General features: G+C 41.3%; 2 protein-coding genes across 3 annotated transcripts in view; both read right to left on the bottom strand.

Moving 5' to 3' along the window:
- Positions 1-31135: 31135 nt before the first annotated feature.
- Positions 31136-52590, bottom strand: LOC129160951 (uncharacterized). Of its 2 annotated transcripts, XM_054738071.2 has the most exons (8): positions 51278-52590; positions 49196-49288; positions 44718-44825; positions 42858-42919; positions 39230-41099; positions 37633-37719; positions 33230-33283; positions 31136-33029 (listed from the first exon to the last, which is right to left on the bottom strand). In XM_054738071.2, exons 1-8 carry the CDS (start codon positions 51339-51341, stop codon positions 32803-32805), a joined length of 2565 nt encoding a protein of 854 aa, XP_054594046.2. In that variant the 5' UTR covers positions 51342-52590; the 3' UTR covers positions 31136-32802. The 2 variants fall into 2 exon arrangements, with proteins under 2 accessions (XP_054594046.2, XP_070403319.1); XM_070547218.1 differs by lacking the exons at positions 42858-42919; positions 49196-49288; positions 51278-52590.
- Positions 52591-71463: 18873 nt separating this feature from the next.
- LOC139063858 (E3 SUMO-protein ligase ZBED1-like) overlaps positions 71464-72089 on the bottom strand; it is an 8757-nt gene continuing 8131 nt past the window's right edge. The window contains exon 8 of the mRNA XM_070546767.1: positions 71464-71538. Coding sequence (XP_070402868.1) covers positions 71464-71538 — 75 coding nt within the window. The remainder of the gene's footprint in view (positions 71539-72089) is intronic.

Raw genomic sequence — 72089 nt, 5'->3', positions numbered from 1 at the left:
ATTTGTATATTATACAGCTAATGCTTCAATTTTTTAAATCTCAACCAACATATGAAGTAATGTGTTTGTACTCTGGAGTCCGTGGTGAAGTGATGACTCTCAAAGTGTTCACTGCACAAGCGGGAGTGTGAACTGGGAGTCCAGCACTCTCTTTTTTGGTTGCTTACCCAAAGGTCAAACCTCTCTGGATCACCTAGAGGAAAACTTCATACAAAGAACTAATTAAGCACATGGGTTTAAAATACTTACCGTAATTTACGGACTCGAGCATACCTCAATATAAGGCTCACCAAAAAAAAAAAAAGAGCGAGAGAAAAATAACAGGTTAGATGCACCTAAAAAAGTGGGTGGCGCAGTGGTTAGCACTGTTGCCTCGCAGCACGAAGGTTGCAGGTTCGAAACTTGGCTGCGGCCTTTCTGCATGGAGTTGCTTGTTCTCCCCATGCATGCGTGGGTTTCCTCCAGGTACTCCGGTTTCCCCCACAGATCACAACATGCCCTACAGGTTAGAAATTGTAAGTCGCTTTGGATAAAAGCGTCTGCTAAGTGAATAAACATAATAATAAATACATTTACTAACAAACTCAGGAATCTGTTGCTTCACTGTTCTGGTGCGGAGAATATCACTAATGCGGATCAAAGGAGATACACAGATGAATGGACCTCATTTATTATTTGGGGACTACATTTACTGCAGCTGGCAGAGGCAGAGATTTTTTCTATTGATACACAGAATTTACAGAATCATTTTAAATGTTAATAGGGGAAGACTGCAGGAGGGAGCAGTAAAATACAGGGGGTCCCCAGCAAAAACAAGAAACTTTACGAGTCTGATGAAACCTGCTGGTGTTCCTTCAGGCAGTCACGGGGCAGCTCCAACGACCCAGTGGCTGTGCTGGGTCAATGTTATCGAGCTCAGTCCGGCTCGGCCGTGAACGAGTCGAGGCGATGTCGTGCTCTGCTTAAGAAGAGGTGTTATTTTCCCGCTTCAGAAGAAGTGTCCAACGTGTTTTTACGCTTTCTCCGAGACATGTCACGTCGCTAAGTTGTTAGCGCCGCGCGCTAACATGTCAATAGTGCAGCGTAGCCTGCTGGAGGTTTTAAGGGTTCAGATGAAACACCCGACCTCTCAGGCTGCTCACACATCGATATTAAGTTGTCGTTGTTGCCCTCATGCCGTAATACAGTATTAGATGCGGTTAAAGTCAGACATGAAAAAATAAATTTTACATGAATAAGTGATGCTTAGCCTGGCGGGAAGGAGGAGAATCTGGCCTAATAAGCACTGGAGGAAACCCTGTCAAGATCGTCAACGCTCATTTATCTTAATGCTATTGAAACATGGAAACCAAAATGCATTATATCCACTGCTACCTTTCTAATTTTGAACTCAGTAACTTATGCTGTAACTTCACCCTGCCCTGCCTGCTCCTCCTTGCTGCCCGCCGGCTGTGATCACAAGCGACAAGTAGTTCCCGCTGCTTCTTTGGGAAACAGCGCCAACAAAAACAAAAAAACTTGGGATCTTGTGGCCGTGGCTACGCCTAAGTAAGGGAAACCCTGTATGCCCTATAGACTTCTGGAGACTAACATCAAGCACTATCAACCAACTCACTGAGCTGCAGTATTTCTCTGGTCAGATCTGTCTCCGAGTCCGAGAGCTCCACGAGCGGTCAGCCCGCGCAGCAGCTCGGCGCCGCATCGGTCAGACATGCACCACTGGGGAGAACTGGATGGAAGAATGGAACACAGAAGTGTCCCTCCAAGCGCTCCGTCATATTTCAACCCATTTTTATGTTAAATGCACTGGGTTTTTCCCATTGACATATGCCCTATTAAGTATTTTACCGTATTTTACATCGAAATTTCATGTTTAAACAGTACATGTTACATGTTAAAATGATAGTTAGCTAACTACTTTGATAAACTCAGCTATTAAAAAGGCGGCAGTGACCTAAAATACAAAAATATAATTTTACTTACCGAAAAAAATGAAGTGGAGACTCCTTGGACGCTCTATTAGTGCAATTAATACCACAGCAAGTCATTTTGTCCAACAATTGCACCAATAATATCCAAAACAGAATACACAACTACAGAGACTCAAAATCCCGAAACAGTTTCCAGGAGAGACCAAGGCTCAACTGAGGCCTTTCCACGGAGCTAGCTCTGTGGTCACGTGGGTCTGATGCTCATTAATTATACAGAATTTTAGGCTTTTAATACACTTAAACAGAAGAGTGAGAAAAAAATTCACTCCTCTCAGAGTTGTCATGAGTGTAATCTAGATAATTTAGACAAAAAACATGTTTTGGTACCAGGCTGTAAACATGTTTATTTCTACTGTGAAATTAGTATTTCACAATTTGTAGTTCATTGCCTGGGAAGTTGTCCCTCCACCTTCACCCTGGCTGATGTAACATTCTGACCTGCAGAGCTCCATCAGTTCAGACTGCTGCACCCCACATTCTCCATCTGTAGACCGTTACATTTCAGTTTTAATTTTCAATTTTTATTTGTTACACTTTCTTTAAACTTTTGCCAAGTGTACATTCTACTAAAATGAGTTTTTTTGTGTGTTTTTTTATACAAGCCTTGCATGTCAAACCTTTAGTCTAGAATTATTTGGGGGGTGGTATTGAGTTTAAAAAATTTTTGACATGTTTTGCACATTTTAATTAATCTTCTTTTGCTTGAAGTGACAGATTTTGCACAACAAAACTTATACCTCTGTTTGCAGTGTCTATTTTACTTTTTTTGCTTGGCAAATAAAAACCTTTTTGGGTGAAACTATGAATGCATTCTGATCTATGTGAAGAATGGTTAACACTGTTAAAAGTTTTCTTTTTAATTAGGGGAAGCTGACATAGTTACAGTCCCAAAATGTACAACGCAGTTTTGGACAAGAAGCACAATCAATTTGAAATGCAGTTAAAGTACTGTTGGTCTTTCTTCTGTTAGACCAAGCACAGGTATGGAGAAGATGGAGTTAAACACCTTTTGAGTTGGCAGAATGTGGAGTCAAATGATCAGAAGTCCAGTCACTGTTTTCACCGCTCATGAGGGGGAGAGGCTTGCAACTTCCAGCAGATCCCTCGATCTGCTCCTGACAGTTGCTTCAGACACTCTCTCCGTTCTGCTGAAATGGCTGATTTTTATTGAGAAGTACAGGAATGTGACATACGCAGTTTGCCATACACACACGTAATTCTGCCATCTGCACCTGCAGATGCACGTCAGCTAATAGCCTTGTTAATGAAAGACCAATTCATCCCAAGGACATGCAACCTTGAGATGACCAGGACACATCCTGCAACATCCTTTGCTAACAAAGACAGTTGTTCTTGTATTGAGGAACTGAAGGAAGGAACACTTTCACTCCCTTTTGGAGTTCCTGCAGCTGTTTAGAGCTCGTGCAGGAGAGAAGCACAGAGAGGCCTTTGATATTATAACATGATTCCATAATGAAAAAAGTAGCATGTAACAATGAATAATAAAAGAGCTTATATGAGAGTTACATATATTTTCAATCCCCCTTTTGAACTCTTTTAAGAGTTCAACAAAGATATAAGAAATCAAAACAACAACACCAAATTTCATCAAAAAGAATCTAATAATCAAAGATTTAAAATACAATACAAACAATCAATCAGAATACAGCTTCTCATATTCCCAGCAGTAAAATAATACATAAAACATGATTATATTTTACACTGAACATGTTACTTCATGAATGTATCGCATGCTCACCGTATGAGGGCGAAAAACCCTAATTGTCGTACGTTAATAGGGAAAATTCCCCCATGTCCTCCCATTTTGGGACGAACGCCTTTTGGCACAGAGTGGGCATGCCTAGCTCAACAATGATCAAAAAATAAAAACAACATAATCAAAAACTCATGGAAATAAACAGGTGAAGGGATTATAACAAAATCTTTTCCAGCCAATTCAGTTTACTTGGATCCAAAGCTAATGGAAAGAATTGTCGTTGGATTATGTTACCCTCTGAATCTTCTTCCGGCCAGGACAAGTGAGTGATCAATATGTACATTAAGTTTTTAGAAATGCAAAGAGCGCAAACATATATCTAATACTAAACAGGTAAATGAGTAATAATATAAAATGAGTAGAGGGTGTAAAATATAACCCTTGTAAAACAAATGAGGGTGTTAAATAGAACCCTAGTAAAATGTTCGAAGGGTGGTTACTTCTTCCCCCTGTTGAGGTCCTTTCACTGGCTCCAGGCAGCTGCAGGGGGTGATGATGTCACAATTCTCGTCCCGCAGGATGTGGTGGTAGCTTGGCATGCTACCTCGTCCTGCAGAATTGGTAGCTTGGCACGCTACTGCAGTCAGCTACTTCTCTTCCTGGTCCTTAGGTCCTCTTTCCTGGTCAGTTAGATGTCGGCTGCTTCTCTTCCTGGTCAGGATCCTCCCGTCCAGCCGGACAGCGTGTGACGTCCTCTCCGTGATCCTGTATGGCCCGGTCCACCTTGGTTCCGTCCACTTTCTTTTGGTGACCTTCAGCAGGACCCAGACGCCTGGCACCGAAGGCGAAGTATCTTCGTGTGTGTGGTTTTGGTCCAATGAAGGCTTTCTCGGCTTGTGCAGTCCAATTGATCTTGGCAGATAGTTGGTAGGAAGATTCACACTCCGGCCGGACCAGAAGTTCCCCGAACCGATCGCCTAGGGATTAATGATTACAGGTGCTGGCCAGTAAATTAGAATATCATCAAAAGGTTGAAAATATTTCAGTAATTCCATTCAAAACGTGAAACTTGTACATTATATTCATGCAATGCACACAGACCAATGTATTTCCAATGTTCATTACATTTAAATTTGATATTCATAAGTGACAACTAATGAAAACTCCAAATTTGGTATCTCAAAAAATTAGAATATTCTGAAAAGGCTGAATATAGAAGACACCTGCTGCCACTCTAATCAGCTGATTTACTCAAAACACCTGCAAAGGCCTTTAAAAGGTCCCTCAGTCTTGTTTTGAAGGCACCACAATCATGGGGAAGACTTCTGACTTAACAGCTGTCCAAAAGACAATCATTGACACCTTGCACAAGGAGGGCAAGACACAAAAGGTGATTGCTAAAGAAGCTGGCTGTTCGCAGAGCTCTGTGTCCAAGCACATTAACAGACAGGCGAAGGGACGGAAAAAATGTGGTAGAAAAAAGTGTACAAGCTCTAGGGATAACCGCACCCTGCAGAGAATTGTGACGACAAACCCATTCAAAAATGTGGGGGAGATCCACAAAGAGTGGACTGCAGCTGGAGTCAGCGCTTCAAGAACCACCACGAGGAGACTCATGAAAGACATGGGATTCAGGTGTCGCATTCCGTGTGTCAAGCCACTCTTGAACAAGAAACAGCGCAAGAAGCATCTCGCCTGGGCCAAGGACAAAAAGGACTGGACTGATGCTGAGTGGTCCAAAGTTATGTTTTCTGATGAAAGCAAGTTCTGCATTTCCTTTGGAACTCAAGGACCCAGAGTCTGGAGGAAGAGCGGAGAAGCACAGAATCCACGTTGCATGACGTCCAGTGTAAAGTTTCCACCGTCAGTGATGGTGTGGGGTGCCATGTCATCTGCCGGTGTTGGCCCACTCTGTTTCCTGAGGTCCAGGGTCAATGCAGCCGTCTACCAGGAAGTTTTAGAGCACTTCATGCTTCCTGCTGCTGACCAACTTTATGGGGATGCAGACTTCACCTTTCAACAGGACTTGGCACCTGCACACAGTGCCAAAACCACCAGCACCTGGTTCAAGGACCATGGTATCCCTGTCCTTGATTGGCCAGCAAACTCGCCTGACCTTAACCCCATAGAAAATCTATGGGGTATTGTGAAGCGGAGGATGCAATACGCTAGACCCAACAATGCAGAGGAGCTGAAGACGACTATCAGAGCAACCTGGGCTCTCATAACACCTGAGCAGTGCCACAGACTGATCGAGTCCATGCCACGCCGCATTACTGCAGTTATTGAGGCAAAAGGAGCCCCGACTAAGTATTGAGTGCTATACATGCACATTCTTTTCATGTTCATTCTTTTCAGTTGGCCAACATTAGAGAAACAAACATTTTTTCATTGGCCTTTAGAATATTCTAATTTTCTGAGATACCAGATTTGATGTTTTCATTGGTTGTCACCTATAAATATCAAAATTAAACGTAATAAACATCGGAAATACATTGGTCTGTGTGCATTGCATGAATATAATGTACAAGTTTCACGTTTTGAATGGAATTACTGAAATATTTTCAACCTTTTGATGATATTCTAATTTACTGGCCAGCACCTGTATGCATAAAAATGTCCTAACTCTTACTGACCCTAGCCTCTGATACCTTCAACATCAGACACATACAGTTACAAACAGCAAGCGCAATTAAAGGTACAGTGAAATCATGACATGGACACACACGGACACACAAACACATACAGATGCACATACACAGAGAGAGAGGGAGAGAGTAAGAATGTGTGTGGGAGAAAGAAGTGAGTGGGGTCCATTCTGCCACCAGCATCTCCACCTATGTCACAGAGAAAAAATTACAAAGAAATTAAAACATAAAGTAAATGACAATAATTCAATGGGTATAAATGATTTAACTAGAATACCCAACCATGCATGGGTTTTATAACAGTTCCAGCAACACTGTGTCACGAACGTGCGTGCCTGGTGAGTGGAGCGGTGATCAGATGAGGATCCAAACGCGGGGAGGAACAAGGCGAACAGGTGAGTCCGTTTCACAAAGGTTTATTAGAAACACACGCTGGACACTGAAACAATGACACGACAGGGAACACAGAACAGAAGGGGTTTAAATACAAGAGGAGCGGGAGCTATGGTGATTGGGAAACAAGAGGCAGGTGGGAGCAATTAATGGAGAACAGACAAAACCTAAGAGTAGACAGGACAGGGCGTGACAGTACCCCCCCTCAAAGGGCGGATCCCATACGCCCACTGGAACAAGGAGCAGGGCGGGAGGAGGGGGACCCGGAGGGAGGGCCCAGAGGAACCGAGGGACCACAGGAGAGGCGGCAGGGATCAGCAGAGTCAGGAGGCCGGCGCCTGCTGCAGATGAGGAGGCGACGGGCCCTTGGAGGTCGGCGCCTGCTGCAGATGAGGAGGCGACGGGCCCTTGGAGGCCGGCGCCCGGGGCAGATGAGGAGGCGACGGGCCCTTGGAGGCCGGTGCCTGGTGCAGATGAGGAGGCGACGGGCCCTTGGAGGCCGGCGCCTGGGGCAGATGAGGAGGCGACGGGCCCTTGGAGGCCGGCGCCTGGGGTAGATGAGGAGACGAGGACGAACCCTAGGGGGCCTGCGTCTGGGGCAGATGAGGAGGCGACAGTCCCTTGGCGACCGGCGCCTGGGGCAGATGAGGAGGCGAGGACAGGCCCTTGGAGGCCTGCGCCTGGGGCAGATGAGGAGATGGGGACGGACCCTTGGGGGCCTGCGCCTGGGGCAGAAGAGGAGGCGACGGGCCCTGGGAGGGCGGCGCCTGCGGTAGAGGAGCCCTGCAGGCTGGGCCGGGGACACAGGCAGGACCGGCGACAAAGTCCCTGCAGGCTGGACCGGAGCGACCTTCAGAGTCACCATCAGAACCGGACACGGAGGAGACGTCAGACCAGACGTGACGTCATCGGACGAGCGGTCTTCAGGAGTGGAGGCGGCGACGTCATCGGACGAGCGGTCTTCAGGAGTGGAGGCGGCGACGTCATCGGACGAGCGGTCTTCAGGAGTGGGGGCGGCGACGTCATCGGACGAGCCGACTTCAGGAGTGGAGGCGGCGACGTCATCGGACGAGCCGACTTCAGGAGTGGAGGCGGCGACGTCATCGGACGAGCGGTCTTCAGGAGTGGAGGTGGCGACGTCATCGGACGAGCCGACTTCAGGATGGGCGGCGGCGACGTCATCAGACGAGCCGACTTCAGGATGGGCGGCGGCGACGTCATCAGACGAGCCGACTTCAGGATGGGCGGCGGCGACGTCATCAGACGAGCCGACTTCAGGATGGGCGGCGGTGACGTCATCAGACGAGCTGACTTCAGGATGGGCGGCGGCGACGTCATCAGACGAGCCGACTTCAGGATGGGCGGCGGCGACGTCAACAGACGAGCCGACTTCAGGATGGGCGGCGGCGACGTCCCTTGGATTGGAGGCGTCGACCCTTGGATTGGAGGCGTCGACCCTTGGATTGGAGGCGTCGACCCTTGGAATGGAGGCGTCGACCCTGGGAATGGAGGCGTCGACCCTTGGAATGGAGGCGTCGACCCTTGGAATGGAGGCATCGACCCTTGGAATGGAGGCGTCGACCCTTGGAATGGAGGCGTCGACCCTTGGAATGGAGGCGTCGACCCTTGGAATGGAGGAGGTGTTGACTTTCATCCGCTTCTGGTCCTCTGGCTTCTGGACCGCCGGTCCCCGAACCGCCGACCTCTAGGCTGGTAACGTCTGCTTATGGGCCTGCACCGGACCCATCTGCTTCTGGGCTGGTACCGTCTGCTTCTGGACCCCCCCCTGGAACAGGCCTTGAGTGAACGAGCAGTGCTAGTCCTGAAGACAGGGAGCGCAGAGCGTCGAGTCGGAGCTGATTAGAATGGGCGCTCTGTTGAAGCCGGACCAGCTCAGCCCGTTGACTGGCCAGTTCAGTTGGCTGGATTGTGGGTGTGGCTCCACCTCCCACAGATGACAGAGGAGCCGAGTGGACCGAAGGCGGGACAGCTGGTTCAGCCGGAGCCGCGAAAAGTTCGTCCAGCTGGAGCTCAGCGAGCAGGTGGTCCAGCTGGAGCTCAGCGAGCAGATCATCCAGCTGGAGCCCGCGGAGTTCAGCGAGCAGATCATCTAGCTGGAGGACTTGGAGTTCGATGGTCTGATGAACCTGGGCTGTCTCAACCTGTAGACTGGCGTGCTCCGCCCACAGGGCTGCGAGCGCAGCTCCTCCTCCTGCAGACGCCGATTCGGCCGGAGACGGGACCGCTGGTCTGACCGGGGGCGTGTCCGAACTGGCTCGCCGAGCACAGCCAGCGGTGGGCTCGCAGCTCCGTCCTGAAGCGCAGGGCTGCGGTGGATTCCGGCGTCTCTCCCCACGCCGTGGACCAATCCCGGGGGAGCAGAAAGCCAGCCTCGTGCCATCGAAGCTGGAGCTTTCCCGGAGCGTCTCTCCCTCCAACCTCCCGTCCGGTTCCGGAAGGGCGGCGAGGAACGCCGAGGCAGAAGGTCGGGAACGCCGTCTGCGGCGAGGCGGAGCTGGAGCTGGGGAAGGAGAAGCCGGTCGATAGTCGGCGGAGAAGAACTGGAATAAATACTTCCATGGGAGGATCTCCCCGCTGGACCCTTCAGGGGGTCGTGTCATTCTGTCACGAACGTGCGTGCCTGGTGAGTGGAGCGGTGATCAGATGAGGATCCAAACGCGGGGAGGAACAAGGCGAACAGGTGAGTCAGTTTCACAAAGGTTTATTAGAAACACACGCTGGACACTGAAACAATGACACGACAGGGAACACAGAACAGAAGGGGTTTAAATACAAGAGGAGCGGGAGCTATGGTGATTGGGAAACAAGAGGCAGGTGGGAGCAATTAACGGAGAACAGACAAAACCTAAGAGTAGACAGGACAGGGCGTGACACACTGGAGATGATGCCTTGTACAATGAATTCTTAAGATGTCCTTCATCAATTAGAGGTTATAGCCAAATTGTTTCAGGATCCTGAAGTTGAATTGGTCAATTTACTCAGAATAGCCCAATGGCTTTGTTGATGTTTCTCAAGGCTCGGCCACGCCCATATAGATAAATAAACAAACAAACAAGACAAACACAGTCAAACACACGGTCCATACACGTCTCTGTGCCCTCACACACCAAGCAAATGCCAGACTGAAGCGAAAGTGTGAAAACACTTAACCTAACGCTAAATCAGTGGAAAGAAAAAATAAGACCCAAAGCGTGTGATCAAATTAATCCAACAACACTTCCCATAACTGCCGTTCTAAACTCATGTTGCGGTGTGATCTCTCCAATTAGAAATTAGGACAACCACTTTACTATCAATTCAACCAAATAGTTTCAGGTTGTTGAAAATATATGTAACTCTCATATAAGCTCTTTTATTATTCATTCTTACATGCTACTCTTTTCATTATGGGATCATGTTATAATATAAAGGTCTCTCTGTGTTTCTCTCCTGCACAAGCTCTTAAAACAGCTGCAGGAACTCCAAAAGGGAGTGAGACATTGCAGTCTCTTCTTGTACCAGGTTACCAAGGACGTTTCTGCTTATCTTAAGAATTACAAGTTCTTGTGACATGTTAGATCCTGCCTAACAAGGCAATATATATATATATTTACCTTATAAGCTCATTTTATTATTCTATGCTATGGAAACTCGCTCAGATACTCAAGGCCTTCACACAAAGATTAATAGCTGTGTATCTTCTCCTGCACAAGAGAAAGGAGTGTGCACATTCCATCTCCACTCAGTGCCTCTCGGTACCAGTGAATGTATCTTCTCCTGTCATGAATGTATCAGGATGTTCCTGGTAATCTCAAGGATGTATGTTCTAGTGATGTATTAAACTGTCCGCTAACAAGGCTGTTATTTTCACCTGTCATGATCATTGACGTATGTACATGGCAAACTGCGTATGTTACATTCCTGTACTCTTCAATAAAAATCAGCCGTTTCAGCAGAACGGCGAGAGTCTGTCCGAAGCAACTGACGGGAGCAGGTCGCGGGACCTGCTGTATGTTGCAAAGGCTCTCCCCCTAATGAGCGGTGAAAACAGTGACTGGACTTCTGATCATTTATCTCCACATTCTGCCAACTCAAAAGGTGTTTAACTCCATCTTCTCCGTACCCGTGCTTGGTCTAACAGAAGAAAGACCAACAAATTTGGCGTCACGAACAGGATTTTTTCTTTTGGAAGAAAAAGGAGTTTTTGGAGGACGATTCGACCTACTGACCCAGCGAACGATCTTGGCACAGAACACCGCGGTGGAAAACAAGGTGAGCAGAACCTTATTTTCTAAAATCTGCTCATTGGATTTATCCAAAGCCTTTGTGTCCAGAATCATAGTAGCTGTGGTCCTAAAATAATAGTTGGAGAAGAAAGTGGAGACAAGTGCAGAAAAATAAGAGATATTTTTGTAATGGTTTAATGGTGAAATAAGATAAGGATTTTACAATGGTTTAATGATAAATGAGATAAGGAAATAGTACAGAAGAAGGGTTGGAGGCCCAGGGTTATTAGAGAAGCCCTAAATTCCATTTTCCAGGTCGTGGCTGACCACACTATTTGCTGACGAGCGAATAGAATATATAACGAGGTTATATAAGAGCTTGGCGAAGAGTCCATAGGTGTGGGAACCCTAAAAGTCCACAGGTCGAGGACCTGGTTTGTGTTGAGGCCCTGGGAGGCTAAAGAGAGCTCCCTAAAGCACAGGTCGAGGACCTGGTTCGGGTTAAGGGCAGGGGAGGCTAAAGAGAGCTCCCTAGATTTTAAAGGTCGAGGACCTTTTGTATGAGATGAGAAAAATGTTCTAAGGTAACTGTTTTTGCATAAAATAAGCAATGTTTAAAATATGACAAGCAGCCCAGTTGAAGCCACGAGAAATAAGGTTTTATTGAGAAAGTCAGCAGAAAAGGCGATGAAGGAAAAGGGGTAGATGTTAACAGTAGAGGTAACTGGAGCAAGATTTGGGAAGTGAAGGCTGCAGAATCGAGAGAAAAAGGCACAGCTGTAGACAAGCTTCACTGTGTGTGTAAGCTGAGTTCAGCCTGTGTGTGTGAGGCGCAGCAAGAGGCTGCTTACGGCTCTGGATTGAAAGTGCAGCACTAGGAGAGTGCAGAATGCAGAGCAGAGTTTTGGGAGCTCTGTGTGTGTGTGTGTGTGAACAGCGCTGGATGGTGTGTGTGAAGGCCTGATGCGGTACCAGAAAATAAATAAATAAGATAAATAAGAGCTTTAAAAAGTTGCAACTCTTATATGTAAATTACACTGCAGTGCTAAAATTAATGTTTGGAGCTACGCAAAATTAAAATTCTGCAACCCTGTTCTGATCAGTCTTTGAACAGAACACCATAAGTTAATAAATAAAAGGTTTTTAAAGTAACATATGTGTATGTATGTGTGTATGTATGTATATGTGTATACATATATATACATATGTAGTGTACAAGCGTGATAATCATTTGTGTGCGGAGCAGCATGTGAGGGACCCCGATCTGGGGGTTAAGTGGCCTGGAGATAAAAAAAAAAAAAAAAAAAAAAAAAAAAAAAAAAAAGACTGTGACAAACAAAGAATGTCTCTGTGCCTTGTGAATGAGTGGATGCGTGTCTTCTTGCATGAGAAGTAAATGCTGCTTTCGCTGGATCTTCTCCTGAAATGACTCAGTTTTTAATAGAGGGAGCAGCTGCTTGAGAAACGGTGCGGTCCATGTTTTTGCTAGACGGTTATTTAGTTCAAGAGACTGTGGAAACAATAGAAAAAGAATTTATCGTTAGTGTGATGACAAGTAAATCCTTTAAAATACAAAAGTTGCATGGTTGTGGTTATAAAGGAAGTATTTTGTCTGATTATGGGCCGTGGAGTCAGCTGGACTCCCTCGCTCTCTCTGTTTTTCTGTGTAACATGCAGTTTTAAGCAATTTGTGACTTTAGAAAGGATATTTTTCTGTGTTTTGGACGTATCTTAAGGCTCCTGGTTAGGGTATTCAGGAGATCCTTCCTCTCGGACAGATCTAGTGAGAATGATTGGAGTTTCAGCCTGGGGACCTGACTCCACCCACTTTTACACACAAGAATCCCATAGTCTAAAAATAGCACAGGGTGCTGCGAAAAGCAGCTCTGAACTTCTCAGGATCATCTTTATGAAAACCATAAAATTAACAAATAATCAGTCAAGAAACAAAATATTTGTTAAATCTTGCTATAAAACAAAATTCAATAATTGTCTTTCCTCAACTTTAAGAACCATTAACGTTAATGGCTGGATTTTGAGACGCTGAATAATGAAAAAACAGATAAACTAAGTATTATTTCCTGTAACCTGGCTAGAAACTGTACCAGGCTGTTTTGAGTTAAAAACTGGTAGTTATTTTCCCAAAATAAAAATAGATAAATAAAAATGAAAGGAGGGATCTTGCATTTGGGATGGATTGTGCCTAATGTTTAAAACCTGTGTAGAACTGATTTGATGATTCAGAACAAATTGTGCATAGGAAGTAGTCTAGATTTACCTTTGGGTCAATAAAGTTGACTAATTATTAGAAACCATCGTTGATTTTGATTTGTAAAAAGAGAAAGTTCTGTCATTTCAACCCAATCAACATATTTAAGGAAAACGTTTGCTGTGCATTGTGGCGGACATGAACTTTACTGGGTGGGCCTGTCACAACCAGCTGCAAAGAATGTTTGGCTCTGACTTCTATACAAAGAGAACCTGGAAGCCCTCACCAAAAGCTGTGACTTATAACATCAAGACGGGGAGCACTACAAGATGGACAAAGAGGCAGAAACTTATTTGCCCTGCTGCTGATGAAACAAAGTACAAAAGGGGGAGCATGTGTGCTAACATGTGAACTTTAATCAATGACGGTGGTCATCCTGGACTTACAAAGAGAGGCTCAAAAGAGACTGTTTCCTATGGTTACACCCAGTAAAAGAGTGCTTGCTGCAGTCAGGTAATGAACAAGGCTTTTTGGCAACAACCAGTTGAATTGATGAAATGTCAGAACTGTGGAAAATTTACTAAACTACTGTAGAACATAGTTAACTGAGAAAGTTAGCCTAAAAAAAAAAAAAAAGATAATAATAATATCAATAAATAAATAAATAATAGGATTAGTAACCTGGATTTCAGCCCAACTCACCATTGGACGTCAATATAATCTTTATTGTCTTAGGATTCTCAGCTGCCGCGGACATGCAGTAAAGCCTTATTTTCTTTTCAAAACGGAATACATCAGCGTTATCACTTATTTTCATTGGTTAAGGAAACGGTGTCTATTTATAAGTCTAGGAGAACGCTTTAGGCTTCAACAGTTTTCTCCTTCGAGCAAACATGCGCAAATTTTTGAACAGTTCCATCCCATTTCATTCATTGCATAAAATAACAATTAAATGAATAATTTGGCGTTCAGCTGACTAAATGATTCATGGAACATCTCATCCGAGACAACAGAGTTGTTTCAGCTCCGTTGAGTTTCCCAACAGATCTAGCCAAACCTAGCTGATCCTATATTTTTCTATCAGCTGTAAGTTCTAGCGTAGAAAATAATGTCACAAAAATATTGAATAATTATACCCCTCATTCGATAAAAATTATGTTCACATTTTTATCTTGTGAAATCTTTAACATAATATTTTTAATTGGCCTTTTTGACGACAATTGGCTAAAAAGTCTTTAAGATTATCATCACAGGATGGCATGATAAATAAGTAAATAACATAAATAAATAAATAGATAAAAATAAGAGAGAAAAAAGCAAAATTAATTAAATGAAACGTAATAGTAATAAAACGTTAAATTGATCTAAAATCTGTCATTCAGCGCCACTGGAAAAAGGAAGAGGATAGGGGAGTATTTCTTAGCACAAATCACGTTATTGATTTAGCAATGCAGCTTAATTTCAGATGCTTTAAGGATGATACTAACTTGTGTTATAGATGGAGGAGTAGCACAGAAACACTTCTAGATGAGGAGATAAGGAAAAAAACTGCTGATTACCAATACTATGTACAAACAAACCTGTAACTGCAGTTTCGTTATTTATGAATTAACCTTAAGTAGTGAATTAATTCTTAGGATTTCTTGTGCGAGTAGTGTTCCTAAAAAAGAAAGAAAGAAAGAAAGAAGGTAAGAAAGACAGGTAGTTTAGGTAAGGGACAACCTGAAACTATTTGGTTGAATTGATAGTAAAAGTGGTTGTCCTAATTTCTAATTGGAGAGATCACACCGCAACATGAGTTTAGAACGGCAGTTATGGGAAGTTTTGTTGGATTAATTTGATTACACGCTTTAGGTCTTATTTTTTTCTTTCCACTGATTTAGCGTTAGGTTAAGTATTTCACACTTTCGCTTCAGTCTGACATTTGCTTGGTGTGTGGGGGCACAGAGACGTGTATGGACCGTGTGTTTGACTGTGTTTGTTTTGTTTGTTTGTTTATTTATCTATATGGGCGTGGCCGAGCCTTGAGAAACATCAACAAAGCCATTGGACTATTCTGAGTAAATTGACCAATTCAAATTCAGGATCCTGAAACAATTTGGCTATAACCTCTAATTGATGAAGGACATCTTAAGAATTCATTGTACAAGGCTTCCTCTCCAGTGTTGCCGGAACTGTTATAAAACCCATGCATGGTTGTATATTTTAGTTTGATCATTTATACTCATTGAATTATTGTTGTTTGCTTTATGTTTTAATTTCTTTGTAATTTTTTCTCTGTGACACAGGTGGAGATGCTGGTGGCAAAGTGGATCCCACTCATTTCTTTCTCCCACACACATTCTTACTCTCTCCCTCTCTCTCTGTGTGTGTATGTGCATGTGTATGTGTTTGTGTGTCTGTGTGTGTCCATGTCGTGATGTCACTGTACCTTTAATTGCGCTTGCTGTTCGTAACTGTATGTGTCTGATGTTGAAGGTATCAGAGGCTAGGGTCAGTAAGAGCTAGGACATTTTTGTGCATAACCTTTAATCCCTAGGCGATCGGTTCGGGGAACTTCTGGTCCGGCCGGAGTGTGAATCTTCCTACCAACTATCTGCCAAGATCAATTGGACTGCACAAGCCGAGAAAGCCTTCATTGGACCAAAACCACACATGAAGATACTTCGCCTTCGGTGCCAGGCGTCGTCTGGGTCCTGCTGAAGGTCACCAAAAGAAAGTGGACGGAACCAAGGTGGACCGGGCCATACAGGATCACGGAGAGGACGTCACACGCTGTCCGGCTGGACGGGAGGATCCTAACCTGGAAGAGAAGCAGCCGACATCTGCCTGACCAGAAAAAGTACCCAAGGACCAGGACGAGAAGCAGCTGACATCTGCCTAACTAAAAAAAAAGGATCACAGACTAAAACCTGGAAGAGAAGTTGCTGACTACAGTAGCGTGCCAAGCTACCACCACATCCTGCAGGACGAGAATCTTGATATCATCACCCCCTGCAGCTGCCTGGAGCCAGTGAAGGGACCTCAACAGGGGGAAGAAGTAACCACCCTATGAACATTCTACAAGGGTTCTATTTAACACCCTCATTTATTTTACAAGGGTAATATTTTACACCCTCCACCTGCTGACCCAATTATCCAGATGCCCTTGTTACTAGCCAATCCTAACATCTATTTGGGAGGGGAACCTTCTGATGAAAGTGATGACTCTCATGATGAAGAAGATGTTGTTAGAGTGTGAGAATGTTGAGTGATTTATGTAACAATCCCTTCACCTGTTCATTTCTATGAGTTTTTTGATTGTGTTGTTTTTATTTTTTTTTTTGATCATTGATGTCCTAGGCATGCCCACTCTGTGCCAAAAGGCGTTCGCCTCAAAATGAGGGGACATGGGGGAATTTTCCCTATTAACGTACGACAATTAGGGTTTTTCGCCCTCATACGGTGAGCATGCGATCCATTCATGTTGTAACATGTTCAGTTAAAAATATGATCATGTTTTTTATTAGTTTACTGCTAGTAATATGAGAAAATGTAATCTGATTGATTGTTTGTATTTGTATTTTAAAACTTTGCTTATTAGATTCTTTTTGATGAAATTTGGTGTTGTTGTTTTGATTTCCTACATCTTTGTTGAACTCTTAAAAGAGTTCAAAAGGGGGATTGAAAATATATGTAACTCTCATATAAGCTCTTTTATTATTCATTCTTACATGCTACTCTTTTCATTATGGGATCATGTTATAATATAAAGGTCTCTCTGTGTTTCTCTCCTGCACAAGCTCTTAAAACAGCTGCAGGAACTCCAAAAGGGAGTGAGACATTGCAGTCTCTTCTTGTACCAGGTTACCAAGGATGTTTCTGCTTATCTTAAGAATTACAAGTTCTTGTGACATGTTAGATCCTGCCTAACAAGGCAATATATATATATATATATTTACCTTATAAGCTCATTTTATTATTCTATGCTATGGAAACTCGCTCAGATACTCAAGGCCTTCACACAAAGATTAATAGCTGTGTATCTTCTCCTGCACAAGAGAAAGGAGTGTGCACATTCCATCTCCACTCAGTGCCTCTCGGTACCAGTGAATGTATCTTCTCCTGTCATGAATGTATCAGGATGTTCCTGGTAATCTCAAGGATGTATGTTCTAGTGATGTATTAAACTGTCCGCTAACAAGGCTGTTATTTTCACCTGTCATGATCATTGACGTATGTACATGGCAAACTGCGTATGTTACATTCCTGTACTCTTCAATAAAAATCAGCCGTTTCAGCAGAACGGCGAGAGTCTGTCCGAAGCAACTGACGGGAGCAGGTCGCGGGACCTGCTGTATGTTGCAAAGGCTCTCCCCCTCATGAGCGGTGAAAACAGTGACTGGACTTCTGATCATTTATCTCCACATTCTGCCAACTCAAAAGGTGTTTAACTCCATCTTCTCCGTACCCGTGCTTGGTCTAACAGAAGAAAGACCAACATTGTCCCTTACCTAAACTACCTGTCTTTCTTACCTTCTTTCTTTCTTTCTTTTTTTCTTTAAGAACACTACTCGCACAAGAAATCCTAAGAATTAATTCACTCCTTAAGGTGAATTCATAAATAACGAAACTGCAGTTACAGGTTTGTTTGTACATAGTATTGGTAATCAGCAGTTTTTTCCTTATCTCCTCATCTAGAAGTGTGTTTCTGTGCTACTTCTCCATCCATAACACAAGTTAGTATCATCCTTAAAGCATCTGAAATTAAGCTGCATTGCTAAATCAATAACGTGATTTGTGCTAAGAAATACTCCCCTATCCTCTTCCTTTTTCCAGTGGCACTGAATGACAGATTTTAGATCAATTTAACGTTTTATTACTATTACGTTTCATTTAATTAATTTTGCTTTTTCTCTCTTATTTTTATCTATTTATTTATTTATGTTATTTACTTATTTATCATGCCATCCTGTGATGATAATCTTAAAGACTTTTTAGCCAATTGTCGTCAAAAAGGCCAATTAAAAATGTTATGTTAAAGATTTCACAAGATGAAAAATGTGAACATAATTTTTATCGAATGAGGGGTACCATTTATTCAATATCTTGTAACATTATTTTCTACCACACTATTGTCTCGGATGAGATGTTCCATGAATCATTTAGTCAGCTGAATGCCAAATTATTCATTTAATTGTTATTTTTATGCAATGAATGGAATGGGATGGAACTGTTCAAAAATTTGCACATGTTTGCTCGAAGGAGAAAACTGTTGAAGCCTAAAGCGTTCTCCTAGACTTATAAATAGACACCGTTTCCTTAACCATTGAAAATAAGTGATGACGCTGATGTATTCCGTTTTGAAAAGAAAGTGAGGCTTTACTGCATGTCCGCTGCAGCTGAGAATCCTAAGACAATAAAGATTATATTGACGTCCAATGGTGAGTTGGGCTGAAATCCAGGTTACTAATCCTATTATTTATTTATTTATTGTTATTATTATTTTTTTTTCTTTAGGCTAACTTTCTCAGTTAACTATGTTCTACAGTAGTTTAGTAAATTTTCCACAGTTCTGACATTTCATCAATTCAACTGGTTGTTGCCAAAAAGCCTTGTTCATTACCTGACTGCAGCAAGCACTCTTTTACTGGGTGTAACCATAGGAAACAGCCTCTTTTGAGCCTCTCTTTGTAAGTCCAGGATGACCACTGTCATTGATTAAAGTTCACATGTTAGCACACATGCTCCTCCCCTTTTGTACTTTGTTTCATCAGCAGCAGGGCAAATAAGTTTCTGCCTCTTTGTCCATCTTGTAGTGCTCTCCGTCTTGATGTTTTAAGTCACAGCTTTTGGTGAGGGCTTCCAGGTTCTCTTTGTATAGAAGTCAGACCCAAACATTCTTTGCAGCTGGTTGTGACAGGCCCACCCAGTAAAGTTCATGCCGCCACAATGCACAGCAAACGTTTTCCTTAAATATGTTGATTGGATTGAAATGACAGAACTTTCTCTTTTACAAATCAAAATCAACGATGGTTTCTAATAATTAGTCGACTTTATTGACTCAAAGATAAATCTGAACTACTTCCTATGCACAATTTGTTCTGAATCATCAAATCAGTTCTACACAGGTTTTAAACATTAGGCACAATCTATCCCAAATGCAAGATCCCTCCTTTCATTTTTTATTTATCTATTTTATTTTGGGAAAATAACTACCAGTTTTTAACTCAAAACAGCCTGGTACAGTTTCTAGCCAGGTTACAGGAAATAATACTTAGTTTATCTGTTTTTTCATTATTCAGCGTCTCAAAATCCAGCCATTAACGTTAATGGTTCTTAAAGTTGAGGCAAGACAATTATTGGATTTTGTTTTATAGCAAGATTTAACAAATATTTTATTTCCTGACTGATTATTTGTTAATTTTATGGTTTTCATAAAGATGATCCTGAGAAGTTCAGAGCTGCTTTTCGCAGCACCCTGTGCTATTTTTAGACTATGGGATTCTTGTGTGTAAAAGTGGGTGGAGTCAGGTCCCCAGACTGAAACTCCAGGCATTCTCACTAGATCCGTCCGAGAGGAAGGATCTCCTGAATACCCTAACCAGAAGCCTTAAGGTACGTCCAAAACACCGAAAAATATCCTTTCTAAAGTCACAAATTGCTTAAAACTGCATGTTACACAGAAAAACAGAGAGAGCGAGAGAGTCCAGCTGACTTCACGGCCCATAATCAGACAAAATACTTCCTTTATAACCACAACCATACAACTTTTGTATTTTAAAGGATTTTCTTGTCATCACACTAACGATAAATTCTTTTTCTATTGTTTCCACAGTCTATTGAACTAAATAACCGTCTAGCAAAAACATGGACCGCACCCTGTTTCTCAAGCAGCTGCTCCCTCTATTATAAACTGAGTCATTCAGGAGAAGATCCAGCGAAAGCAGCATTTACTTCTCATGCAAGAAGACACACATTCACTCACTCACACAACGGCACAGACGACATTCTTTCTGTTTGTCAAAGTCTTTTTTTTTTAAAGTAAGTCAGTCCGTCACTTATTTATTCTCTCTCTCTATATATATATAATATTTTAAGCACAGCATTTATTTAACACTGCACTGGTTATTTTCAGAATTTAATGCTTACTATGCTTTTAAGCAGGACTTATGTAACATTAGAGCAAATCCAATTGCAATTTTTTGAGAGCGCTCTGAGAAACAGTTTATATATTTATTTTCTGCAGATCTGTTTTGATTTTACTGTTTAGCAGCTATCTGACTTAATGTATATGTATATCCACATATTTCTAAAATAAAGCTGTCATATACAACCTTACTTGCGTTTCTTATTGTTTGTTTTTTTTTTTGTTTGTTTTTTTTTGTTTTTTTTTTTCATCTCCCGGCCACGTAACCCCCAGATCGGGGTCCCTCACATGCTGCCCCGCACACAAATGATTATCACGCTTGTACACTACATATGTATATATATATGTACACACATATACATACATACACACATACATATACATATGTTACTTTAAAAACCTTTTATTTATTAACTTATGGTGTTCTGTTCAAAGACTGATCAGAACAGGGTTGCAGAATTTGAATTTTGCGTAGCTCCAAACATTAATTTTAGCACTGCAGTGTAATTTACATATACGAGTTGCAACTTTTTAAAGCTCTTATTTATCTTATTTATTTATTTTCTGGTACCGCATCAGGCCTTCACACACACATCCAGCGCTGTCCACACACACACACGGAGCTCCCAAAACTCGGCTCTGCATTCTGCACTCTCCTAGTGCTGCACTTTCAATCCAGAGCCGTAAGCAGCCTCTTGCTGCACCTCACACACACAGGCTGAACTCAGCTTACACACACAGTGAAGCTTGTCTACAGCTGTGCTTTTTGTACTTTTATCAGTTACTTGGTACCTTTAAAGGCCCAAAAAATTTGTTAGAATTTTAGGAGTTCTCTTTTTACCTCCTAGGGCCTCAAACCCAACTTTTCTCGTCTCATAAAAGGTCCCAGACCTTGTACATTAGAACATTTTTTCTCATTTCATGCAAAGGTCCTCGACCAATTGAATTTAGGGAGCTCTTCTCTAGCCTCCCAGGGCCTTAACCCGAACCAGGTCCTCGACCTGTGCTATAAAATTTAGGGAGCTCTCTTTAGCCTCCCAGGGCCTTAACCCGAACCAGGTCCTCGACCTGTGGACTTTTAGGGTTCCCACCCCTATGGAATCCTAGCCAAGCGTTATATAACCTCGTTATATTTTCTATTCACTCGTCAGCAAATAGTGTGGTCAGCCAGGACCTGGAAAATGGATTTTAGGGCTTTTCTAATAACCCTGGGCCTCCAACCCCTCTTCTGTACTATTTCCTTATCTCATTTATCATTAAACCATTGTAAAAAAATCCTTATCTTATTTTACCATTAAACCATTACAAAAAAAATCTCATTACTTCTGCACTTGTCTCCACCTTCTTCTCCAACAATTATTTTAGGACCACAGCTACTATGATTCTGGACACAAAGGCTTTGGATAAATCCAATGAGCAGTTTTTAGAAATAAGGTTCTGCTCACCTTGTTTTCCACCGCGGTGTTTTGTGCCAAGATCGTTCACTGGGTCGGTTGGTCAAATTGTCCTCCAAAAACTCCTTTTTCTTCAAAAAGAAAAAATCCTGTTCGTGACGCCAAATTTGTTGGTCTTTCTTCTGTTAGACCAAGCACGGGTACGGAGAAGATGGAGTTAAACACCTTTTGAGTTGGCAGAATGTGGAGTCAAATGATCAGAAGTCCAGTCACTGTTTTCACCGCTCATGAGGGGGAGAGGCTTGCAACTTCCAGCAGATCCCTCGATCTGCTCCTGACAGTTGCTTCAGACACTCTCTCCGTTCTGCTGAAACGGCTGATTTTTATTGAGAAGTACAGGAATGTGACATACGCAGTTTGCCATACACACACGTAATTCTGCCATCTGCACCTGCAGATGCACGTCAGCTAATAGCCTTGTTAATGAAAGACCAATTCATCCCAAGGACATGCAACCTTGAGATGACCAGGACACATCCTGCAACATCCTTTGCTAACAAAGACAGTTGTTCTTGTATTGAGGAACTGAAGGAAGGAACACTTTCACTCCCTTTTGGAGTTCCTGCAGCTGTTTAGAGCTCGTGCAGGAGAGAAGCACAGAGAGGCCTTTGATATTATAACATGATTCCATAATGAAAAAAGTAGCATATAACAATGAATAATAAAAGAGCTTATATGAGAGTTGCATATATTTTCAGTACTGACATGATTGCCTCTCGAATTTGCTGTGCCCCTACAACTGGAGGTACATACACAGCTTCTGAATTAGGTTCAGGTAGTTCAGTGGCATCAGTATTCCATTCAGCATTCTTTGTTGATCTCACAGACATTGTGAAGAATACAACAAGCAATCACAATGTCCGGCATAATGTGAATGTCCACATCACAATGCTTGGCCAGACACTTCCAGCGCCCCTTAAGCCGCCCAAATGCATTTTCAACAACCATCCGAGCAGAACTTCAACGATAGTTGAAGGTGCTTTGTTCTGGCGTCAGACGATGGTGTTGTGTGAACCCCTTCATCAGCCACTTCTTCAGTGGATATGCCGCATGCCCGATCAGATGAACTGGTACCTCTACACCATTGATGTCTCTGGACATCTAGAAGGACAGAAAACAAACATTAGAGGTGTGTGTGTGTGTGTGCGTGCGCAGATTTAGATGTTGAGGCATACCTCACAGGGGAACAGGTAGCCATCTTGTTGTTCGGCTTTGATGAAGATGGTAGAGTTGCTGAGTACTCTGGCATCATGCGTTCGACCAGGCCAACCAACATAAACATCTGTGAAACTGAACAAAGCATTTCGTTAGTGCTGCAACATAACAGCCCCAAACAACAAAGGGACGCATAAAATGTATATTTGCTCTTGACAGCAACATAGAAATTCATGCTCTCACAAAACCAGTCATCAGAAACGGTGGTCAACAACAGCCTGCAGAACAATGGAATGCTAGCCTTTTCTGTTGTGATATGAAGCTGGATCGTCCTTCGGAGCAATGATTGGAATGTGGCTTCCATCTGTAGCTCCACCACACATTGGGTAGCCACGTGCAGCAAATCCATCCAGTGTGAGCTGTAGCTGGTCCAGCTTTGGTAATGAAATGAAACATTCTAGCAAACTGTCCTTCAGAGCACCTCTCGCAAAACTACACAGACAGTGAACATACCAACACCAAACAGGCAGCTTATGGTTCTGTATTCGCTCGGTGTGGCATAGCACCAGATAACAACGGCTAGCCTGAGGGAAGGTTTGTAAGGCCTGCGCCAGTTTGTAGTTTTCCGTGTCAAATTAGACCTAACCAAACTTAACAGGTAGATGAAGGTCCTGCGAGACATTTGAAAATGTTGATACCACTCCTCATCTCCAAAGTTTTTCAACGCGTTTGACCAGAAAACCACTTGGTCGTGAATGTTTCCATATACACCGGATCGCGGTCTCCTGCAGCATGTGACAAACCATGGCAGCTCGCCTCCTACGGTACCGTCTCCTAGGCGCGCGACGGAGCGCTTCACACCGCTTCCGTGATTCCTTTATTAACAATTGAGCTTCGTCATCCAGGTCTCTAATGTGTCTTCGTGTGCGCAGGATTACGCTTAACATAAGTCCGATCAGTGAGAGGAATTCTAGCTCTTCGGCGGCCATGTTAGACTGAATAGCTTTGTTTGGGGAAATGACACATGTACGCCCGCCGCACTTTGTTTACGTAATATCTGGGTACAGCCCCCCCAAACATCTGGAACTTTTCCCTGCTGTGTGAACGCAGCCGAAAGGACAAGTTCCGGTACAAAAGTGGTGTGTCTGAAAACACAGTTCCGGTTAAAAACCGGATTCAATTGTCCACAAATGTTCCAGAATGTCTATCTGAAAAGGGCTTAAGATTCAAACTGAGATATGTAACAGAGCAGCTCGAGATGTACCACATGTAACTGTTCATGTTAAGCCCAATAAGGAGCTTCAAATTTCTAGGGGTGATGACCCAGACAGATGTTCGGTTCAGCACTGGATTGACATGGCAACGGCTTATCTATGGAAGCAAGAGGTCCCCATTCATGGTCAGGCTGATGAACTTATTAGCCACTTAATGGGGAAGGCCAGAGATGTGGTCAGAGTGGCTCTTCAAAGTGACCCAGATCTTGATGTCAAACAGAAACCTGATCTGATCTTTGGGGTCCTTCGCCATTATTTCAGTGACTCTTCGTCATGCCTCCCTATTGCTGATTCTTATGCAACACTCCCTATCAGAGGTGAAAACCCAGTAGATTATTGGATAAGACTGAACAAGGCTGCTGAACTAGCCATAGAGGGGCTACGCAGACTGGGGCAGACAGCGGCTCCTTTATCCCGTGAAGTTGCATGTATGTTCGTGAAACATTGCCCTGACCCTGAGTTGTTTTATGTCTTCAAGTGCAAGCCTGTCCATGAGTGGACAACTTGGGACGTACAACAAAGGATTGGTGATTATCAAAGGGAGGTGAGGGCTAGTGGCAGAGCCAGCGGCACTGCACAGTTGAAGGGCTGCAATTCTACGATCACTGCCATACACCCGGACGCCTTACCTGCAGCTGCTGCGTCGGAGGGATGCTCCCGAAGCTTCTCGCCCCATCCTCGGGTTTTCAAGGGTTGGCGGACTTGTTCCCCTCCACCACAACACCTCTCATCGGTGGCCCGAGTTTCTCCCCTTCGACTGCGATGACCCAAAATCTTCACCAGCCAGAGGAAAGGCTCATGGGTCAGATGGTGGATATGTTTTAGGCCATGATGGAGAGAATGCAGCGCCACAACACACAGACACCAAGGAGAGGGGCGTTTAATCAGTTCTCAGCAAATAGACGGAGAAGGAAGGATGCTTGCAAAGTCTGCAATAATCCAAGACATACCACAGCATCACACTGTCTATCTGATAAACTGTGCTTTGCTCCTGGCCATGTTCGGTTATCCTGCCTGGCCAGTACGTCTACCCAGGTCAAACCGGAGGGAAACTAGCCGACCTGTATTCGGTGGGAGGCAGTGCAGGCCTTACAGAAAACTCCCAAACTGTTGATACCTGTGATGCGGAGTCAGTGTATGAAGAGGCAAGACAAAAATGTAAAGATTCTGAAGTTATTTTCCAAAACGGTCACAAAGTCGGTAATAGTGACAGTCTTTTCTATACTCCAGTCACTTTCGGTGGGTTTTTAAAAATGGGTGGTATGCTGGACAGTGGATCCATGGCATGAAGCATGAATGAAGCAGCCGAGGTGACGCTGCGTGAGTCTGGACTGATATCTGATCAAGATGATATCAAAGTGAATGTGACTCTTGTTGGGTGTGGAGGGCTACGTGTGAAGCCTAAGTATGCCCTCAATGTGGAGATGGAGGTGTATGGCTGCAAAATGATAGTTCCCATCCTGGTGGTTCAAGGGCAGCTTGATGACCTGATACTGGGGACAAACGTCATGAAGCACATATTGCACCAGTCTAAACGTTGTGAGCCCTATTGGAACACGGTCTCCAGTAATTACTCTAAGACCAACCTTGAGACAGATAACTTTCTGTCGATGCTTTTCTCCAGTAATTACTCTAAGACCAACCTTGAGACAGATAACTTTCTGTCGATGCTTTCTGGTTTGACCCCATGGAAAGATTCTGACGTCCCGGTCAGAGTAGGCACGGTTAGGTGTAACTCAGTTGTGTCCCTTGAACCAGGTCGCGAATATCTGGTATGGGGTAAACTACCAAAGAACATCAATGTCTCCCCTGGCAGCACAGTGATGACAGAGCCCTCGTCATCCCGCTCTGTACCCAGAGGGATTCTGGTTGCTAGATTGGTTACTCCCTTGTGGGGTGACAGATGGATCCCATTGAAACTGATCAATATGTCTGAACAGCCTGTACATCTGCGTCATAATGCCAAAATAGCAGGTGTGTACTCCTGCCTGGCGCTTGAAGACTTTGACGCTTCGGCGCTTGAGGAGACAACTCTGGCCACTAGCCATCAGTCAGCCATGTCGTCACAAGTCACGCCCACCTCCATGAAGGAGAAACTTGAACTTGTTGGGCTTGGGGATGTTGACATAGAGTCCTGTGAGACATCGAAACAGTGTAAAGAGAGGATGGCTGACCTGGTTTTGCAGTACGAGGGTGTCTTTTCCCGCCATCATCTCGACTGTGAGGAAGCGAAAAACTTTGTGCACCGCATCCATCTCTCGGATAACAGACCTTTCAGACTTCCCTACAGGCGTGTGCCCCCGAGTCAGTACAAGAATCTGAGACAAGTGTTGACTGAGACGAAAGTGCAACACCATCCCAACGTGACCTTCTTTGCTCTGCCCCCACTTCAGTCCCACATAAATCTCCACTGATAAGCCTTTGACCCTCGACTCTGCCCCAATTGGAGCTGCTAAAGCCCCCTGACGCTTCCCATGCTTCTTATGGCTGTCATAAAGAAGAAAGAAATTGGTATCAGCTTTTGTGACAATGTTTGTTCATGATTTGCTTAGTTTTAAACTGTGTAATCCCTTGTTTGAAGAGTATGGAAAGCAAGCTGATGACAAATGCCTTGGTTTAGTACATGCTCCTGCAGCAAAGAGAGGAGCTTGATGAAGATGAAGGTGAATACGTTGCCTAATGAAGCTGATTTCATTATGATTTCAACAATGTAAACTGCAGTTTCTGTAACTATTGTTGATTGATGTCCTAGTAATCAGCTCAGTTCCTTTTATGTTATTTTTGTATCTTTGACTTAATCAGTGTAATCATTATCTCTTTATTTTTGGTGTGATCATAGAATAGTTGATTTGACTTGATCAATGCGATAATCATACAATTTTCTTACAGGTTGAACATTGTTGTAGCTGCTTTAACTTTGTAACAGGTTGTTCCTTATTTTTCACAGCCTTTTATGAAGGTCGCTACTTCTTTTGTGGTCTTCTGTGTGTGAGGTTGATTCTTTGCAGCAGCGACCATTACCCTTAATCATAGTCTGGTTGTTGTTTATGTTGTTTTCTATTGTTTGCCAGTTAATTAGGATGACCTTCGTTTGGACAGGGGGGAATTGTTGGGTAAATACAGTATTAGATGCATGGAAAATTATTTTGTCTGGGTACCATCTGGTGTTTTTAAATTCAAATGAAGGTTATGTTATGGTGTTATTGGTCTGCCAGTTATTATTTTGAATGTCCTTTGCTTATAGTTTCAACGATGTCAATGACACTTTCTGTATTGTCGGCCTCTTAATGTAGCCTTTGTGTGGTACGGGTTGTTCCTTACAGCCCTTTTGTCTGGAGGTTCTTTTTGTGTGTTTAAGGTTGATATACCATAAATCCTCTAATACAGGCCCGGGCCTGTATTTGACTCAAGCTAATCAAGCTCCAGGCCTTTATTGGAAGGAGGGCCAGTATTAGAGGCAGACCTCTATTTCTATTTGAGCAAAATGAACTAATGGTTCGCTGGAGTTTTTGACAATTAAAATTGCGCCCACATTTTCAAAGTTAAACACATTTCTTTTAACAACGGTAGTTTCTGCTTCAGCCATCTCCCCCCTCCCCCTGCTTCAGCCCTCTCCCCCTCCCCCTGCGCAGCGGCCGCAAACTCACTGATGCGCCTGCAGCCTCTCGGAGTTCCTGCTGCTCTAAACATTAAAATAATTATTTCATTTTCTGTTCCTCACTTCTGATGACCTTCAGTGGTGTCTGTTTGTTGCAACCACCAGGTACAAAAACTAACTTGTTTTTATTTGACTATTTTTCTGTCCTGTCTGTTTATTATCTTCCTGCATCTCCTCTCAATCCTAAAGAAAAACTGCTACCTGGGTTCATATATATTCACCTCATGAGTTACCTTTGAACTGCAGTTCTAAAAGATCTACTGACCGCAAAAACAGTGGAGCGCTCGCTGTTTGGCGGCCGTATCAGTGATCAGTGCGTCGGAGGACAAGGTGATGCGCACAGCGCCCCGCTCCACAGCATGCAGCGAAACGCATCAGGCGCAAATAAAAGACAGAAAACATTAAAGGAAATGAACTGACATGAACGATCGCGTGTTAAATTAGTTTTTGAGGTGGCGACACCTGATTGTTACTGCGGCCGTGCTCAGGAGGCAGATCTACCGACCGCGAAAACAGCAGAGCGCTCCCTGCTTGGAGGCCGCATCAGTGATCTGTGCGTCGGAGGACAAGGTGAAGCACCCCGCTCCACAGCAGCGATACACATCAGGCGCAAATAAAAGACAGAAAACATTAAAGGAAATGAACCGACATGAACGATCGCGTGTCAGTACCTACGGTCTGGCACAGCGCGTTGCCCCCCCCACCCCCCGAGCGCAGGAGCTTGTCACCTGCTGACAGCAGGCTGCTGTCTTTTCCGAGGGCTGCATCTTGCCGGTCATTATCACGTGACAGCGACTAGTCGACGACAGGCATAAAAAGTCACTATAGTGAAGTTGACTAGTTCATACAACCCCTACTGCTGCTCCCCAGAGTGTTCTGCAGCATAATCAGCACGTTCTCTTTGAACTTGATAGTGTAATGACCTGGCTGGGGTTGTAAGCCAGGTGCATTCTGGGTATTGAGTTATATGTGTTTCCTATCGTTCTGCTAGTTCCTATGTGTTGATTTGCGTGTTCTGTGAGTGTTATGTAAGCCACAGGGAAGGTGATGTGTGTTCTGTGGAGCGGGTTGAATTAGCATGGTTAACTGACACCGTGACTCTGTGTGGTAGGAGCGTGATAGAGGATCGTGTCTGTAGCGTTACAAAGCGTTGAAGAAAAAGCCTAATAAAGGTCTGCGTGAACCTCTATTGCCTCCTGCTGGTTTATTTGGGGACTATAACCCTGCCGCTGAGACGCTCATACTTGCTTGTTACCACATTCAAATCAAATCAAATCAACTTTATTTATATAGCACTTTTCATACAAAAAATGCAACTCAAAGTGCTTTACAGATTAAAATGGCCCCATAGATCCCACATTCCCATCCCAGCCCCCCTCCCCAAGTACAAAACAATTAAAAATTACAGTTCCCCTCCCGCACCCAACTTCCAAAGTGGACATACAATCACCCGCACACACACACACGCACACACACACACACACACTCGTGAACACCAGAGGAAACAATAGGCTGAGTTCAGATGGGTCAGGTAATGAACGACACATCATCAGCGGAGCCATCTGCCCTGGCAGCAACAGATCCACGGCAGCAGCCAAGACACCGGCCCATGACGCCCAGTGGCGTAGGGCAGAAACCCCCACCAGTGCCCGGGCACTACCTGGGGAGCGCCCCGGCCGCCGCCGCCCCTGACCACCGGCCCCAAGGCAGAGGGCTCCGCAGAGGAAACACTGGAGGATTTAAGATATATAACATATAAAATAATAAAAGCTAATAATGATAAAAAGTAACTGATAAAAAGTGATTATAAAGATAGTAAAAGAAAACATAATCATGTAAAAACACTAAGATGTAGATAAAATGATAAAAATAATAAAAGAGATAAATATGTATTTATAGATAAATGGTAATCAGTTAAAAGCTAAGCTAAAAAGGTGGGTCTTCCACCCGGCCACAATAAGAGACCGGCCATTATTCACCTCCGCTGACTCCGACACCGGCCAAAATTGGAGACCCGGCCTTTAATTAAATACCGGCCTGTATTAGAGGATTTACGGTATGTTCTAGTCGTGGTATTATGATTGGTGTTGATTCATATATCGATTTTTGGGATGAATTTCGTTTAAACAGGGAGGTTAGAACAAAAGAAAAAAAAATAATGTTAGGTATTTTAATTTTCCCATCCAGGGTTACCTGAAGGGAAAGCTCAACACACAGGGGTTGTATTAACAAGCTGATTGATTTAACCCATACCAATCTTTACCAATAACCAAACAATTTAGACTTTGCAAAGTGGAGAGAGATCAATGAAACACTTGAGTCAGTAGTCAATTCACTCTCGTCAGACAAAGCCCTCCAAGAGTATTTATTAAGGACAGACAAAAATGATAAAATGCACACACATTTACACATTCCTTTAGACACTCGAAAGGGAGACACCCAGGTGCTGGCACAGGGCGTTCTTACTGACGCCGGGGACACACCGGCCATGGAAGCGCCGCGAAAATGGGACCGCCTTCATTCGGCGCCCTTGTTAAGCTATTCTATAGACCACGTGGGCCGCCGAAGCGCCGCGCGCTGGCGCTCCGGCCCGCGCCGTGCAGCGATCATTTCGGAGTTGGCTCTATTTTTTTCGCGAGCCGCGAGTGAATCGCGTCAATTCTGGCAGGAAGTCAAACCTAGACATAAGAGGCAGGCCAGTAAAGTTAAAAAATAAAGCATTTCAAAATAAAATTCCGTAATAGTCAAATGTGTTCGTAAACAGACACTGCAGAAAAACCACACGAACACACACACACATCGAACTTGTGTGCGTGTGTGACCACGTGAAGGGGTGTGTGGTTTTGGGTGTCTTTTCACCGGAGCAAACAGGACAGAGAGGCAGAAAGTCTGAGGCAAGCAGTTAAGATGGATGACTTTAAATTAATTATGGAAGTTGAGAAACACAAGGAGCTGTACGACCCCCGAAAAACATGGTAATTTACGTACCAATTTCAGAAGAAACTGCTAGGATACAGCTGTAGAACTGAAGCGGGTTCCAAGAGATTCAACTGGCAGAAACAACTGGTTCATACCATAGGTTCACACACACACACACACACACACACACACACACACACACACACACACACACACACACACACACACACATACATGCATATATGGTTTATGACACCACTATGACATATGGGTGGTTTACAGGGACACATCTTTCCCTGCATCTTTTCAACATATAAAGTATGTTAAAAAATTTTATTTTATCTATAAAAGAAAAACCTCACTTGAAAAATAAAACAATACTTTCAGAACATACATACATTTCACATATGACATTTCACAGACTTACGAGGTCATGACAAGATGGTGGCTTGTGGAGACAATAAGGGTTTATGAGGTCTGTTTATAAAAATATACAACTCTTGGCTACTTCATGGTTTACAGGGACTTTTCAGACATTGTAAGGCCATGACACATTTCAAATACAAAGAGGTCAGAGAAGAAACATACAAGTTGTGGAAAGACCACGCCTTCCAGTTCAAACATCACTGAGCAGTCAAAAGCGCTCAGAGCCAAGACGAGCAGGATCAAACCCTTTTAGGTGCAGGGTGTGTGATGTGTTTGAAATATATGTAGTAAATTATAAGTTTTAGTGGTGCTGGGATACAATTAAGAGGCGCTGAAGCACCACTAAAGATGGGTACAAGCAAGGCAAAACTAATGTGCAAGATGAATTGGCAGATTGGTCCTGCATCTACAGTGGGAAGTCTAGGTTTCTACCCTCACCTACTGTCGTAAGCTTTGGATAGTGACCAAAATAATGAGATCATAGTTACCACCAGGAGACCTAAAGGAAGACCAAGGATACAATGGAGGGATTATGTTTCTCGTTTGTCTAGTTGAATCAGTTTTTTATGCTGTTTTTGCTTTGCAAAAACTATCCCTCATACAAACAGTACATCCTCCCTCCGTGAAGCACTTGACGCCATTACAGCGCCGGATGATGTTTAAGTTTCACTTTCAGTTCCCTCACGTATATATTCACGCAATATTCTTTATTATTGTTGTTATTATTAGTGAGAGAAAAGGAAACTATATACTACTGAAAAATTAGCTGCAAATATTCAACATTATTATGTTAGAGTCCTGCAGATTATTATGATTTATGTTCGTTTTTGTTAGTTTATATAAATGAGTGTATCTCAGAAACTATTTTATGGAAGCACTTCAAATAAATTTGTGGTTGTTTGAAAGGATTGTGTGAAACTTTTTTCTATTGACAATTTTGAGGGATAAAGCTGTGGAATTTCTGTATAATGAAAAATGTGTGCAAAAACAAAAACGATTTTCAATTTCTCTATAGATAATTACATTTTTTAGTAAAATATTTTGTTGCTATGAACATTTTACATTTATATAATTAAAATTTAGAATATAAGGGTTGTATTGATGTATATAAAGGTGAAATACTCCAAAAAATGGCACCACAGCATGTAAAAATGTAAAGTTCTGTAGTCTTTCAAGCTAACCATCAAATGGTTAAACAATATATACTTTTAAAATAATAAACAAGCAACTTCAATTATTAAAACTTTTTTTATTTAACAAAGGACGAAAAGACAATGAAAGAATTTTAAAAGTGCAATAGCAATAAAAATTACTGTTAATTATTTTATATATCAGAAAGAAATCTGCATTTAATAAATATCTCTATTTACAAAATCATTCCCAACATTTGAGGCAAAATTTAATTTTTTTCTATTAATTTGTCACTAATTGAAGTTAAAACAACTGAACAAAACTTGCATAAACAGACTGAAAAACAGTGAACAAATTATTTTAACAGTTTGTGTGTGAAGTGCTTATAACAATATCCTAAATTTACCTCACCAGCAGTGGTGGCTCATGCAATGAACGGCAACAAAAACCTTAGAAATAGTCCACTGTCGAGTTAGGTAAATTTATGCTTTGAGGCAAGTCCTTTGTTTCTCACAAAATCCCTGATGTTTTGCCATGTACGCCCTTGCAAAACTGGCTCATTTGTTTTGCAAAATTCGCATTCTCCTTTTGTTGCCAACTTGGATTTTATTATGTGAGTTTTAAAGTGCTTCATAACAGCACTGACTTCCCTGGTGCTCCATGGCCTCCGTGTATATGCCATTTTACGTCGGATGGTGACTGAAAACCAAAAAGAGACAAAGATTTATGACGATTGTCTTCCCAAGAACCAAATTACAATCTAACAGATAAACAATTAGGTGCACACATTTTCTTAGCTGTAATAATTAAATAAATTTAAAGCACGATTTTAAACTTTAAATTCGATTGTCAAAACCTTTGCTAAAATGTAAACTAAATTCATTGTAAACATTTGTTACCTTTGGATGATGTTCCAACAGATGAACTGAAGTCCATCTCAGATGACTCTGAAACTGGGGGAGACAAGGGTTGTGTTAGTTAATGCAAGACAACTTTTAATAAAAAAAGTTTCTCCACAAACTGAACTACTACTGGGACTACTTTTTAGCCAAGACTAGTCAATAAACCTTTTCCCAGCCAGATCACAGATTTTAAATCAAGAACTTTCCACATATGGCTGAAGTACTCTGGAATCTATAGGGCAAGAGTAGATAACCGCATTACAAGAGGTGTGGTATCCAGCCTGTTTTCAAGGATACTTTAACTTTTGAAATCCGATACAGTGCTATAATTTGTGCATTTTGGTGGGCTAATCATAGTGCTGTATCGGTTTGATGGGTGGCAAAATGTGACATAGTAGAACAAGATGGTGACAGCGAGTTTTAATAGAGTCTAAGCCAGGGTTGAACAGATTTAATAGAGTGGAAGCCAGTGTGGAAAAGTTTGAGTCTAAACTGGTGTGGAACAGTTTTTAATAGAATCTAAGCTGGTGTAGAATAGGTTTAATAGACTCTAAGCCAGTGTTGACCAGATTTAATAGTCAAAGCCAGTGTAGAAAAGTTTAAGAGTCTAAGCCGGTGTGGAACAGTTTTTAATAGAATATGAGCTGGTGTAGAACAGGTTTAATAGAGTCTAAGTCAGTGTTGACCAGATTTAATTGAGCTGAAGCCAGTGTGGAACAGCTTAAAAGAGTCTAAACTGGTGTGGAACAGTTTTTAATAGAATGTAAGCTGGTGTAGAATAGGTTTAATAGACTCTAAGCCAGTAATGACAAGATTTAATAGAGTCAAAGCCAGTGTGGAACAGTTTAAAAGAGTCTAAGCCAGTGTGGAACAGTTTTTAATAGAATCTAAGCTGGTGTAGAACAGGTTTAATATAATCTAAGCCAGTGTAGAACAAGTTTAGTAGAGTCAAAGGCAGAATAAAACAGGTTTAATTGAGTCTAAATCAGAGTAGAATACTTTTGTTAGAGTCTAAGCCAGAGTAGAACAGTTTTAATAGTCTAAGCTAGAGTAGAACAGTTTTAATAGAGTCTAAGCCAGTGTGGAACAGTTTTAATAGAGTCTAAGCTAGAGTTAGAACAGTTTTAATAGTCTAAGCCAGTGTTGACCAGATTTAATAGAGTCTAAGCCAGAGTAGAACAGTTTTAATAGAGTCTAAGCTAAAGTAGAACTGTTTAAATAGTCTAAGCCAGTGTGAACAGTTTTAATAGAGTCTAAGCCAGTGTTGACCAGATTTAATAGTGTATGCCAGTTAAACTATTTTAAGTGAGTCTAAGCCAGTGTTCAACAGTTTTATTAGAGTCTAAGCCAGAGTAGAACAGTGTTAATAGAGTCTAAGGCAGAGTAGAACAGTTTTAATAGAGTCTAAGCTAGTATTGAATAGGATTAATAGAGTTTAAGCCAGAGTAGAACAGTTTTAATAGAGTCTAAGCTAGAGGAGAACAGTTTTAATGGAGTCTAAGCCAGAGTAGAACACTTTTATTAGAGTCTAAGCTAGAATAGAACAGTTTTAATGGAGTCTAAGCTAGTATTGAATAGGATTAATAGAGTTTAAGCCAGAGTAGAACAGTTTTAATGGAGTCTAAGCTAGAGTAGAACAGTTTTAATGGAGTCTAAGCTAGAGTAGAACACTTTTATTAGAGTCTAAGCTAGAATAGAACAGTTTTAATAGAGTCTAAGCTAGAGTAGAACAGTTTTAATGGAGTCTAAGCTAGAGTAGAACAGTTTTAATAGAGTCTAAGCTAGAGGAGAACAGTTTTAATAGAGTCTAAGCTAGTATTGAATAGGATTAATAGAGTTTAAGCCAGAGTAGAACAGTTTTAATGGAGTCTAAGCTAGAGAAGAACAGTTTTAATGGAGTCTAAGCCAGAGTAGAACACTTTTATTAGAGTCTAAGCTAGAATAGAACAGTTTTAATAGAGTCTAAGCTAGAGTAGAACAGTTTTAATAGAGTCTAAGCTAGAGTAGAACAGTTTTAATGGAGTCTAAGCTAGAGTAGAACAGTTTTAATGGAGTCTAAGCTAGAGTAGAACAGTTTTAATAGAGTCTAAGCCAGAGTAGAACAGTTTTATTAGAGTCTAAGCCAGAGTAGAACAGTTTTAATAGTCTAAGCTAGAGTAGAACACTTTTATTAGAGTCTAAGCTAGAATAGAACAGTTTTAATAGAGTCTAAGCTAGAGTAGAACAGTTTTAATGGAGTCTAAGCTAGAGTAGAACAGTTTTAATGGAGTCTAAGCTAGAGTAGAACAGTTTTAATAGAGTCTAAGCCAGAGTAGAACACTTTTATTAGAGTCTAAGCTAGAATAGAACAGTTTTAATAGAGTCTAAGCTAGAGTAGAACAGTTTTAATGGAGTCTAAGCTAGAGTAGAACAGTTTTAATGGAGTCTAAGCTAGAGGAGAACAGTTTTAATAGAGTCTAAGCCAGAGTAGAACAGTTTTATTAGAGTCTAAGCTAGAATAGAACAGTTTTAATAGAGTCTAAGCTAGAGTAGAACACTTTTAATGGAGTCTAAGCTAGAGTAGAACAGTTTTAATAGAGTCTAAGCTAGAGGAGAACACTTTTAATAGAGTCTAAGCCAGAGTAGAACACTTTTATTAGAGTCTAAGCTAGAATAGAACAGTTTTAATAGAGTCTAAACCAGAGTAGAACACTTTTATTAGAGTCTAAGCTAGAATAGAACAGTTTTAATAGAGTCTAAGCTAGAGTAGAACAATTTTAATGGAGTCTAAGCTAGAGTAGAACAGTTTTAATAGAGTCTAAGCTAGAGGAGAACAGTTTTAATTGAGTCTAAGCCAGAGTAGAACAGTTTTAATAGAGTCTAAGCCAGAGTAGAACACTTTATTGGAGTCTAAGCCAGAGTAGAACAGTTTTAATGGAGTCAAAGCTAGAGTGGAACAGTTTTAATAGAGACTAAGCTAGAGTAGAACTGTTTAAATAGAGTCTAGGCCAGTGTGGAACAGTTTTATGCTGGAGTTAAACTATTTTAAGTGAGTCTAAGCCAGAGTAGAACAGTTTTAACGGAGTCTAAGCTAGAGTAGAACAGTTTTAATAGAGTCTAAGCTAGAGGAGAACAGTTTTAATAGAGTCTAAGCCAGAGTAGAACAGTTTTAATAGAGTCTAAGCTAGAGTAGAACAGATTTAATAGAGTCTAAGCCAGTGTTGACCAGTTTTAACCCTTTGATGCATAACGGTCACTACAGTGGACAGGTACTCAAAATTGTTATTTATTTATTTTTGCTATTAAGCACAGCTGTTGAAGACTTTATTGCACTTGAGCCCCTCCATTTGGACTGCAGTAAGTCAAGCCGACATATTTCATGTTCAGAATGCACGCTGTCCACTGAGGTGGACATGTAATAAACGATGTGTAAATTAAATGTTACAAAAAATATGTAAATTTGAAATGTGTTTAATTCACAAGCCAGTGTGGAACAGCTTAAAAGAGTCTAAGCCAGTGTGGAACAGTTTTTAATAGAATCTAAGCCAGTGTAGAACAAGTTTAGTAGAGTCAAAACCAGAATAAAACAGGTTTAATTGAGTCTAAATCAGAGTAGAACAGTTTTAATTGAGTCAAAGCCAGTGTTGACCAGATTTAATAGAGTCTAAGCCAGTGTTGACCAGATTTAATAGAGTCTAAGCCAGAGTAGAACCGTTTTAATAGAGTCTAAGCTAGTGTTGACCAGATTTAGTAGAGTCTAAGCCAGAGTAGAACAGTTTTAATAGAGTCTAAGCTAGTGTTGACCAGATTTAGTAGAGTCTAAGCCAGAGTAGAACAGTTTTAATAGAGTCTAAGCCAGCGCTGATACGATTTAATAGAGTCTAAGCTAGAGTAGAACAGTTTTAATAGAGTCTAAGCCAGTGTTGACCAGATTTAATAGTCTAAGCTAGAGTAGAACAGTTTTAATAGAGTCTAAGCTAGAGGAGAACAGTTTTAATAGAGTCTAAGCCAGTGTGGAACAGTTCTAAGAGTCTATGCCGGAGTTAAACTATTTTAAGTGAGTCTAAGCCAGTGTTGAACAGTTTTATTAGAGTCTAAGGCAGAGTAGAACAGTTTTAATAGAGTCTAAGCCAGTATTGAACATGTTTAATTGAGTCCAAGCCAGTGTGGAACAGCTTAAGAGTCTAAGCCAGTGTGGAACAGTTTTTAATAGAATCTAAGCTGGTGTAGATTAGGTTTAATAGAGTCTAAGCCAGTGTGGAACAGTTTTTAATAGAATCTAAGCTGGTGTAGAACAGGTTTAATAGAGTCTAAGCCAGCTTTGAACAGCTGCAGCTTGGGTTTCAGGTTTAAAGAAGATGTCCAATTGAATGTCATCAATAAATGTGAATATGTGAATTAGAATAAATAAAAGATCATACCAGCAACGTATCCTGGAGCTGCTTGTGATTCATTATCGGAAGACGAATTGCCATCTTCACTTTCATCTTCATCTTTGTCTGAGAATTCTGCACCGAAAAAGTTTAGTTGTATGTGTTAGTTGTGTACTCCCATAAAATAGAAATCCATGTGAACATAATTTTAAGGTTTTAAAGACACGCAGAGATTGCCCCACCCACCATATACAAGCAATGTGCATCATCTCGGAGCCTGCATTCCACCCAACAACCTGCTGACCCCACTCCTACTCATAAACAAGGTGCGGAAGACAACAGACTAAATCCGTGGCATTGCTGTCTCCCTGGGTAGAGCTATGACCTCAACTGTGGTGGCTCAGAGACATTTGTGGCTGACCATCTCCAGCGTCCCAGACCGAGACAGAGCTTCCCATTTGGACAAACCGATTCCCTCACAGGGCCTGCTCAGAAAGACAAGATGTCTGATCAAGGGCACCCACAACTGAGCCAAAGCGTATGTTTTTGCCTCCTACACCTTGTTGCTGGTGGCAGCAACGAGCTCTGCTCCCACTTGACACAAACCTGTGCTTCCTTGTCGGTCTGCACGGAGTAAAGAATCTTCCTGCAGGGTCACAGAGAAGCTCTGTGAACTGCAAGAAGACAGTGGTCCTAATGTTGGGACCAGGTTTGTTTGGGCCTTAAGACTCTGACCTGAGCTTTGGCTTGATAACTCCAAAACTCCACTAAGCTGTCCTCAAAGCATTTGATGTAGTTTTAGTGACTCTGGCAGCGTTCTTAAGTGCTCAACCTGTAACCAGAAGGTTGTGGTCCATCTGTTGCAGTGTTGTCCTTGGGCAAGAAGCTTCACCCACTTTGCCTGTTGGTGGTGATTGGAGGGATTGGTGGCGCTATTGTACGGCAGCCCTACTTTTGTCTGTGTACGTCAGGGCAGCTGAGACTATGATATAACTCATCACCACCATCATGTCAATGGGTGAATGACTGATTAGTAGTAAAGGGTCTTGGGTAGCTTTGCTATTCTAGTTAAAAGCACAGATGGCAATAACCTGATAACAGCTCTCAGCCACTAAGAGCCTGTCCCAACTCTCAACAATTTGGAATAGTATATATGATTCATGCAAATTTTACAACAAAAATATTTCAAGCTGATAAATGGTAAATGGCCTGGATTTGTATAGTGCCTTTTAGGGTTCTACAACCCCCAAGGCGCTTCACAACACCATCAGCCATCCACCCATTCACACACACACATATTCAGATCCTGGTGGTGATGAGCTACATAGTAGCCACAGCTGCCCTGAGGCACAATGACGAAGGAGAGTCCTGCCGAGCATTTGGCACAGACGGTCCCTCTGATAATCACCAGAAGGCAAGTTGAATTAAGTATTAATCCTAAGGACACAAATGTGGCATTCTCTGCTGAGAACTGGGATTAACTTACAACCTTCCTTACTGCATAACCTGCTCTACCGCCTGAGACACTGCTGATAACCAATGGGAGGATAACCAATAGGAGGATTGCTAATAAAATTATCTGGGTTAATCAGTATAAAATAGCTGTTTTGTTTTAAAGCACAGGCAACCAATTTAAAGTAATTACCTTCAATATCATCAAGAGTTTTTCCTTTGAGCTCCCGCAGCCTTCCCTTCTCCAATGCAAGAAGCAACTTTGAAATCTTGGCACTCTGAACTGTTGGCTCAGACAGTCGGTAGAATTGTCTATGCACGGATATGTCATGTCCCAAGAAATCTGCAAGCTGGTCAAGTTCATTGTCCTTTAGGTTCAGAATTTGAGAAGTTGTAGCAATCTCCTTTCGTAGCTGAGTGGATCGTAAGTACTCTGGCTTCTTAGCACCACACTGCTCTGAAAGCGTTCTCAGTGCATCATGTCCTCTGTAATATGTTAGGCACTTTGGTACCGCAAACAGGTAAGTGTTGTCATCTGGAATGCCACATTCCTTTCGTTTTGTCACCATCAACTCGACAGCTCTGGTCATTTCTGGTGTTAAGAGCACTGCCACTTTTCTTCCTCTCTTTCCTTTCAGCTCCACACGTTCAAAGTAACTGCAGAGCTTTTGCTCATATTCCGAGAGACCCATTTTTTCCTGGGTGCTAGAACGGTTTCGGTCCATAAAGTTGGTGAGTTTCATCTTTGACACCTCTCCAACACGCCTTCTATTGAAGAGGATTATCTTTGTCAATGTTGTTTTTGCTAGTATTGAATAGTTGGTTGCGTTTGCGTCAGCTTTTAAATCTTTTATTGCTGACTCTGTCAATTTGTCAAGATACTTGTGTAGTTTAGACACATCTTGAGTGAGTGGTAACTTGACAGCGTTATTGTAATTGAGATCGCTCATTGTAGTTAAGGCAGAGCATGAAATATATTCTGACCACTTTGACTGATAAAGCTTTTTGAAAGCTTCTGATGACTTGATTAGAGGTTCATCTGCAGTCATAAGAGCATGGCAGTGAATTAAGTCACTAACTTTTAAGAGGGAGTGTCCAATTTTTAATGCAAGACTTGGAGTTTTGTAGTTGTTCTTTGCCTTGTCAAAGCCTGCTGTTTGTTTAACTGCCTCTATTACAGTCAAAAAATGTTCAGGTTTCAGAGCTTTCTCGAGGTTCACAATTGGGGAGATTTTTCTAAGTGTTATCAAAAACCTTCCTAGTTCACGGGATTTTTGCCGAATGTAGTCGTGTTTTGACTGGTCGTGGCCATGTCTGCTGTATAAAGATTCTATAAATCGCAAAAGGCAAAAGTCATTGCGAACAACACTAGCAATGTCATCATCTTGCATTCGACTCAGCAACTTCAGGACATTACTTTCAACAGTCTCAGAACAACTTGACTTCATAAGGGATGCTAAGCCAAGCACACGCTTTCTTCCTATGTGCTCTTCTTCTGTCTTGCTGGAGCATCTTCTCATGTGTCTCCACAACTCTTTTCGGAGAAACATTCCTTTGCAGTGGATGCAATATTCATATGTACCATCACCCTTTGCTGATCGCTTAACTTTAAGTGAACCCTTTCCTTTTGTCAAAATTTCACTGTTGTACATAAAGTTTCCCCGATTTCGTAGTTTCTCCAACAATTCCTTTCTTTTTTTTGAGCCAGAGGGAAAACTAAGAGCTTTAGCAATATCTCTGTCTTCTTTCTCATGGGTTTTAAAATGTCTTGCAATTTTGAAGTGACCCTGCTTACAAACAAAACAAAAATTTTGACCTTTTGCTAGTGATTTTGTATCATCTTTCTCTGAAATTCTGTCTGAAGAGGGTTTTTGATTTTCAGCCAAATGACTGTGTTCTTCAGTTAAAATTTTAGGTGTTGATGGTGATGCAGCAAGTAGCATTGGGCTTGGGCTTATTTCTTCTTCTTCACTCTCTGGATTGGGAACATAGTCTGGATCACGGTCATCTGAACCATCATCTGTTTCTTCATCTGTTTCCTTGTCAGTTGTTTCATTTTTATCCTGAACAAAATAGAAAGTAAAATTATATAAAATAGGTCAAATAAAAGCATAAACTAGAGCTTAGTTACTGGAAGTTCTCTTTTCTATCCTTGTCTTTGTAGCTTATATCCCAAATTATTCACAGAATCTTGTAGTGTTGTAATTGCAGTAGAATAAAATACAATGTACAATGTGATGAAACTTACATTTTCTGAAAAGTTAAAAAAAGGAACTTATTGCCACATTGTATGGAATGATATTACAAAGTAGGGGTGGTCGATATGGACCAAAACTTATATCTCGATATATTTTTGCTGAATTCTGATATATGATATATATCTTGATATTTTTCCTTCTGTAAAATATTTACATGTTAACTCACTTCAAGCTGCGAACAGAAAATATAAACATACATCAGTAGATTAAATGCATAAAAATGTATTGATTCTTGTCAAACTTCAACCTTAGTGCCTATTCTCTGGTACAGCTGTCTGTTAACACACACACACACACACACACAATTGAGAGTTAGAGGTGTATCAAATGTCCCACAGGCACTTTTTAATTGTATATTTATAATTATTGTCCAATTATTTAAATGTCTTCTAGAGGTGGGCCAAGTCGTATATTTCTTTTCTAGAGAAAAAATTATCTATCATTTTAAACTAAATTTATGATGATGTAATTGCTTCTACTGAAGATCACATGGGTCATGCACCGTGGAGTTATTAGTTATTAGGGCGAATCCCCAGTGAGTCGTGGTAGATGGCTGCTTATATTGAGCCAGGATCCTCTGGAGGTTTCTTCCTGTTAAAAGGGAGTTTTCCTCTCCACTGTCGCTATATGCTTGCTTAGTATGAGGATTGCTGTATAGTCACTGACACTAGTCAGTGACTTGATGGAATTTGCTGGGTTCCTTATATAGGAAACATTATTTCTGATTGGCTTAATGAACTGACCTGAATTGGAATGTTTATTATGTGAAGTGCCTTGAGATGACTCTTGTCGTGATTTGGCGCTATATAAATAAATTGAACTGAATTGATGGAATCTAACAGTATTGGCTCATATTAATGACTGTAATGACTCAGAGTCTCTTGTTGCTCTTTTATTATTGCCTTCAAAATAAAACATTAACCCTATAGTTTACTATTCAGACCCTTACAATATGTTTGAGGTAATTTGGCCACTCCGGCTATATGTAGATGTTTCCTGATTACACGGGAGGAAGGTGTTTGGCTCCTCTCTCCACACAAGCAGGATGGATAAAAAGAACCCCATTGGCGTTGAACGTCTCCAAATAATTAAAAACCAGGACGCCAAATGCAAATTTTAGACCAGCACATTTACCCAGAGGCTCTCAGATTGAGCAAACTTGCGAGAATGCACGCAATAGCCGCTTAGAGATGGAACAAACATGTCGCTAGCATAGCGACTAATCACTAGCATAGCTGTTTGACCAGTTATATCGATATAAATATATAAAGTCATCTCGTATCTTGTTTAAAAATTATATCGATATTTTTAAAATATCGCTATATCGCCCAGCCCCATTACAAAGTACTCCAAAATTGATATATGTTAAAAGAAACCTGTAGAGACTAATGTTATTTCACAAAAAATCTAAATCCCATTGAAGCCATCAAAAACCAGATCAAATTCAGTATACATTGATTTGTGAACCTAGTCCTATGTTTTTAATTGGTCATTTTAAGTGAAATATTTTGAAAGCATATAAATTCTATGTAGACTACATGAAAGATATTAAGAGGTACTTACCAAAATATTTTGACCTTTAAATGTTCTCTCAAAACAATAGGAATGCCATACTGTATTGCACACTGTCAAAACAAAATAAAAAAACACTTCTTTCAGTAAATTCGACTTCCTTAAATAGAAACAAGGAAAAATCAAATACTAAAATACATAATTATTGATTATGTAATATATATAAATTTATTTATTATTAATATAATTTTAATCAATATTGTCAAAGTTTTTTTATAATAATTATTACAAGAATAAACTCAATGAAATTGTTAGAGCCATTTCACAAAACTAAGTAATCCCAGATGCCAGGGTGGGTGAAATTTTTGACTCATTGGCCACAATGGTTTCTCTAATTTAACAGAGGTGCAGATAGATAGTGTTTGTTTGAATTAACACAAATAGCAAGCAAAAGCCATTGCATAAAAAAGTTTAAATATTTATTTGACTGTTGTGTAAAAAGGATGTAATGTTGCATTCTTTGTCTACCAACTTTAATTCGGGGCTGTTTAGGCCTCTCATAAACTCAGATTTAGAAATATTTGTACTTAATTTTCCAAAGTTATAAGAAGAAACAGAATATTTCTGTGGAAAAAAATTCTCAAAAGACCTGCTTGAAAACTGATTAGAGTTGCACATTAACCAAGGAAACTTAGCAAGTAACAATAGCAAGGTATGGGTTAGCTGCTTGCTATTCGGAATGCTAGTTAATGTGGTTTGATGAGAGTTACAGGTCATGTTGTTTTGTTTGGAATCAAATCTGTTTCTGTTTATGTTCATAATCCACTTGACGTGAAAACCTTGGTCCTTGGGATGCCCAGAAAAATCTAAGACTCACTGGGTGCTAGAGGTAAAAAAAAAAATCCAATATTTCAGAATGCTGTAGCTTGAGAATGGTAAGAGACTATTGTAAATTAGAAAAATTTTATAGTATGTCCCAAATTTTCTGACTGTAGAAAATTCTATGTCCTAATTTACATATTATGATGTCATCAGGCTGCTCAACTTTTACGGACGTTCCTCCCAATTTTACATATTATGAAATTTTCATCATATTTTTTGTGTTGTCATACATATAGATGTAACATCCTTTTACAAATGTATTTTTATTTCAAAAATTAATAATATTTGAATTTTAAAAAATTTTAAATGATGATGTTGCACTTTTTCACTTCCATACATAATTAGCATATTTTACCCGGTTTCGATGGCCCGATCTTTTTCTGAATTTTATTTTTTGCTTTTACTCTCCTCTTTTGATTGATTTTATGCTGGTTTTACGATTGTTATATTTTATTCTGATGGTTTTATGTTTTTATTGTGTTTTGTTCAGCACCTTGGGCATCTGCATTGGTCGCAGAAGGGGCTTTATAAATAAATGAAATGAAATGAATAATGTATCTGTCGCCACAACATTTTTTTAAATTCCTGCTCTGTCTTATACCATTGGTAATGTTTTTACCATCCTTTCTACATCCACTATGTCCCAAACACAGTGAAAAAACCTAAATAAGCTTCAAATCTGGCACAGACTCTGTTGTTGGGTGCAGCAAAAATGTAGCGTTACTTTCTTTCACTGGATCTTCATCAAAGAATCAATATTCTTCTTCTCAATCTGAATAAGCCAATACCAGACAAAGATATTCGTCAACAATGACCAGACCTATCTGGTGAGGAAAGAGCCTGAGTGGGTGTGCAAAGTTGAAGCATTGCAGCTAGATATAGTCAAACGCACCTGTAACTAGTTTCCTCAAAAAGAGGTAAGATGGCATTACCTTTGGTTAAGATTGCTTAAAATTTAAACAAATTACATCAACAATTAAAGTATTTTGATACGCAGTGTCAGATAAACAAAAATCAGTTTTAACTAACCTTTACATTGAAGTCCCCACCACTTCAGTGGTGAATATGGTCCATGGCACAATGAACATTTGTTTAATGAGGATATCTGGACGTTCTCAGTGTTGTGGTTCTTGCACTCTAAAAGGATAAAAAGATGATCACTTTGAGTATAACATGCAGGCTTTACATGAAATATGTCTTTTGACATGTATTTTTCGCAATAGCTGCCAACAGGAGTCGAAAAGATTGATAGGTCTTGATAGGACAAACTAAATACATTCATGGTCTCACCCATCTTGGCTCATAACGAGAGAAGCTTTAGTGTCCAGGAGAGAGTAGAGAATGTGTCAGCTACTTGAATCTACGCGTTAGCATTAGCAATGCCATACAATGGCAGAATTGCTTCTGGCTTGTGTTATTTGTAGAAATAAACAACAATAAATCAATACTGCAGAGCAAACACATTCAATGATAAGAGTCGTGCTACTGTTAGCTAGTCAGAGGTGATAAGACTAGATACCGCTGTTTTCTTATTCAAATCAGAACATTGAAACATTCTAAAGTCATAAACAAAAGGAAAATACAGAATTTAGATAGCTTTTCCTTGCCTTTTACATCAAAATTTTATCACTCCTTTTGCAAAAACTCAAATACACATTCACACTTGCATCATAAACAAGCTCAATGTTTGTGATTACTATTTCTGTCAAACACTTAATACCATATCATTTTTCTTCTTCTAATTAGTAAATTTCCCATTAATGTCATTTTTATAGTTTTTTTAAATGTACAATAGTTTTTCTCTATGCTGTTCTACCATACCATTCCATGGATCAAAATGCTCATACTTTTTGTGTGGTACATACACATGGTTGTCTCATGTTATTTTGCTTTCTAAATAGGGCTGGGATGATGATCAATAAATCAATTAATCGTATGATGGATGAAAATGAACTCAATAATTTTTCCAGCCTCAATATATTGCCTTTTGCCTGCATTTATGTGTTTTCCTTCTTACCTCCAAAGATGCTGGATGACAAGAGGGTTCACTCTGTGCATCAGTCTCTACATTTGGATGCCTTAGTGACTAGGCAGGATGAAATGAATGCAGTGAAGCATCCTGTCAGTTATTGACAATCTTTGTGTCTCTGAGAGGAAGCCTTATTGCAAAGCCAAATGCTACGGCTTTTAACATTACATAAGAGGTTATATTGGTCACGATAATGTTGACAAAAATATAGTTTATCGTCAATAATTTGTTGGACAATATATCGTCCAGCAAAATTTGTCCCAGGCCTACTTCTAAACATACAATCGCTCTCTTTAACCCTCCCACTGTCCTAAAGCTTGGTTTATGCTTGACGCATTCACTTTCCGCTTGGTGACGCGGCTCGCGGATGGAACGCGCTTCACAACTTGCAGCGTTTATGGTTTGTGCGGCTTGTCTCTGCGGTGAGCCAATATTCTCCCAAACTGTAGGGGGCAGCATGGAGCTCTACGGCATGCATCCAACACTACACCATAGTAGAAGTAAAAATTACTGTTGTTTACAACATGGCATTCCAGCATTTTTTAACAGCGTCCTTGTCTTTTCTGACAGTGCGAGCTATTTCTCTCCAAGAATAACATGTTGATCCCGGTGATCTTTGAGAGCTGAATCATACAAATGTCTGTATTTACGAACCTCTGCCATACTAGTTCTTGCCGGTCCGCCATGTTTTTCCGCGTCCGACCGTCCGTGTGGTTAGAAATCTTCCTGCGGAAAATTTGGGCCATGCGGAGACGCGGTGGAGGGGCGTGGTTGTTAAAATGACGCAATTTCGCCGCGCGGACCGCGCGGACGCGTCAAGCATAGACCAACCTTAATGGGTGTGACCCCACGAGGACAGTTGACCATTGAGCAGGGTTGATGGTTTATCCCTTGAGGTCCACGTGGCAGGGGTGAGGTGGTCCTCGCGGGGTCACACCCATTAGGACAGTGGGAGGGTTATAAGGTTTTTGTGCGTTTGGTAGAAGAAGTAGATTTTTTGCTTTGTAAATTATTTAAACTGTAATATATTTTACAACGACTTTGTACCCGGAAGTGTCTGCAGACCTGGTTTGATTGCAAAATTTATATGAAATCGATCCAAAATCAATTAAATCAGTTTTGCCTTATCTAACTTTGAAAATAAAAACTTAAGCTCCATGTTTTGTTAACTTTTTCCAATATATCTTTTTTTAAAATTGAAACAGAGAACAAGGCTAAGTCTGCACATGTCTTTGATATCAATATAAAACCTCTGAGTTTATGTATATGCAGGTGTGGTGCACATTTATACTTGATTTAGCTACTTGAGTGCCAGAATGCGTTTGAGCTAAAAAAAAAAAGCTGCAGTATGAGGATGAGCTTGCTGTGAGAGTTTGTGATAAGAAAGCATGTTTTTTACCACTTGAACAATGCAAAGCAGTTGTAGAAATTCAAGTCAATAATGAAACCAATGGCTAAATCAAATGGAGTTCTGACATAAAGGTGTGTCAAGGTATGGGTTTTAGTGACCAAAGAGAGAGGGCAAAACAGCAAGCGCATCGCTGGGGGACCAAACTGTTGTTGCTGTTTGAAACTGTGAAACGTGAGTGTTTAACCTATTCATTAGAAAATGTGTGGGTGTCGTAAGACCCACACACACAGGTGTGAAGCATGGGCATCATACCCGAGAACAGTGCACCTCTGTTTAATTAACAAGATTAATAAAAAAAATAGTGCTTCGTAGAATAAATGATGACATTGACTATTACATTTATTGTCGACAATTTCGTTTGTCGACGTCATCATGACAAATCGTCATGTCGTCAGTCGCACCCTTGGCTAAATGATACCCTCAAGTCTCTACTCCAGTCTGGGTGAGATCATTCGATCACATGGCTTCTCCTACCACTGCTATGCAGACGACACCCAGCTCTATCTGTCATTTCCACCAGACGACCACACTGTCTCTACACGAATATCAAACTGTCTCTCTGACATATCAAAATGGATGAAATCCCACCATCTCCAACTCAACCTCTCTAAAACTGAACTACTTGTCATCCCAGCAAAACCATCCATACAGCACAATATCTCAATCCAAAATGACTTCCTATCTCTGGCTCCTTCAAAGGCAGTTCCAAATCTGGGTGTTGTGTTTGATGAACACCTGAGCTTTAAAGATCATGTTGCCTCTGTTGCTCGTTCATGCCGCTTTGCGCTGTATAACATATGAAAGATCAGACCATACCTAACACAACATGCCACCCAGCTCCTGGTGCAATCTACTGTCATCTCCCACCTCGATTACTGCAATGCCCTTCTAACTGGTCTTCCAGGCTGTACTTTGAGACCTCTTCAAATGGTCCAGAACGCAGCGGCGCGTCTGGTCTTCAATCAGCCAAAAAGAGCACACGTCACCTCTCTGTTCAATGAGCTCCACTGGCTAACGCTAGCAGCATGCATCAAATTCAAATTGCTAACACTAGCATACAAAGTCCGAGATGGTACGGCTCCCATCTACCTGAATCCTCTTGCAAAGACTTACGTCTCGGCCCGGCCGCTCCGGTCATCACAGGATCGTCGGCTAGCAGTGCCTACACCACGCTCAGGACAATCCAGACTCTTCTCATGCATCGTTCCACAAATGTGGAATGACCTTCCAAGCACTACAAGAACAGAGGCTTCCTTTTCAATTTTCAAGGAACTCCTGAAGACCCTGCTCTTCAGAGAGCATCTTCTAAACTAGCACCCTCCCTGCACCCGTCCCCCCTCTCTACTGTCCACTTCTTGTTCCCTCCTCTTCGTGAGTGATGTCAAGTTGTTGGACAAAAGCATCTGCTAACTACATTAACATAAATCGACAAATCGTAGCAGCACTAGTAGGAAGCAGTGTGCTTCGAATCAGTTACCAAAAGCAACACTGCTCACAGACACCTTTGCGCATCGTTTTGAACATGCCCAGATTCAGCCACATTGCCGAGAAGAAAACTTGGCCATGCAAGGTGGGCCGACTGGAATGGACCAGCCAATATTTGAGGACTGATTTAAAGATATTCTGCCATTGTTCCTTTGGCAAACACCCCATCTCCTGGGGGTTGGTTGGATATGGCCAGCAAAGGCTTGTTTTCCCACTGAAAAAAAGTTGTAGCTACAAATAATACAATAACCCCACTTTATGTGAGATTTAAGGAACTTTATGCAAAGTCCTAAATCAACATGCTTTGTATAGACAATAGAACTATTAAAACAAAAATGAATCATAATATATCCTCTTTGGTGATGGAATTATAATCATAATTACATGTCCTTAAGTTCTGCTAAAGATTATGAAACATCATAGTTAGTATTTTAAGTCAGATAAACTAAAGAAATTAATCAGAAATGATCAAACCCAGACAAAAAAAGACTTTTCGAGGATATTAATTTCAGTGTTTGTACATTTGAAGTCCATATGCAAGAAAAACTGGCTGAACTGTCTTTGAAGATTCAAGATTCTTACCTCTTCGTCTTTCTCTCTGTCTAACTCCTCTGGTCACTGCATCTCTGTTTCTCTTCCTTCCTCTGCTTTCTCCACAAAGTTGTGTAATGAAAACTATAGGAAAAATATGTCAGTATGTTAATTACAAATGTAACTTTATCAAAAACTGTACACCGGTTGTTCTGTTTCCTGCTTAGTACATTATTAAAATGAATGAAACTGATGATAAATAATTTAATTTAAAACATGTTACGCTCTTAAAACACAAGTTATAATTTTGTTTAAGCAAATAAACCTAAGACTGTTCACACCATTCTTTGTAAACCCTAGAAATGGTTGTGGGTGAAAATCCCAGTAACTGAGTATAATGTGAAATACTCAGACCGGCCCGTTTGGCACCAACAACCATGCCACGCTCACAATGGCTTAAATCACCTCTCTTTCACATTCTGACATTCGGTTTGGAGTTCAGGAGATTGTCTTCACCAGGACCACACCCCTAAATGCATTGAAGCAACTGTCATGTGATTGGTTGATTAGATAATTGCATTAAGGAGAAGTTGAACAGGTATTCCTAAAAATCCTTAAGGTGAGTGTAAATTGTGTTGAATCCAAACAGAGCAGTGACAACATAATTAAAACATAAATATAAAAAGCACACATTTTTTATCTTTTCTGATTATTTTTTTTTAGAAATATTTTAAAATTAGCTTTTTCTGAAATCAAGTCAGACTTTTTGTCCATAAAATCTACTTCTAACACCGTCTTTGTGCCACAGCATCACATTTGGGTCAGAGAATAAAAAAGAAATTTGAATAAATTCAAAATACAATTATATTTGTAGATTTTCGTATCATAAATATGTATCAATGTTAATCTATATAACTTGCCTTTTTTGTTAACATTTGGTATTATTATGATTAATTAGCAATATTTCACCAATGATTTTAAAAGGACATGTATGTCCTAATCAGCCACAATTTCTTGTTGCACCATAATATGTTGTAAGAAACACAAAAAATATTGCCATTTATTTAGAAATCTACAATATTTAGTACATATTTTAACATACCTAGGATGTGATTTTTTTCCGCACACAATGCACTCTGGGGCGATGATGTATATTGGTTAAACTCGGAAGATTAGCTATTGATGCTAGTGTTTGTTTACGCGCTTACCGTAATAATTAGTTGGTAAAAATGCCGCTGCTTTTGGACGCAATTTCCAGTCAAAAGGCAGCATGGGGAGTGATGTGAGTTGACACAGCTTTCCTACTGACAAGAAGAGGAAAGATCCAACATTTTTCTCCTGATGCTTAGAAGGCTTATACTTAGCCACAACTACTTAAATATTTCACCGGAGTGGCTGGGTATAAGCGAAGGCTGAAACTAAATGTTGTACTGACCATTTTTCCACACAAGGAGCCTAAATGCCCTCGGAGAGAAAGTGAAACATGCAGTAAAAAGCGCCATAGACAAGAGACGCTGGAAGCTCTCCTGAGCAGACAACCCAGTCCTGCAGCTGCAGGTGTTATGTCGATATGTGTTCCCTCCTTGAGATCTGTTTCTTTTCCACTCAGCTGCAAGTTCGAACCATCCACTCACAACAAATACGTGTCCTAACCCTTACCCCAACCCGTACCCTAACCATAACCCTAAAACAAACTAAAACAAGCTACACAGAGTACCGTCATAAATTATAATTATGCAAAACATAAATTTTTGGTGACAGGATGGTTATGGTTAGGGTACGGGTGAGGGTTATTTTTTGTAAGTGGATCATTACCACTCGCAGCCAGGTGGAAAAGAAATTGATCTTGAGGGGGGAACACATATCGATGTAGCACCGCTACTGTCACTTTGAGCGAACCATTGGACACACCACTTGCCACAGATGAAGCTGATAATTCACCTATACCGTCAGTAAAACAAGCAGTAAGTGTATCAATACAGTGCTCTCAAAAATTTTACGATGCTGCCAGTAAGACAGATTCAGACATGTCAAGATGCAGGCACAGTGGCCAGCTGATGTGCGGCAAGTTGTTACCGTGGAACACACACAGAGAAAAGTGAGTTGGATCAGTTTGGCCACAAGATAGCTTACCTTTAACTTCTGCTGACAAAAATGTGAGCTCTTGACAACAAACACTCTCCCTCTCGGTTACCATGGAGACGCATTTGCTGCACACGCACCACCGGTTTTGTCCTGCATAGGGATGGGTACCGAATTCGGTACTCTTTAAGGTACCGACCGAATTCCATAGTACCGACCGAGCACCGATTCACGTCATTTCAAACGGTGCCTCGTTTCGGTACCCGTCCATCCTAACGAGAACTTGCCAAGACAGCTGCGCATGCGCAGTAGCGTTTTGTCGTCGCTTGCTGTGAACCAGTTGTAAACAGAGCAGCATGGTAGAGAGAACGCAGACTAAAGCTTGGGTCCAGTTCACTAAATGTGATGGGTAACTGGATGATGAAACCAGCGACAACTATCTAAGTGAGACATCCTCATCTTAATCTGCTCCAGTAGGTAAATATAATTAGCTTGATATATTAGCTTCCGTTTCGCTAATGGTGCGTTCGCTTTCTCCTCGGAACTCCGAATTTCCGACTAGAACAACATGAACGCGCTCTAAAGTTGGGCTTCACTTTACTAAATGTGACGGGTGAAGACGAAACCAGTGACGATCTAATTGTGAGGCATCGTTTTAATCTGCTCCAGCAGCTAAATAAACTGTTTAAGATATTGTTAGCTTGATATGTTAGCTTCCATTGCCACCATTGTTGTCAGCTAATGGTGCGTTCGCTTTCTCCTTGGAAATTCTAACTTCCCAGTAGGAAAAATCAAATGAAAAAGGACGGCAAAAGGAATGAAGATACACGGTAAATTTAGTTCACAGTAAAGATGTTTGCTTCAGTTTAATTATCAGCTTATAAAACTACAAGGACAATGTTAAAATACAAACAGTTATATGTTATTTATCGTGATATTTATCAAATATTGTTATATATTGAGAAAAATATGTATTTAATTATAAAAGAGAATTAAAATAATAAACACTCAAAAGTATCGAAAATTGGTACCGTTAAGTACCGGTATCGATTCGTAGGTACCGGTAATTAGTACCGGATCGATTCAAATGCCAAAGGTACCCATCCCTAGTCCTGCACTCACTTCATCCTGCCCTTCTTGCTCTTCATTTTGCAGCTCATTTTGTGAAACATGGTCAGTGATGTCCTCATTAATGTTTCACTCTGGTTCAAATTGAAAAGGCTGAACAGATGACATGTTGATGGCGCTGAACAGTCCCTACAGGATCCCAAAGCTGCAACCAAAGTACAACTAAATGACGTCACTACCCAGAGTGCATTGCGACACAAATGATGGTGACCTACAAGTTAAACTATTTTTACAATTTTTATAAAAACTAAGAGATCAAGAAGGTTTTTTACACCATTTTAATATAGCTAATACTAACATTTGTCTTTAAAGAACCACAAGTTTTTGTAACCTGGGTTCCTTTTAAGAACAGGGACATTTCAAAGAAGCAAAGATTTACAGGAACCTCAACTCGAGTCAGAAAATTGCCCTGCCTTCTTTCCATTAGCATGTATGGTACGAAATATCGTTTTAATTGTTTGCTCTGACATGGTCATTAGTGCCAACACTGTGGGTGTGACGAGTGGAGACTCAGTTTGAACCTGGTTGGTTTTCATGTTCTCGAACATTCTTGAGCTTCTTGTCTTTTTCCATGACAAGTGAGTTGCTACGATTCTTCTTTCTAGCATACTGGCCATTTCAAACTGTTTTCTTTTTGAAGGCTGGCTGGATCCAGTTTAAAATTGCCACATTTCCTCCCTAGTTTTAACATGATGCTAGATATCTTTGGTGTGTTCTTACTGTATTTAGTTTCTAATTCCATTATTGGTTCTTTTTAAAACACAGGAAAGGATTTTCTTTACCTTGCTGACGTACGTTTCGTTTGCCGACTGCAAAACATCCACAGGCAGTCAGCAAACGAAACGTACGTCAGCAAGGTAAAGAAAAACCTTTCCTGTGTTTTAAAAAGAACCAATAATGGAATGATGCTAGCTAACCGCTACATCGATATGTATGATGTGTATGGGGCAGGTGGAAATTATGTAGGGTGCAGTGGTAACATTTCACATATGCTTGTGTACGTAACATGCAGACGGGAGAGGAGCGTCAGAAGTCTGTCAAAAAGACATAAGATAAACAGAACTAATTTGGTGCAAACATTTAGTCACCTTAGATGCAGATGGCACTCCCAACTTTCCTCGCCAAATGGAGAATTTACTCCCATTTGGCGAGTGTTAACGTCAAACCCTGTCTGAAATATAATTCTTCCTAGGACAAATCACGTCACATTTCCCATTCATGTGTATGGGTATTTAGTGCTTCCTAATGACATTCTTCCTGTCTAGAATGAACATTGTCAATAGGAGAAACTATCATGTGAGATAGCTATAATTCAGTTGTTTATTTTAGAAATATATTCCTGCTGTCTGTAACCAGATATCATGAAAATCTTTTTGGATATGTTAAAATACATTGTTGCTAGTCATAAATGTAATTACTGATATCTCAAAGTGTTTTTACAATTTAAAATATAAATTAAGAATATCCTCAATACAATTCTTACAAATGTATGTTTGGATATCTAAAATACAACCACAGACAGCCTGCATTTGCAGCTATAATGAAACACAGAGGAAAATACCAGATGTCTAAAATACTTGACACAACAGATCCTGGGATTTTCAGGAGTACTGCAAAACAATTGCAACTTTGACAATTCCATGATCATGTTGTTAGAAATTGTAATTTTGGTCCAAAAACGTAGGTTTGTTCTGCCCGAGGTTTCATCTGAGTAACAAATAAATTTTACCTACTGTGCACAAAATGTCTGAGCATTAATATATACTTTTACTGCAGCATTTTACATCATTTTGTTTACCATTATTGTTAGCGTCAAAGGTTGAGGGATTTCCCAGATTTCCCAGGGATGAAACTGGAATTCTCTGTGTATATAAAACAGATTCGCAATTATTAGTGACTGTAAAAACTACCAAAAACCTGACTCATAATAATGAGAAAATTGTAAAAAAAAACATGAATTATGTGCTGACCTCAGCAGTAGAGACAGGTTCAGGAACATCAGACTGAAGGTCTGATGAGGCAAAAAGCTGAAGCAGAAAAGAACAGCAGAATTAATGAAGGACAGAGTTTTACAATGACACCTTTTTTGATTTTATACAAAACTTCAAGAATTGGACATTATTAGAATTACATTTATACATAATTAGTAGAAATTTTCAAGTTAGTTTAGTGACAGATAAGCACTGTATTCTACATATTGTTTCAGACTCCAGGGTGTTCGTATATTTGGACTTCTGCTGTTAAATAACTTTGGCTCTCTTTATTTTTGAGAGAGCAATGGCGGTGCTCTTGATGAATTTAAAGATTGCGGCGTCCTGACCAATCACAAGCTCGTGCTCTGTCTTGATGGATGTTTAGAAAAGTTTGCTCAACCCTGTCCATCCTTGCATAGCCATCGGGAAACCCTCGCAGCAACTTAAAATTAAAGTTAAAGTCCCATTAGTTGTCACACACACTGATGTGTGTGCGAAATTTGTTCTCCGCATTTGACCCATCCCCTGGAGAAGCGGTGAGCTGCAGACACAGCCGCGCAACGGTAACCATTTGGTGGTTTAACCCCCCAATCCAACCCCTTAATGCTGAGTGTCAAGCAGGGAGGCATTGGGTCCCATTTTCCTAAGTCTTTGGTATGACCCGACCAGGAATTGAACCCTGATCTCCCAGTCTCAGGGTGGACACCCTACCACTAGGCCACTGAGATAGCGTTGCATTTATCTGAACTCACGCAGATGAAGATGCCATCAGATAGTTTACTGTACGTTTCCAGTTAATGCAATATTCCAAAAAGCAATCGACAGTTTTTTTACACAATTAAACATAAAGTGTAAGAAACTGCAACTGAAACGGGCAGCCTTTAATGTCATTTGTTTTGTTTGTTGAGCTCATCAGGTATGTTAAATATCCATCTGTTATGGCTTACTTATCCAAGGTCGGGTCGCGGGGGCAGCAGCCAAAGAAGTGAAGCCCAGACTTTTCTCTCCCCAGCTACTTGGGCCAGCTTCTATGGGGGAATCCCAAGGCATTCCCTGGCCAGATGAGAAACCTAGTTCCTCCAGCGTGTCCTGGGTCTACCTTTAGGTCTCCTCCCGGTTGGACGTGCCTGAAAAACCTCACCAGGGAGGCGTCCAGGAGGCATCCTGACCAGATGTCCGAGCCAACTCAACCAGTTCCTCTCCATGTGGAGGAGCAGCAGGTCTACTCCGAGCCCCTCCCGGATGACCGAGCTTCTCACCCTATTACTAAGGAAGAGCCCAGACACCCTACGGAGAAAACTCATTTTGGCCGCTTGTATCTGCGATCTCGTTCTTTCGGTCATTACCCAAAGCTCATGACCATAGGTGAGGGTAGGAACATAGATCAACCGGTAAATCGAGAGCTTCTCCTTCTGACTCAGCTCTCTCTTCACCACGACAGACCGGTCCGGTACAACGCCTGCATCACTGCAAACGCAACACCAATCCGCCTATCGATCTCACGCTCCAGTTTTCCCTCACTCGTGAACAACAGCCTGAGATACTTAAAACTCCTCCACTTGGGGCAGGACTTCATTTCTGTCCTGGAGTAGGCATTCTACCCTTTTCCCACTTCTCGGATTCAGAGGAACTGATTCTCATCCCAGCTGCTTCACACTCGGCCGCGAACCGCTCCAGTGATGGGTGGGGATCAGGTTCTGAAGAAGCCAACAGGACCACATCATCTGCGAAAAGCAGAGGCCTGATCCTTTTTCATTTGTCTAATATATGCTTATTTATTTAATCATTAACTGTCCCTACAAAAATCTCCTCATTTGTTCATGAGTGAGAGGACTGGGGAGTCTCTAATGGTGTTTGATTTGTGTTTCTGTTGACAGAGAGTTAGTTCAATTCCAAAGATGTCCTCCTTCAAAAAATCACCCGCTCAGTGCAGAAGTCTCTGAGGTCCTGATGGCTGCTCATACGGAGTTTGGTTCTGTTGGAGGTTTCTTCCTGTTAAAAAGGAGTTTTCCTCTCCACATTGCAAAATGCTTGTTTAGTATGGGGATTGCTGTAAAGACGCTGACACTAGTCAGTGTCTCCATGCAATCTGCTAGGTTCCTTAAATAGGAAATTTTTAAGTATTTGGCATAATTACATGAACTTAGTTTGTGGAAATGAGCTATGAGACCAGGATTTGATTATAAGAGCTTTTACTGGTTACTCTCAGCAACTGAAAATATATATCTCTCATATAAGCTCTTTCATATATTATTATAAGCTCTTTTATATGATTAAATATGTATCTCTCACTTTTGCCCCTTATATATTATCATAAATACATTATTATATGCCTTTTCATGGAATCTTGTTATAATATCAAAGACCTCTCTGTGCCTTTTCTGCTCAAGCTGAACAGCTGCATAAGGGAGTGAAAGCGTTCCTTCCTTCAGTTCCTCAATACAAGAACAACTGTCTTTGTTAGCAAAGGATGTTGCAGGATGTGTCCTGATCATCTCAAGGTTGCATGTCCTTGGGATGAATTGGTCTTTCATTAACAAGGCTATTAGCTGACGTGCGTCTGCAGGTGCAGATGGCAGAATTACGTGTGTGTATGGCAAACTACGTATGTAACATTCCTGTAATCTTCAATAAAAATCAGCCGTTTTCAGCAGAACGGCGAGAGTCTGTCCGAAGCATCTGGCAAGAGCAGGTCGCGGGACTTGCTGCAGAGGCTCTCCCCCTCATGAGCGGCGAAACAGTGAATGGACTTCTGATCATTTGTCTCCTCGTTCTGTCAACTTAAAAGGTGTTTAACTCCATCTACTCCGTACCCGTGCTTGGTCTAAAGGAAGAGAGACCAACAAATTTGGCGTCACGAACAGGATTTTTTCTTTTTGAAGAAAAAGGAGTTTTTGGAGGACGATTCGACCCACTGACCCAGCGAACAGATCTTGGCACAAAAACACCGCGGTGGAAATAAGGTAAGCAGAGCCTATTATCTAAAATCTGCTCATTGGATTTATCCAAAGCATTTGTGTCCAGAATCACAGTAGCTGTGGTCCTAAAATAATAGTTGGAGAAGAAAGTGGAGACAAGTGCAGAAAGAATAAGAGATTTTTTTGTAATGGTTTAATGGTGAAATGAAATGAGGATTTTCTAATGATTTAATGAGTAAATGAGAAAAGGAAATAGTACAGAAAAAAGGGGTTGGAGGCCCAGAGCATTAATAAGCTCTAAATTCCATAGGGGTTGGAGGCCCAGAGCATTAATAAGCTCTAAATTCCATTTAAAGAAGGGTTGGAGGCCCAGGACAAGGTCCTAAATTCCATTTTCCAGGTCGTGGCTGACCACACTATTTACTGACGAGTGAATAGAAAATATAACGAGGTTATATAAAGCTTGGTTGGAGTCCATAGGTGTGGGAAGCCTAAAATTCTACAGGTCAGGGACCTGGTTTTTGGGTTAAGGCCCTGGGAGGCTAAAGAGAGCTCCCTAAATTTAAAGAGTACAGGTCGAGGACCTGGTACGGGCTGAAAGGGCCTGGGAGGCTAAAGAGAGCTCCCTGGATTTTTAAGGTCAAGGGCCTTATGCATGAGATGAGAAAAATGTTCTGAGGTAACTGTTTTTGCATAAGATGATAAATGTTTTGACTGCTTCTGTGTGAAGAGAGCAGTGCTTTTGGCTATTTCTGCGTGCTTTTGGCTGTTTTTGCATAAAATGAGCAATGTTTAAATATGACAAGCAGCCCAGTTGAAGCCACGAGAAATAAGGTTTTATTGAGAAAGTCAGCGGAAGAGGCGATGAAGAAAAAAGGGGTAGATGTTAACAGTAGAGGTAACTGGAGAAAGATTTGGGAAGTGAAGGCTGCAGAATCGAGAGAAAAAAGGCACAGCTGTAGACAAGCTTCCTGTGTGTGTAAGCTGAGTTCAGCCTGTGTGTGTGAGGCGCAGCAAGAGGCTGCTTACGGCTCTGGATTGAAAGTGCAGCACTAGGAGAGTGCAGAATGCAGAGCAGAGTTTTGGGAGCTCCGTGTGTGTGTGTGTGAGTGTACAGCGCTGGGTGTGTGTGTGAAGGCCTGATGCGGTACCAGAAAATAAATAAATAAGATAAATAAGAGCTTTAAAAAGTTGCAACTCGTATATGTAAATTACACTGCAGTGCTAAAATTAATGTTTGGAGCTACGCAAAATTCAAATTCTGCAACCCTGTTCTGATCAGTCTTTGAACAGAACACCATAAGTTAATAAATAAAAGGTTTTTAAAGTAACATATGCATATGTATGTGTGTATGTATGTATATGTGTATACATATATACATATGTAGTGTAGAAGCGTGATAATCATTTGTGTGTGGGGCAGCATGTGAGTGACCCCGATCTGGGGGTTAAGTGACCTGGAGATGAAAAAAGGGAAAAAACCACCAAGAAACGCAAGTAAGGATGTAAATGACAGCTTTATTTTAGAAATATAGTCATATAGCTGCTAAACAGTAAAATCAAAACAGATCTGCAGAAAATAAATATATAAACTATTCCTCAGAGCGCTCTCAAAAAAAAATTGCAATTGGATTTGCTCTAATGTTACATAAGGCCTGCTTAAAAGCATAGTAAGCATTAAATTCTGAAAATAACCAGTACAGTGTTAAATAAATTCTGTGCTTAAAATATTATATATATATAGAGAGAGAATAAATAAGTGACGAACTGACTTACCTTAAAAAAATAATAATAATAATAAAAAGAGACTGTGACAAACAAAGAATGTCTCTGTGCCTTGTGAATGAGTGAATGCGTGTCTTCTTGCATGAGAAGTAAATGCTGCTTTCGCTGGATCTTCTGAATGACGCAGTTTTTAATAGAGGGAGCAGCTGCTTGAGAAACAGGGTGCGGTCCATGTTTTTACTAGACGGTTATTTAGTTCGAGAGACTGTGGAAACAATAGAAAAAGAATTTATCGTTAGTGTGAGGACAAGAAAATCCTTTAAAATACAAAAGTTGTATGGTTGTGGTTATAAAGGAAGTATTTTGTCTGATTATGGGCCGTGGAGTCAGCTGGACTCCCTCGCTCTCACAGTTTTTCTGTGTAACATGCAGTTTTAAGCAATTTGTGACTTTAGAAAGGATATTTTTCGGTGTTTTGGACGTACCTTAAGGCTTCTGGTTAGGGTATTCAGGAGATCCTTCCTCTCGGACAGATCTAGTGAGAATGACTGGAGTTTCAGCCTGGGGACCTGACTCCACCCACTTTTACACACAGGAGTTCCGCAGTCTAAAAATAGCACAGGGTGCTGCGAAAAGCAGCTCTGAACCTCTCAGGATCATCTTTATGAAAACCATAAAATTAACAAATAATCAGTAAGGAAATAAAATATTTGTTAAATCTTGCTATAAAACAAAATCCAATAATTGTCTTGCCTCAACTTTAAGAACCATTAACGTTAATGGCTGGATTTTGGGACGCTGAATAATGAAAAAACAGATAAACTAAGTATTATTTCCTGTAACCTGGCTAGAAACTGTACTAGGCTGTTTTGAGTTAAAAACTGGTAGTTATTTTCCCAAAATAAAATAGATAAATAAAAAATGAAAGGAGGGATCTTGCATTTGGGATAGATTGTGCTTAATGTTTAAAACCTGTGTAGAACTGATTTGATGATTCAGAACAAATTGTGCATAGGAAGTAGTTCAGATTTATTTTTGAGTCAATAAAGTCGACTAAATATTAGAAACCATCGTTGATTTTGATTTGTAAAAGAGAAAGTTCTGTCATTTCAACTCAATCAACATATTTAAGGAAAACGTTTGCTGTGCATTGTGGCGGGCATGAACTTTACTGGGTGGGCCTGTCACAACCAGCTGCAAAGAATGTTTGGGTCTGACTTCTATACAAAGAGAACCTGGAAGCCCTCACCAAAAACTGTGACTTATAACATCAAGACGGGGAGCACTACAAGATGGACAAAGAGGCAGAAACTTATTTGCCCTGCTGCTGATGAAACAAAGTACAAAAGGGGGAGCATGTGTGCTAACATGTGAACTTTAATCAATGACGGTGGTCATCCTGGACTTACAAAGAGAGGCTCAAAAGAGACTGTTTCCTATGGTTACACCCAGTAAAAGAGTGCTTGCTGCAGTCAGGTAATGAACAAGGCTTTTTGGCAACAACCAGTTGAATTGATGAAATGTCAGAACTGTGGAAAATTTACTAAACTACTGTAGAACATAGTTAACTGAGAAAGTTAGCCTAAAAAAAGATAATAATAATATCAATAAATAAATAAATAATAGGATTAGTAACCTGGATTTCAGCCCAACTCACCATTGGACGTCAATATAATCTTTATTGTCCTAGGATTCTCAGCTGCAGCGGACATGCAGTAAAGCCTTATTTTCTTTTCAAAACGGAATACATCAGCGTCATCACTTATTTTCATTGGTTAAGGAAACGGTGTCTATTTATAAGTCTAGGAGAACGCTTTAGGCTTCAACAGTTCTCTCCTTCGAGCAAACATGCGCAAATTTCCGGATAGTTTATAGTAACGTTCCATCCCATTCCATTCATTGCATAAAAATAAACATTAAATGAATAATTTGGCATCCAGCTGACTAAATGATTCATGGAACATCTCATCCGAGACAACAGTGTTGTTTCAGCTCCGTTGAGTTTCCCAACAGATCTAGCCAAACCTAGCTGATCCTATATTTTTCTATCAGCTGTAAGTTCTAACGTAGAAAATAATGTCACAAAAATATTGAATAATTGTACCCCTCATTCGATAAAAATTATGTTCACATTTTTATCTTGTGAAATCTTTAACATAATATTTTTAAATGGCCTTTTTGACGACAATTGGCTAAAAAGTCTTTAAGATTATCATCACAGGATGGCATGATAAATAAGTAAATAACATAAATAAATAAATAGACAAAAATAAGAGAGAAAAAGCAAAATTAATTAAATGAAACGTAATAGTGATAAAACGTTAAATTGATCTAAAATCTGTCATTCAGCGCCACTGGAAAAAGGAAGAGGATAGGGGAGTATTTCTTAGCACAAATCACGTTATTGATTTAGCAATGCAGCTTAATTTCAGATGCTTTAAGGATGATACTAACTTGTGTTATAGATGGAGGAGTAGCACAGAAACACTTCTAGATGAGGAGATAAGGAAAAAAAACTGCTGATTACCAATACTATGCACAAACAAACCTGTAACTGCAGTTTCGTTATTTATGAATTAACCTTAAGGAGTGAATTAATTCTTAGGATTTCTTGTGCGAGTAGTGTTCCTAAAAAAGAAAGAAAGAAAGAAAGAAAGAAGGTAAGAAAGACAGGTAGTTTAGGTAAGGGACAACCTGAAACTTTTTGGTTGAATTGATAGTAAAGTGATTGTCCTAATTTCTAATTGGAGAGATCACATCGCAACGTGAGTTTAGAACAGCAGTTATGGGAAGTTTTGTTGGATTAATTTGATTACACGCTTTAGGTCTTATTTTTTCTTTCCACTGATTTAGCGTTAGGTTAAGTATTTCACACTTTCGCTTCAGTCTGACATTTGCTTGGTGTGTGAGGGCACAGAGACGTGTATGGACCGTGTGTTTGACTGTGTTTGTCTTGTTTGTTTGCTTATTTATCTATATGGGCATGGCCGAGCCTTGAGAAACATCAACAAAGACATTGGACTATTCTGAGTAAATTAACCAATTCAAATTCAAATTCAGGATCCTGAAACAATTTGGTTATAACCTCTAATTGATGAAGGACATCTTAAGAATTCATTGTACAAGGCATCATCTCCAGTGTTGCTGGAACTGTTATAAAACCCATGCATGGTTGTATATTTTAGTTTGATCATTTATACTCATTGAATTATTGTTGTTTGCTTTATGTTTTAATTTCTTTGCAATTTTTTCTCTGTGACACAGGTGGAGATGCTGGTGGCAAAATGGATCCCACACATTTCTTTCTCCCACACACATTCTTACTCTCTCCCTCTCTCTCTGTGTATGTGTATGTGTTTGTGTGTCTGTGTGTCCATGTCGTGATGTCACTGTACCTTTAATTGCGCTTGCTGTTCGTAACTGTATGTGTCTGATGTTGAAGGTATCAGAGGCTAGGGTCAGTAAGAGCTAGGACATTTTTGTGCATAACCTCTAATCCCTAGGCGATCGGTCCGGGGAACTTCTGGTCCGGCCGGAGTGTGAATCTTCCTACCAACTATCTGCCGAGATCAAGGACTGCACAAGCCGAGAAAGCCTTCATTGGACCAAAACTACACACACGAAGAGGCTTCGTCTTCGGTGCCAGGCGTCTGGGTCCTGCTAAAAGTCACCAAAAGGAAGTGGACGGAACCGAGGTGGACCGAGCCATACAGGATCACGGAGAGGACGTCACACGCTGTCCGGCTGGACGGGAGGAGCCTAACCTGGAAGAGAAGCAGCTGACATCTGCCTAACCAGAGAAAGGATCCAAAAACCAGGAAGAGAAGTAGCTGACTGCAGTAGCATGCCAAGCTACCACCACATCCTGCAGGACGAGAATCATGACATCATCACCCCCTGCAGCTGCCTGGAGCCAGTGAAGGGTCCTCAACAGGGGGAAGAAGTAACCACCCTATGAACATTCTACAAGGGTTGTATTTAACACCCTCATTTATTTTACAAGGGTAATATTTTACACCCTCCACCTGCTGACCCAATTATCCAGATGCCCTTGTTACTAGCCAATCCTAAAATCTATTTGGGAGGGGAACCCTCTGATGAAAGTGATGACTCTCATGATGAAGAAGATGTTGTTAGAGTGTGAGAATATTGAGTGATTTCTGTAACAATCCCTTAAACTGTTTATTTCTATGAGTTTTTTGATTGTGTTGTTTTTATTTCTTTTGATCATTGATGTCCTAGGCATGCACACTCTATGCCAACAGGCGTTCGCCCCAAAATTGAGATATGACAAATGGGGGGACATGGGGGAATTTTCCCTATAAACATATGATAATTAGGGTTTTTCGCCCTCATATGGAGTTGCATGCGATCCATACATGTTGTAACATGTTCAGTTGAAAGTATGATCATGTTTTTTGTATTAGTTTACTGCTAGAAAGATGAGTAAATGTAATCTGATTGGTTGTTTGTATTGGTATTTTAAAAAAAACTTTGCTTATTGGATTCTTTTTGATGGAATTTGGTGTTATTGTTTTGATTTCTTATATCTTTATTGAACTCTTAAAAGAGTTCAAAAGGGGGATTGAAAATATATATCTCTCATATAAGCTCTTTCATATATTATTATAAGCTCTTTTATATGATTAAATATGTATCTCTCACTTTTGCCCCTTATATATTATCATAAATACATTATTATATGCCTTTTCATGGAATCTTGTTATAATATCAAAGACCTCTCTGTGCCTTTTCTGCTCAAGCTGAACAGCTGCATAAGGGAGTGAAAGCGTTCCTTCCTTCAGTTCCTCAATACAAGAACAACTGTCTTTGTTAGCAAAGGATGTTGCAGGATGTGTCCTGATCATCTCAAGGTTGCATGTCCTTGGGATGAATTGGTCTTTCATTAACAAGGCTATTAGCTGACGTGCGTCTGCAGGTGCAGATGGCAGAATTACGTGTGTGTATGGCAAACTACGTATGTAACATTCCTGTAATCTTCAATAAAAATCAGCCGTTTTCAGCAGAACGGCGAGAGTCTGTCCGAAGCATCTGGCAAGAGCAGGTCGCGGGACTTGCTGCAGAGGCTCTCCCCCTCATGAGCGGCGAAACAGTGAATGGACTTCTGATCATTTGTCTCCTCGTTCTGTCAACTTAAAAGGTGTTTAACTCCATCTACTCCGTACCCGTGCTTGGTCTAAAGGAAGAGAGACCAACACAACTTACACAGCCATGTTAACCGGGTAGCTCGAACGCGTGGTACATACGAACACCTCCCACCTCACAACTACGGTGTCTGTTAAAGTCCATCTGCAACATAACTCAATCATTGGATCAACTGATCTACATCCTCTCCTTTTAGTTATTGCAATCAATGAAAATCAACATATGCTATGCATAACAAAGTTAAATACTAATGACCCACTATCCAAATCACTTTACAAAGTAGGAGATGTGAAATGGTGTTGAACATTAATTGGCGATTAACTAATAAAGTCTTGTAACATTTTTTTTTCAAACCCTTATAACATTCTTATAACATTTATTTATTATTTTTTTTTCCAAACCCAAATGTCCAGGAACATAAACATGAATCTGGTTGTCTGACATCACAACTGAATACTGGATAGATAAGAACCATCAAAGTAGCATTAATACATCACCTTCCCTTTTTTTATTATTTTTTTTAAACATTGTACTTGGGGTTAGGCTTACAAATGCGGCCTGAGCGTGTCACATAGGGAGCATTACTGTGTGATATCTCGGCGGAAGAGCAAACTGCAGGAACTTGTAGCACGCTGGAATGTGAAGTGGGCGTTCCAGCTGGTGGAGGTGTCTGCTGGGGTCCTAGAGCAGGGGAAGGAGTGTTCAGTGTGGCAGGATCAGCAGGATGGGGGCAGAGACGTGCAGGGCTGACCTGTCGGGGTGGTGGTGGCTCTGCAACGGGTAGGACGTGGCGACGATTTCTCCTATAGGTTCCTCTATTACACAGATGTCAGAGTCAAGGCCTGCGGGCCAGATGCGGCCCGCGGAGCATTTTTATGTGGCCCGCGAGATAAATATCAAAAATATATTAAAACTGGCCCGCTGGCCGTTTTTACCGCAAAGACTTCAACTCCCATGATGCTTTGCGGCGTCAGCGGGGAGCCGACGAAGCCCCCTCCTTTGTGTTTTTTCCAGCGCCTGCTGCCGGTCTCTGCAGCTCCGCTGTCTCGGACAAACTACACTCCTCTCACTCAGCGCCGAGTTTACTCAGCTATTTTCTGACGTTGAAGCCCAGAAACGGAGATTCTAGCCGCTCAGTAATGTGTTCACGACTGAAAGAAAAAGTGTTCCAACTAACGTCCAGACAGAGCTGATATAACTCCAGCGAGCAGCGACACGCTCAAACCAGCACGACTCTGTGGTTGTGTTTCCTCCCCGACACACAACAACGTGGTCAAGCTGCTCAGACATGTTCATCAGCACAAACCTATGTGAGCACCTGTTGTCATCTAATGTTGTCATTATTATGATGAAGATGAACAAAACAACAGGAGTCTCCTCCTCAGCTCAGATCAACCCCATGATGCAGGTATCTGGCTGGAACAGGTGAGCATCACAGTAAACCAGTGGAACAAACTGAGCTTTAAATATGTTGGTTTTATGCTCTTTTTCTGCTCCAAAACATGAAAGTTAACAGGTGAGATGTTGCATTTTCATTTAAGATAAAATGATATTTTATTTTGTTGTTGGCACGTGAGAAAAGATTTAACCTACAGTAAACAGGAAGTGGAAAGGCTGCAGATAGATGAATAGAATAGAAAATCCCTTTATTGTTCCTCAGTGGGGAAAGCTAGACGTCACAGCAGTGATGACATGCATTACAGGAGATTAAAAGGAGAATAAAAAATAAGAAAAATGAATAAACAAGAAAACATAAATCCTGAATAGATTTTAAAAATGCTGATTATACCACAAGTAATGAATACCACTGATGCATTTTATTTAAAACTGACTTGCTCGTGTGTAATTTGTTTATTCCACATTCAGTGTTAATGCAGAAATAAGTTTGTTTCCAAATTTAAAGGTTCAAAATTGCATACATGTTGATAAAGAAAATGTGCAAATTTGCCGTCACTTTTTCAAAAAATATTAAGTTTGGCCCTCGACTCCGTCCCAGAGTTTCATTTCGGCCCCTTGTGAGTTTGAGTTTGACACCCCTGCTCTATTAGATTCGATGATGTAGGAGCGTGGTTCGCTGCACACCTCCTTCACCGTGCCAAGGCGATAGTGTCCCTTAGTAGCCTGCAACCTGACGACTTGACCTTCCGTGAGTGGTGGCAATGGGCGGCTTGTTGAGTCGTAGTACTGCTTCTGGATGAGCCTTTTCTTTTTGAGTTGCACACTGATCAGCTCAGCGTCCTTTGGGGCCGGTTCCAGCAGTGTGGTGTTGACAGGAAAAGTCGAACGGGTTTGCCTGGACATTAGACGTTCTGCAGGTGATCCCAGCGTTTTATCACGTGGAACATTTCTGATGTTTAGAAGATTGAGGAAAACGTCTGTCCCATCTCTATGAGATCTTTCCATCAACAGCTTGGGGCTGCGAACGGCTCTTTCAGCTAGTCCATTAGACTGTGGGTATTCTTGACTGCTGGTTACATGGACAAAGTCCCATTGCTGAGTGAATTCTCTAAAACGCTGACTGGTGTGTTGTCTTGCATTGTCAGAAATCAGGGTGTGAGGTGCCCCGTGGACTGAAAAATGTCTTTTCAGTTTGGTGATCACAGCTGCCGAAGATGTGTCCTGGAGACAGTCGATTTAGAACCAGCCTGAGTAGGAGTCGACTAGCACCATGTACTCTTGTCCATGCCACTCGAACATGTCTGTGGCGACTGTAGACCAAGGCAGGGTAGGAACCGGATGTAGTTTTAAAGGTTCCTTCTGTTGGTGCGGTCGGGTGCTGTTGCATGCTGAGCAGGAGAGCAGTTTTGTTGTTATGTCTTTGTTCTTTGCCGGCCAAAATACAGTGCCTCTTGCTCTGCGCTTTGTGGCTTCTAAGCCTGGGTGACCTCTGTGCATGATGCTTATGTATTCCTGTTGCAGGGAGTCGGGGATGACAGTTCTTTGACCTTTAACAACAACACCGTTCTCCACAATCAACTCTTCTCTGTATGGAAAGAATGGACGCACGGAAAGCGGAACCTGACGGTCTTTGTTGGGCCAGCCGTTCTGAATCACTGTGGTTAGAGTTTGCAGGACTTGGTCCCTTGCTGTGTGAGCTCGTAGCTCCTCCAACCTGGCTGTAGAGATGTAGCTGAGAGACATCACTTCGAAGTCGTTGTTTTCACCTTGTGTTCGGGAAACACTGCTGCTTGGGGCTCGCGACAGAGTGTCTGCAAGGTACATGTGCTTACCCTTCTTGTAGACTAGCTTTATGTCATAAGCTTGTAACTGCAGTAACATCCTCTGTAGGCGAGCTGGGGCAGTGTGGATTGGCTTTTTTAGAATTGTAACAAGGGGCTGATGGTCTGTTTCAACCGTTATGGGTTTCCCATATATGTAATCTCTGAACTTGGTGCACGCAAACACAACTGCCAACAGTTGTTTTTCGATTTGTGCGTAGCGTGTTTCGGTGTCTGTGAGCGTGCGGGACGCGTGCGCTACTGGCTTTGCACCCTGCAGACATGCAGCACCCAGTCCATACCGTGGAGCATCACAGGTTAAAATCACCGGCTGTTTTACATCAAAATATGACAGGACTGGTGTGCTAGCTAAACAGGACTTGAGGTTTTCAAATGCCTGTTGATGCTGTGGGAGCCAACACCAGACGGTGTCCTTGTGTGTTAAGTGTCTAAGCGGTGCTGCAATGCTGCTGAGATTTGGGATGAACTTTCCCAGGTAGTTAACCATACCGAGGAAACGCTGTACGGCCAGGGAGTCCTGGGGAACTGGCATGTACGTGATAGCTTCAGTCTTTGTGGGATCAGCCCTGAGACCGTCTTTTGTGAACAGATGTCACACGTAACAAATTTGGTCAAGGCGAAACTTACATTTGTGGGGGTTTAGCCTGAGTTTAATCTCTCGTGCACGATCGAGCACCTTCTTTAGATTTGCATCGTGCTCTGCTGCATCGCGACCTCCCACGATGATGTCGTCGACTATGATTGCACAAGGGTAGCCGGCGAATAATTGCTCCATTGAGAGCTGGAAAAATTCACTCGCTGAATTTATGCCGAATGGCATGCGTAGAAACCTATAGCGCCCAAAGGGTGTACGGAATGTGGTTAGCAGTGATGACTTATGGTCGAGCTTTATCTGCCAAAATGAACTCTTTGCATCAAGTACTGAGAACAGCGTTGCACCTGCCATTTGGGTGGCAACTTCCTCAACGCTGCGCATTGGGTAGTGTGGTCTCTTTAAAGCAGCGTTTAGGTTTTTGGGATTAATGCACAGCCTTATCTCTTCTTTGTCTTTTTTGTGCGCTACCACCAATGATGAAACCCAGTCTGTGGGCTCGGAGACTGCTGAAATTACGCCTTTACTGGTCATGTTATCGAGCTCCATTTTGACTCGGGCCTGCATTGCTATAGGAATGCGGTGTGCTGGCCGGACGACGGGCTGCAATTCAGGGTCCAGGGTCATGGAGTATGTTATTGGAAGTTTTCCAAGCTCTTCACCGAACACATCACTGTACTGGTCACGGACAGTGTCGATAAAATCACTGTTAGTCTCTGTACCGCCTTGGTGGACATGATGGCTCAGTGTGACAAGTCTTAGGCGTACACTTGCTCAAAATCCCAGTAGTGGCACAACATCATGATCCACAAGGAAGAATGGTAGTGTGTGTAGCTGTCCATCTAGTGATAGGGGAAGTGTGGCAAAACCAGCTGTTTCGATCTTGCTGCCCCCGAAGGCCACTAGGTTTGCAGTCAGGGTCCGAAATTAAATTTTTTACTCACCGGCCAAGTTGGCTGGTAGATGATGAAAATCTACCGGCCAAGCATATTTTTTACCGGCCAAAATTCTAAATGATTTAGATCTACCTAAAGCATGTAATTCTATATTATGTTGATTCCAAACAGAGTGACAAAATAATTAAAACATCAATTAATAAGAAAAACAACTCTTTTGTCATTTTTACTATTTATTTATTTATTTTTAGAGATGTTTTTATGAACTCTTTCATTGAAATCTAGTCAGACTCCTTGTTTTCTCTGTCCATGAAGTCTGGCCTCCTGCTTCTGACACCGTCTTTGTGCCAAAGCATTACAGCCTCATTTGGGTCCTAGTCCTTGATCTCTGGAGAACACAGCTGCACCATGAGAATATCTGAAAGTGTGTCAGGGCTAGGGTTGTCACGGTAACCGGTGTAGCAGTAACCCCCGGTAAAAAAGTTGACAATAATAACAGTCTTGTTTAAAAAAAAAAAATATATATATATATATATATATATATATATATATATATATATATATATACACATATATATTATCTCGGTGGATTACCGTGGCTGCTGTGTAGGCGCGGTGACCCTTACCAGCCACCGTATCATCTGCTAGAAGTTGCCGGCGGCACACGCGCACTTTGTTGTTTACGACCAAAACTTTCTTTAAGCTAAAGCTGAAATAATGGCAGGAGGAGACGGCAGCACTCGGGACATTTATTATCCCTCAAAGAAGACAAAGTCGGAAGTATGGGCATTTTTTGGATATTTGAAGAATGCCGAGGGCCAGCTGTCTGTGAAAGGCAGCAACGCTACATGGCCATCATAATGCAGCCATTGTCTCACGACTCCGCCGTCTCCAGTTCGCCACTTTTCACAAAATCTTCTGGTTGCCACTGGTCCTGGTGGTTTTTCTTCCAGTTCGACGAGTTTTCTTTTGGAAGGCTGGCTGACTCCAGTTAAAAACCGCCACATTTCACCGCTAGTTTTAACGCGAAGCTAACTGCTAACTTGATAAACTGATTGAATGGGATAGGTGGAAATGATGTTTGATGCGGCGTTCACGTTTCGCGTACGTTTGTGTACGTTGCATGCAGGCGGGAGGAGTATCAGAAATCCGTGGAAGATGACTGATAAACATAACTAATTTGGTGCAAATATTTACTCGCCAGGTGGCAGGTAGAGCTCAAAAATTTACTCGCCAAATGGAGCAATTTACTCGCATTTGGCGAGTGGCGAGTGTTAATTTCGGACCCTGTTTGCAGTTTTATTGCATCCCAAAATTTGTCCCTCAGACAGCTGGAGAAATGTGCTTTTTGCCATTACATTACATTTAGCTCCAGTGTCGATTTTCATTTCAATAGGCTTGTCTCTTATGTGTAGACTCAGTGACAAATCCTTCATCCCAGTTGCCTCTATGGGTGTTTATATCGTCCACAACCACAACGGGCTCGACACCATCCACATAGAATGTGTCATCACTGTTGCTGTCAGGCTGTTGTAACTCTAGCTGATGTACAGGTTGTTTGATGTGGTATTTACCCACAAAGCATTGCTTTTTGGGATTTTCATTTGGAGGCTTTGATTTGCAGCATTTCTTGTAATGGTTCCATTTTTGACATTTGTGGCACTGCTGGCCAAATGCAGGACATTTGTCTCTCTGTGCAGCGTGATTTCCTCCACAATTGTTGCAGTTTGTGATGAGTTTCATCTCGTGCCTGCTCGCAGGTTTATAATTTGTCCTGGGACTCCCTCTGGAGGAGCTTGGCTGCAGTGCATCCACCGCCGTGGCTGGCTGTTTTGACAGAGCTCTCGTGTTCTCCTCGGTCATTTCATAAACGCGGCAGATAGAAATGGCTTTGGAAAGGGTTAAGTCACAGTCACGTAAAAGAGCCTTCCTTATGCCGTCATTAGTTATGCCACAAACAATCCTGTCGCAGATTAACTCATCTGTTAAATCTCCAAAGTGACAACTTTTAGCTTTAATTTTCAAATCACTGATGAAGGACTCAACAGTCTCACCTTGTTTCTGATTTCGGGAATGAAACTTGTGTCTCTCCATTATTTTGTTGTATTGTGGGTGACACATTTCCCGAAATTTCTTTTTTAGACAGTCTGGGTCCTCTTTGGATTCTGCTGGATGAATGACTGCTCCGTCTCCTGTGGGTGGCGCCCTAATTTCTGCGGCGTAGATGAAGGAGCATTCTCTTTCAATAGCTTCTGTTCCTGCTAGATTGAGGATGATATAAGCTTTCGTTTTGTCAGATTTGTCAGAGTGGGCTGCCTCAATAAAGATGTCGTATTCCCTTTCAAAAACACGCCAATTCTCGGCAATGTCCCCGTCAAAGACAAGCGGGTCTGGTCTGCGAAAACCCTCCGCCATTTTTTTCTTGCTAGTCCGTTAGCCACTTGTAAGGTATGCCTCTTCTGTTCAAACGTTGAAAAAAATGACGCTTACTGGTGATAGATCCGTGACGTCTTCTGACAAAAATGTGGAAATGAGCTATGAGACCAGGATTTGATTATAAGAGCTTTTACTGGTTACTCTCAGCAACTTACACAGCCATGTTAACCGGGTAGCTCGAACGCGTGGTACATACGAACACCTCCCACGTCACAACTACGGTGTCTGTTAAAGTCCATCTGCAGCATAACTCAATCATTGGATCAACTGATCTACATAGTTGGACTGTTTTTCTTTGGGAAGTGCTTTGAGACAACTGTTGTAGTGATTTGGCTCTATATAAAATATAATAATTTATAGTAATATATAATAAACTTGAATTTGATGCAAAGGAACTTGTTAAAATTAAAACTAAGCCATTTTTTTCACTTGATAATGTCTATCACACAATGAATTTTAAACATATATGTTGTTTTATAAGGCTAAATTAGATCTTTATCCGTCTGATTCTGTTCCTTTTAAAATCACTGAATCAGATCAGAGCATCCTTATCAATTGTAGTAATATTTAAATCTCTGGGTTTTATTTTGTTAGCTTAAATCAGGGGTCGGCAACCTGTTCCCATCAAAGAGCCATTATTACCCGTTTCCCACATTAAAGGAAGCACTGGGAGCCACAGCAGCCGCGGCGTTGTGGGCGGGGCCTACCCTCAGACAGCAGAGAGCTGCTTTAACCAATCACAACAGGTGACAGCAATCAATACCGGTCGCTCGTGTACGTCAGAGTTATC

This window comes from Nothobranchius furzeri, chromosome 18 (genome assembly GCF_043380555.1).
Source record: "Nothobranchius furzeri strain GRZ-AD chromosome 18, NfurGRZ-RIMD1, whole genome shotgun sequence".
Classification (NCBI taxonomy): domain Eukaryota; kingdom Metazoa; phylum Chordata; class Actinopteri; order Cyprinodontiformes; family Nothobranchiidae; genus Nothobranchius; species Nothobranchius furzeri.
This window is presented reverse-complemented; position numbering and strand designations above follow the sequence as displayed.

Bases quoted from the DNA above. Each gene is read 5' to 3' on its own strand.
- LOC129160951 (XM_054738071.2), bottom strand. From the start codon at position 51,341: ATGGTAACCGAGAGGGAGAGTGTTTGTTGTCAAGAGCTCACATTTTTG. The intron at 44,826-49,195 runs GTAAGAATCTTG...TTATCCTTTTAG, and splicing joins ACAGAGAGAAAGACGAAGAG to AGTGCAAGAACCACAACACT. The intron at 41,100-42,857 runs GTAAGTACCTCT...TATTTTGTTCAG, and splicing joins TTAAAGGTCAAAATATTTTG to GATAAAAATGAAACAACTGA.